Source organism: Capsicum annuum, chromosome 4, assembly GCF_002878395.1.
Source record: "Capsicum annuum cultivar UCD-10X-F1 chromosome 4, UCD10Xv1.1, whole genome shotgun sequence".
In the NCBI taxonomy this organism is placed as follows: domain Eukaryota; kingdom Viridiplantae; phylum Streptophyta; class Magnoliopsida; order Solanales; family Solanaceae; genus Capsicum; species Capsicum annuum.
In genome coordinates this window covers 225,646,108-225,718,196 of record NC_061114.1, presented here as the reverse complement: position 1 = coordinate 225,718,196, position 72,089 = coordinate 225,646,108, and the positions used below count along the sequence as shown (strand labels likewise).

Here is a 72,089-nt window from a genome sequence, read left to right as displayed (position 1 = left end):
GGATAGATAAAAGAAGATGACGATGAAGAAGAAGAATTGAGAATTTAGGGTTAAATTTTAGGAGAAAGATGAATATATAAGACAATGGGGGGGGGGGGTGACCGTTGACGGCAAGTCGGCAAAATGTGTCAGACTTGACACTGACACATTTGATGCCTATTTTATTTTACGTGTTTAAAATGAACAGTGTCTACTTGATGCCTATTTTATTTTAGGTGTTTGAATTGAACACCATCGACGGGTTGCACCTTTTTTATTTAAATTCAATTCGCTTTAACCTTTTTACACGTAGTGATAATTTTTTATGTCCAACGAAAGTTGAATTTTTATAATGCAACAGATTCTCCATCCGTTGTAACAATTATCCTACCTGTTCTGACATATAGTTTATCTGTTGCAATAGGTTGGTCATCTGTTGCATCATCTCAAAGTTTTTATCTGAAGTCCATCTGTTGCAACAGTAGGAAGACCTGTTTGATAAATTCCAATAGATCACCTACCTGTTGCAACATATGTCTAAATATGTTAAATTTTTTTAATAGATGTGTCGTCTGTTGCAACAGATACATTATCTGTTCTAATATTTGAATCTAGTATTCCTTTTCAATTAATAAGTTTAAATCTAAGGAATAAATAAAATTCATAGACAAAATAAAATAAATCGAACCCTTCATAAATTAGCTGAAATATGTCAACGAATAAATGAAATGTAAAAAAATTGTTATGGGTACAGATCTCAACAAATACATCAACAACCATTTAAGTATACTGCCAAGGATTTCTTTGACAGGCTCAAGCTATAAAGATCTACTTAGTATGGACAAGTTGTTCTTCATCCGGTGCTATGGAATTTGGCTTTGCTCGCCGTGGATCTTTATTGTTGCTTATGTACTATTTTTGCGCTTTCTGTTCTCCATATTTCCATAAAAAGAGTAGCATATTGTCAATGTTGTTCAGCAGTAGCTTCTTCTACATCCACTTGGAAAGCCAAAATTGGTCAATGCTAATCACGAAGATACAACAAAATAGAAAAGGATAACTCATCTCTTCTAGAAAATCAAACAGGTCTTTCTCCATTTTAAATTATCCCAAATAGATTATATTTCTATTGCAATAATGAATCAATTGTTGGGACAAATTTTTACATGAGGAAGACCCTGTGTGATAATTTCCAACGGATGAACCACCCATTGCAACATATGAATCATCTGTTGCAGCAGATAGGTCATCTGTTGGTACAAATAAAAGTGGTACAGAGAGCTATTTGTTTTGCTAAAATAGACAAGACATATGTTTATCTGGTGTAACAGGTTAGTCAACTGTTGCAACAGATGTATATATCTGTTTGATAATTTTCAGCAGATGTGTCATCTATTGAAACAGATATGTGTCTATTTGTTTTGTTAGTTGGAAGACATATAATATATTCACCTTCTTCAGATCGTGCTGCTCTCCTTTGGACATTGTACGTTGCTCAGTGCAACACACAGACAGAGGAGTTGCAATTTTATTTTTTTGGATGCTTGATAATGCCCTGAAAATCACTCTTCTTCTCCTCTTAGCCCTAATCTCTAATTGAGTGGATGGAATAAGACCCCTCTTAGATGTCAATTCCTTTACAGAAGCAGTTAGTGCATTAATAACATTAATCACTACATCATGTTTTGCCCTGCAGTCTTGACATTTGCATACTGAACATTCGCTGGGAAAGGCAAAATCTGTATAACCAGTATGATCATACTAATAATGGTTTGCTTTAAATACTGTACGAGGAGCATCATTAGCACAACAACAATACCACTTCCACCACCAACAGCTCCATCACCACTAAGATCATCAACAACAACAAGCTCACCCTCCAAAATTGATTTTCTTGTAATGGTTGTTGCTCGAAACAATTTTATTTTTATTTTGTCGATGACTTTAGGGTCCGATAAAGTTTGCACAGACCGTAAAGTAAGAAAAAATGGCATCTTCAACTCTCATTGGTTAGAACTAGCGACGGATGCACAATCTAACATAAATCATTACATATATTAGAATGATGATTAGATCATTCAAAAAAAATCATTAATTAAAAGGAAAAATTAATTATAATTATACTTACTGCATCCTTTGGGGGGTTAAAGAGATCAAGATATTTTGCATTTTTATCAGTTTTGGCCAACAACCATCTCAAGATTCTTGGACAGGAAACTCTTTCATGGTAGTTCACTTGTTGTCTCAAATAAGGAATGGCTTCAAACGCCCAAGCCTATAAAATAACGTCAATAAATTAAAACCATTATTGAGCTAAAAAATAAATGATATCATAATAGAGGAAAGAAACATTTACCATGAAAGCCCATGGGAAGCCATATAAATTGACTATCTTTGGCGCTGACGGAGTCAACAAATATTTGACAGTCATTTTGAAGCTTTCATACCCCCAAGGATAGATGTAAACGCATCAAGATCCTCAGAGAGCTTTATTAAACAGAGGCTTATGTTGTTGCTAACGTATCTCGCCCAAAGAATATTATGTACAAACCAAACCAAGCACAATGACTGCTTGTGATTCCTTGAAAGTCCTTTACCTTTCAACATTTCTATCAAATTTTTATTTTTGAAGCTTGGACCAATAAATGACACCAAGTCATCACGATCACACGACTTGCCTTTGCCTTTTTTGGGTGTGCGGGGTGCTTTTTTTTGGGTTAGAATAGGTATAACTTGAGAAGGAGGATAACATTTTAGTTCAGTAACTATGACAAACTCCTTCCAACCAAAACAAACAGGCATGCCACAGTAATTTATCCACACCTCATCCATCTTATCTTTATTTTCATACATAAACCTACACTTGAGTAGTTCATATACCATTTTTATTTGAAAACGAGCATTGTTGTCCTTCGGTAAATCAAGATATTTTCCAAAGCAGCTGTCCCTGAAATAAGCATTCAATTTTTGTTCTCGAAGTATTTTTCTGAAGGCGTCAAAAGATTTTCCCATGGCTGACTTAACCATGAAATCACTCGCTATATCTGCGACACCATCGCACTGGATTCTCACAGGATAACGATCAATGCTGAAGGTTTTGATCAGCTCTTCGGTGGAAGGGCTATTAGCATCTGCATCATCTCTTTTGAAACATCCCTCCTTCCTGTGTTCATAATATTCTGCTCCTGATTGAGATAACACTTGTAAAACAAGCTCATAGAGTGATGGATGTAGCCTAGCTGCTTCACTTGTTCCTTTACTTGGACTTGATTTGGTTTCTGTATTTTTGGGAACCATATTATCTAAAATTAGTAGGAACATAAAATAATATATTATTGTTGATTACTGCATCGTTAAAAAAGGATAACAGTAAATCAAACAAGTAAAACAGTAAAATAACAGTTGCAACAGATCACCGATTTGTTGCACCAGGTAGTATATGTGTTGCAGCATATAACCAAACTATTTTAGTAGATGAGTAATCTGTTGTAACAATACAAAACATATCACTCATCTTTTAAGATAGATGAATGGTTTGTTCAACAGATCATACAACTGTTGTGACTTCATCTGTTGCAACATATGAGTGATCTGTTGGAATAGTTAAATAATCTGTTGCGATAATACAAAATATATCACTCATCTATTGAGAAAGATGAATGGTTTGTGCAACAGATCACACATCTGCTGCAATATATAAGTGATATGTCAGAGCAGTTAACTAACCTGCAGCAACGGCTGAGTAATCTGTTATGACAATACAAAATATATCACTCATCTATTGAGAAAGATGAATGGTCTGTGCAGCAGGTCACACATCTGTTGCAACACATGAGTGATCTATTGGAACAGTTATCAACGGTTAATATTGTTTAGATTTCTTCTAACATAAGGTCGTCTATCGCAGCAAATGAATGATCAGTTTGAAAAATCAAGTCTGGACATTTCCTGTAGGAAGAGTTGATGGGATTTTATCCAACAGGAGGTTCATCTGTTGCATCAGATCATTAATCTGATGGTTCTTCCATTGCACTAGATGGTTAATTAGTTGTATCAAATTTTTTATTCGATGCTTAATCTGTTGCAACATATGGTAAAACTGTTGCATCAGATTATTAATCTATTGCATCAGAATTGTAATTTGATGGTTCCTCTGGTGCATCAGATGGTTCCTCTGGTGCATCATATATTAAATTTGTTGCATCAGATGGTTAATATGTTGCACTAGATGGGTAATCTGTCGGAGGAAACAAAAAATAGTAGCACGATTTTGTTTAACAAAAAACAACAATTTCACCATTTTTACCAAAAACAAGAACAAAACAAATCAAACCAAATTATCGTTTTGTTTTTATAAACACAAACAATAAAAGGGCCATTTCAGACCACATTTCAAATTAGTGCAACAAATATTGAAATTGTTAACCAATACTATAAGAGAAGTTGGATCAAGTTCCTCGTTTTCTTTAAAACTAAAAAGGCTATAAATTTTTACCTATGAAAGAAGAAAAGGAACAATGAAGAATTTGAAGCTGTTATGGCCGGAGAGCAAGGCTGTCAAGTCGATTGAAGGTTGAAGTCGAAAAGAAACTCGAAGCCCAACTATTTGTAGTCGGATGTTGAAGTCGCCGAGGATTGAAATGAGAAATTTGCAGAAAAGTTGGTTGGGAGAGAGTTGAGAGAAGTTGTCAAGAGAGGGATGAGAGACAGGTTGATTGAATTGAAGAGGGGAACTCGAAGCCCAACTATTTGTCGCCGGAGGTAGAAGTCGCCGGGGGTTGAACGGAGAAAAGAGGGGAACTCGAAGCCCAACTATTTGACGCTGGAGGTAGAAGTTGTCGGGGGTTGAAGGGAGAAATTTTCCAGAACTATTGGTTGGGAGAGAGTTGAGAGAAACTGGAGAGAGAGAGTGGTTGATTGGATTGAAGAGGGGGGTGTGGTTTGGGTTGATTTGTATTTTTGAAAAGATTAGAAAGATTTGAAAATATTAATTAAGTCCACAATTAACTTAATCAAGTTTTCTAATAATGTTTGACCCTATCTGTTGGTCAATGTCACCAATCCTTCATTCAAGACTTAAAAGACACCTTTCTTTCAATTTTCTCAGGTTACTTTTGGTGGAATTTATTTGACCGACTGATCATTTTCGTCCTTTCCCCGAAGAATATAGATTAACCATCCTTGACTATCAAGCGCATTGATTAAGTAACTTTTTAAATAAAGTTCTTGTACTTTTCCACCATAATTATTTTTTTAAAAAAAGGCGATACTTTTCAATCTTTTAAAAAATAATTTATCTTAAATCCCATTTATTGAGAGATGATCTATAACCAAAAAAAATAATATTTTTTTTCTTAAATTGTATATCAAATCAAACTGCATCATATACAATAATTGAAAAAATAAGGCCCCAAAATTTTTGAGGCCTCAAGCTATTGCTTCACTTGCTTTGGCCTTGAGCCGGCTCGGCCTTTTTCAAATTTAAATTTATATACTTTTTGTTTCATTTTACTTCGTTTTTTTATTAAAATATTTGTTTTAACTTATTTGTTCAATTTATAAAATAAAAAAAATATATCATTTTCATCTAATACTGCTCCTATCGTTTTAATTACATAAAGTATTATAAATGAGATAATCTATTACACACTTCAACGAACATCAATAATTAAAAAAGGTCCGATAAGAACCACATATACAGATAATTTTTAATATGATCAAATACTTAAAAGAAAAAAAAGTCACATTTATTAATAACAGTACTTAGTAGCCTTTGTACTGCATGTTATTCTTTTTTTTTTTTTTGGTAATAGCATGTTATTCAATACATATAGACATAGATGTTGATATAGCTTTTCAACATTTGCGAATAACATTTATTAATAACAGTACTTATTAGTAGCACTTGTACTGCTTGTTATTTGATACATATATATATAACTGTAAATATAGCTTTTCAACAGTTACGAATACAGGTGCAATGACGACGGATGGTGCCTTTGCATTTGCCATCAGTGAAGCCTTCAGTGCTGCAAATAGAGGCGCAGTTGCTACTTCTCACACAATATCCATTGAACCGTTGGCTCGCCGACTCGCAACTCCTTGCCTCTGCCGGCTTCATTTCTGTATTTAGAAATAATTCAACTTTAAATTTCATATTAGATGATAAAAAATTGAAGTTTAAGAGTCGTATTGTTTCAATTTTTTTTTTTCTAAAAACATTATTTTATGTGTTCAAGAGGAATTGAACCCTCAACATTGAGGGACAAAGGTTATAAGCAAGTTCTAGCTATTTCCACTTAAATCACCAAGAGACTAAGATGATATTAGGTTCCTAATTAATATTTTTATATAATTAATAAATTTTTTAATATAAATACATAATTTATAGGAAAGTTACTGAGTTTTCGAACCCACCACCCTAGATCTGCTCCTAGCGGTCAATATAAAAAATATTGACAACATCAAATGACTTTTATGTAAGATAAAGGATTCAACTACTCTATCCTTTCCAGATATCACTTGTAGGATTTTGCTGAGTATATCGTTATTGTTGTTATTTATTAGATCACTTTTATCCAATTATTGCAGGCAACTATTAAAATTATAAATTCTACATTTAAAAGAGACGTACCTATAAATAATTTTTGTGATGTGATAGTGTAAAACATGCTTGTCTATGGAAAGTTTGAACTTCTAATATTAAAACATAGTTATACGTTGAAAGATAAAAAAAAATTAATAAGGACAAGAAAGAATTATATTTTACCAGTGGCAAAGAGAACCATAAGCAAGATTACCAAAGTGGCAAACATAGGCATAGAGCGCCCCATCATTTTTGTTTTCACACAAATAAATGATGAGAGAAATGTAGGCAAAATAATTATTGTGAGGACCATATATGAGAAGTATCGGGCAATATATAGGAATTTGTAAGTGATACATTCTTTTAGGGGCTCCGTTTGGTGTAAGATATAAGTGATAATTAATATCGAGATTAATTTTAGAATGAACTTATTTCATGTTTGGTTGAGATAATATGCATGAGGTAACTCATTCTGAGATTAATTATTTTAAAACTGTAGTGTTATTTTTATCCCACCTGAGGAAGAGATAACTAATTTCGAAACAGCTAATTTTGGAGCAAGTTGTTTTCCAACCAAACAATCCCTAAATGAGCGGTTGAGAAGAAAGGTGTAAGGGTAGAAATATCTTTGTACTATATATTTCTCCGTTTATTTTAGTTGTCACCTTTCGCTTCCGAGTTGCAAAAACTAAAAGTATTTAAAATTAACCAAAAAAACAAAATTATACTAAATTAAAGCTATTGTTGGACTCAAATTCTTTTCTTTTCCCTCAATTATTGGAAGAGAAAAGTCAAATGAAAATCAAAGATTTGTAAAAGTAAACTAAGTACGATATTATCTAAAACTATGAATAGTGGTCCTCACTATTAATTCAATAAGCAAAATTATAGCTCTTTTAATTTTAGTTGAGTAATCCCTCCATTCTAATTTATATTACTTGTCGAGTTATTTGACGTTTTAAAAAAAAAAAATTAATACATGAACCATCTTATCTAACGTTCATGCACGATTTTAAGAAGAGCTAAAGTGTTATGTAACCAATTTATTCTAACACAACTATTAATGGATGATTTCAACACTTAACGATGACTCATAAATCACTTATATTAAATTATTAACGATAACTTGTACGTATTATCTAAGTATGCATTAATATTGTACTGACTATAGATATTTGCCTTATTAGTACTGGCGGCTTTAATATATATGGTAGTAAATTAGCCCTTCCAAATGGAAGGTGACCCACGTTGCAGCAGTATTTATATATTTAATGCTCATTTATTCATTTGTAATTATTAATGCATTAGTTTTATTTATCTTACTAGTCAAATGTACGTACTTTGCACGTGGGTCTTATGTAATAATAATATTTTTTTATAAGAAAATAAATTATTATGTGTATGTTATAGTAATAAGTAAATAACTTTTTAAAAAATAATGTAAAACTTTTAAGATAAAAACTGTACTTAAAAAAAAATGATAACTCATCACCACTTTTTTTTTTTCATTCGTTATTCTTCGAGAAGTAATCGTTGTTTCTATAATTCTGCACTTAAATAAATAGTTAGCAACATATATAATTTGTAATAAATTAAATCTACATATGACTGATATAAAAAAAACTATAATATTGAGAGAATAATCTCTCTACGTTGATATGAAAGGAATTATAATCAGTTTATAAAAATTCAAATTCTTTTCTTTTAAGAAAATGTTTCTTTAATTATGGAAAGAAGTTATTTTTATTTTGAAAAAAGTGACAAATAATTATGCTAATTATTTAAGGTATTATTTTATATAACAAATTATTTAGGATAGTGTCTTTTTCTATTTACGTGAAATATGGTGGGGGGGAGGAAATTATCATATAGTTTAGTAGTTTTTAGATATTATATTTCATCATATAGTTTAGGGATCCTTAGTTTTATATATTTTAGGAATTAATATTATAAATATAATTATAGAATAAATTAATGATGTGAAAAGACGATTTTATCTATTGTGGAGACTTTTAATGAAGGACAAAAAATTCAAATTACTTTTTTAAGAGTCTTCACACTTTTAATATATTATAGATTATAGATATAGATGCCTTAATTCTTTATACTCTAGAAAATTATTTGTACGGCAAATTATTTTTTTTTCATTCCACATCTTTCTACAGTTCTTTCATATTTGTTATTGTTATCCTTTTTTTTTTTTTGGGTGTGGGGGGGGGGGGGGGGGGGTTCATTTAAATTTTTGATATCTAAAATTTTGATTAATTTAGATTTGCAAAGTGTAGGGCTTATTCGGAGAAAGCATATTCTATCATGGATATGCTATTATTACTTTGTTGTTTTTTTTTGCTCAAATATATATATATTGTTAGAATTCATGTATCCTATTGCAGTATGGTATCAAAAGAAGAAAAAATTCTCCACTCGATTGATTGGTCCATTATAGCTTTGAAAATTGAACATTATTTACTTATTAAACTTTTTTTTTTTAGTTATATTCTTCCATAAAAAAAATCACGATGGTTAAATTCTTCCCTGTTGGAGATCATTGTTGCTAATTATATGCCTACTTTGAGATGAAAATTTAAAATGGCTTATTGCCTTATAAGTTCATATATGGTGCATAAACAACATTTATATTCTGATCGATAAACATTGTAGAACGAGATACTTTTTATATTGAAATTTCTTAAAATTTTATTTTTAATTTGCGTGGAAAAAATTGACTCATTATATTCTGATTTTTATTTGTTATTAATTTGATTATTTCACATTTCATTGAGGAAGAAAGAGCATTTCCTATTTGGATCTCAATGTGTGCATGTTTTAATAGTATTGAATTATCTTTTCTTGATTTTTTTATGCGTTGTTTAATATTTGTATTGGAACTCGACTAATTCGAATTTTCATGCTTAATAGGATCTATTTGGGGGTACCACTTCCTGTCAAGGATTTTTTCATACCTTGGCCTCGAAGTTGAAACTTTTGATCAAGGGAAAGACAATTTGGGCAACTGCACGTGTCTTTTTGTGATAACAGTATTAGATTTCTAACATTAGATAGTATATAATTTTTGTTTTTCAAATACTTCATTATAGTTAGTTGTTACTTTTGAGAATTTACTTCACCATCTCAAAATCTTAAAACTTAGATAAATAGTAATTTTCCTCAAATATAAATATTGATTGAGTCTCTTTGTTTATTTTTACTTAAGAATATCATTTGCGAAGTATATTTTAATAAATCTTATGTAAACGATCAAATCTTTAAGCATTATAATCAATAGACACAATTTCGATTGTGAAGCACCATAAGACAACCTATATGCTTCTATGTTAATACTATGAGCTATGTTGATACAATAAATAAATGAAGTTCAACAAAATAAATAGGCAAATACTAAAAAATATATAATTTCATGTACACATTATAACGAGCATATGAACATGTAATATCCCAAAAATGCAAATCAGTTTTAGCATCGTGTTTCAAGTTCATGCGTAGTGCAATATAGTTCTTTGATAATTTCATGAGTTAGTTTGAGGTATATTAGGTCTCAAATAATTCTCAGTTGTTAGAAGAATCAAAATAATCTTTACCAATTGAATTCCATATAAGAATGTTGCTTTAGTCAACTTCAAACAAGCATATCTTTTGCTCTACTCAAAATTTTTCCGCTCAAAGTGCACCAAGTTGTGAAAAATTGAATTAGCGTTCCAACAACACCAATTTAGCCCAAATCCAATACTCGAGTGAGAAGTTATGACACTTTTAGTGAAATCATTATCTCATTGGGAGCAGCATCGCATCACGGTGAACCCAAAAATAGCGTTCGTCCCTTTTTCAGTGTACCATCGCGATAAGCCCACGTCACATTGATGTGTCATTTCGCAATTGTCTACTTTCCAGTGAGGCACCGCGATGGCACCGCATCGCGCCAAAAGCCCAGTTCCCAGTTGTCCATTTTCGATGGCACAACATGATAGCACCGCATCGCATCGTTGGTCAAAATGGGAGTTTTCCATTTTTCAGTGGCCCGATGCGATTTCACCGCCTCGCGCTGGAGCCAAAAATCAGAATTTTTAGTTCGCAATTTAATTTTTCAGAGGTCGTTTGGTCATTTTTCAAAGCCTTAAATCTATCTAAACTCGGGATTAAAGTCCCAAATAGCCTATTAGGTCATATTTTATTCAATTTCTCCCAAATCAAAAGTAGTCTCTGAAAAGAACAAACTCTAACCTTCAAAAATACAAGATCAAATCTCAAGAATTCACCATCAATTCATCCATGGGTTCTTTCACCAATGGAGTCCAAGCATCCATTTAAAAATAAAGTTATGATCTTTTCAAGTTATTATGATTTTAAATTATGATTTTGATCATGAATCTCCATGAATCTTGATTTTTTATCATGCTTCAATGAAATTATTATTGTTATTAAACCCCACATATTTTAATATTGTTATTCATCGAATTAAATCATAATTAGGTGTCATTGATGTTGAAATCATGCCATTTTTCCAAGTTTCATATTATTCCCATGATTAGCTTAAACTATAAAAATCAAGTGTCCGATAAAATGCTTACAATAATGAATATTTGTTAAAGGTTTTAATATTCTGTCCTCCAATTTCAATGCTATTTTACTATTATAACTATCGAGTCCTGGGGGTTATGAATACTAAAAAAACATAGCTGTTTTCTTAGTCTCAGTACCTTCAGAATAGTCTCAGAATATATTATGAGCATTATCAGATCAGTCAGTTATTATAACCAGTTAAACTTAAAACAGTTTAGTAATCCAGTGTCATTGAGTGGGGAGTAGGATTTAGCACCGAGCGAGTGCAGGGATGATAGCTTTCTCGTCAGATAGACAGAGTCGTTAGTAGCAGTCCCTAGACTCCAAAACTATGTAGCCAGCATAGGATATGAGAAGTCACCCATCAGTTTAGGCTTGATTATCTCGCAGGGGTCACTCGTCAGTTCAGGCTTGACACCTTTAGTCCTTCGGGACAATACACTAGTTTAGTGGATCCACACAGCCAGCGTTAGTATCTGTGGCACGGTACTGACACCTTTCCAACTTGGTTATAGGTTGAACCCCAATTAGCTTAGATCGAGGTTTGTTAGTTAGATGATACCTCCCACAGTCTCAGTCTAGTAATCAGTTCAATAATTTAGTTTTAGTTGCTTACCATAGCATACAGATATCAGTGATTCAATTGTCAGATTTCAGTATTTCAGTATTTACAGATTTATAGTCAGAACATGTTATATGCTTGGTCATGCATCCTCAGTACTTACAGATTTCATGCATTCTTAGTATTTACAGATTTCACGTATTCTCAGTATCTACAAATTTCATGTTCTCTATTTAGTACTTCATGTAACCCAGACATTATTATTTTACTCATGTTTATGAAACCATGCATATCATCCTACCTCATTTAGCATACCAGTACGTTCAAAGTACTGATCGCATACTATTTTCTTGCGCTATGATGTATCATATCATAGGTTCGGACGCCCAGTTCTCGGATCACACATAGACTTCCTAGACTCTCAGTCGTAGCATTGGTGAGTCCTCACATTTCGAGGACAGATTATTTTGTTTCATACTTTCAGTTCAGTAGTGAGTTGGAGTTAGTTGGGGCCTATCCCATCAACTCATAGTTGGTCAGTTAGATTCTTTCGGACATTTCAGATAGTCAGTCAGTTTATCTTTATTTTATCAGTTTTAGACAGTTGTTCTCCATATTTATGATTTTAGTATTATTTTAGTTGTTAAAACCTTATGGCTTGTCAGTTGTTCTTCCGCATATGTTATTATATTATTCAGTGCTTACAGCAGGTACCAGCTCTTGGGTTAGCTTGTGGTCCCTCAGGACTGTAAGCACCGTGTGATGCCCATGGGGTACTCTCGAGGCGTTACAGAACATCACCATCTTCATAGCTCGAACGTACCCTCCTCGGTCTATACTCGAACTGTGTACAAATACATATGAAGCCTGCAAGGACACAAATACCAAAGATGATTGAACAAATTGTGGCAATACCTAAGTATGGTCATTGATAGCCTTGGTCCATCACATAAGCTATAAACACCTATAACCAAATCAACAAAAATGCTTGAATTTTTGAAGGACTCTCTAATCTGCTGATTTGGTACTTCTCAATTCATGGTCTCCATTCTCATTTTTCTTTTTTATCATTTTTTTTGAATATTTTAAAAATATTTTTTTTTAAATAAATTATTTTCATAACTCACTCTTCTTTATCCTCATAAGTTATACTCTTAATTAGTATTAATAATAGGGTAACTTACATAAATCCCTGAATCTTTAAGTGATATTACATAAAATCTCAATTATTTTGTTAATTACATTTTATTTTGATTTTTTGAAATGGTGATACATATGTTATATGGTGATACATATAAAAAGTGATACATCTGAAACTAACAAGATATTTATTTAAGGAAATAATAGATTCTCTTTTGTTCATTGTATTCTTTTATTTAAGGAAGAATATCTAATTTTTCTCTTTTTTTTTTAGATTTAATTTAGGTGTTTTAATTATGTTTCTCTTTTTTCATCTTTAATTATGAAAGATACGTTTTTTTGGTCTTTTTTTCGTCTTTAATTTTAATCTGCTTTTTTAGATTTAATTTTAATTATGTTTCAATTCTGCTTTTAGTCTTTTTTTTAAAAAATATTGTTACTTTTGTTTTCTACACTGACTACACCATTATCTTTCATTAATAACATATGAATCACCCAATAATTGAAATAAATAATTATATCCATCATATTAATCATCATAGTACCATATATATCACCCATTAATATCATATGAATCACCCAATAATTGAAATAAATAATTGTATCTACCATATGAATAACAATAACACCATATATATCATCCATTAATATTATGTGAATCACCCAATAATTGAAATAAATAATCGTATCTACCATATGAATCACCATAATACAATATGTATCACTCATTAATATCATGTGTATCATCCGTTAAAATCATATAAAATGTATCTATCGTATGAATCACCATAATACCCATATAATGATATCATATTTGTCATTTATATGAATCACCATTAAAAAAATAAACATGTACGGATAACTAAATAGACTTATATATGTATCAATAGATTTTTTAAAAAAAAAATGGGAGAGATTTTAGGAGATAAAAAAAAAAGTTGCATGTATTAATGGAGGAGAAAAAAATCAGGAAGATGATTTAAGCATTAATGGAAGAAAAAATTCAGGAAGGAAGATGATTTAATTGTTGATAATTAGGGAGATATTTTAGGGAAGGAAATCTTAAATGAGTTAGTGATGGAGTAAAATTAGGATGTGGGGGTTTTCTTGATATGCATCAAGAGTAAAGTTGAAAAATGAAATTTTATGTAAATTTTTAAAAAGTAAGGGATATTAGGTAATATAGTCTCTTAGGTATGAGATTTGAGTAAGTTGACCTTAATAATATTCATAACTCTCAATCCGTCTTTATATTCATAACCCCTAATAATTCAATTTTACATTAAAATTTCAATGCTTTAAGTTATTATATTAATATATAATTATTATTATATATATTAATGGAGAATTGAAAGGCCATTCCAATCGTGCTTTCTCTCCTTTCTTATTTCTTTTCAGTTACTCTTTTTTAAATTCACTTTATTTTTGACGAATTCATATATTAAAGTTAGGAATTAAAAATGAGACTGATGCAACATTTTCTTATAGCCAAGAAATATATTTATTTATTTTTGTCTATTTTTTGATTGTAAAATGTCAATATCTTCTAATATATTTTTTTTTTATATTGGATGTATTTATAGTGAGAAACTACTCAAACTCATACTTTTTAAATTTTTACTCTGAATAACATTTGTAACTCCCATAATTTTTATGTTCATAACCCGCAAACTTTAATTTGTTTCATGAAGACTCTCATTCTTTCTCTCCTTTATCAATTTCCTTGTGAAGTATAATATGTAACACGAAAGGAGTCTAGAAAGGCAAGAAATATTTCACTCTCAAGTTTTTTTATTCGTTTTTATGTACTTGGCCATGCTTCCGTAATTTTAACATTTTTTGTATGTATTCATATTCTTCTGCAAAATAAGTATAATTAAGAAAATCTTCACGACACGAAGTAATTTTGATAGTATTAATATTTAAACGTGGTTAAGAGTGGAGTTGTCCTATCACTACACCACAATCCATGTTGATTTTTTAATTCAACACTATGAAATGCTTACTTCAAAAGATGTAAAGTATTTCGATTGTGCAGATTGATAAAAAGAAAGAAAGACCATATCATCATCATTTTGGATAAAGATAGAGATCTACATTATTTTTTTTTATCTAAATATAAATATTACCTACTATTTTATTAAAATAAGAAACTAACAATCTGTAGAATTAATATTTTTATATATAATCAGTGAAATCTATTAATTCATTAATTTTTTAATTAACCTTGCAAAGCACGAATAATCTCAGTAGTGGAACACATAATTTATTATTGGTAAAATTTGGGTCACTATAGGCATATGACTTATTGGCCGAATCATAAAGCCGGCACTGCATGCAATGCGAAAAATATATAGGTGCAAGACTTCCGAAGTGCAAAGAATGCACGTCCTTTATAGTTTGTTTGGTTGTTTGTTTTTATTGTTAATTTAAAAGTTTCATTTTATTTAACAATTCGTTCCGTGTGATTGCATCGTTGTCTTTTTTTATTTTGCCTTTTTGTGCTTGTATTTAATAATATTATTATTTTATTTTTCGCACTACCTTTCTTTATTTTATAGTAATATAATAACTCTACGTGTATCTATTTTTCATCATAAAATCAAAATTTATCCTTCATATTTTTTTTTTGTCTGGGGCCGTGAGACTAATCCTCCATTCCTTGATCAGCGCATTTTACGGTAGGAAACTGGCCACAGAGTTTGCTTCACTCGCTAGAGGCGGGAATCGAACCCACGACCTCTTGCTTAAGGGACAAAGCGTTGAACCACTATGCCAACTCCAGTGGTTATCCTTCATATTATTAAGGTGTGGAATCATGTAAAGAGGTAGAAACAATATTATATTATTCATCAAAATAATACAGTTATTATTACAATACAATATGTAAATTGGACAGACAACACAACGAGGGGTACTTCCAATTTTAGTAAATTGGACGCCCTTATTACAACACAATGAGGGGTGCTTCCAATTTTAGTAAATTGGACGCCCTTATTATTCAAGCACAACACACAACAGTACTGTTAACATATTTGATAGCACACTCTTAATTAGAAATAGGTGGTGGTTTTTCATGCATTTAGCAGTTGAAGTAGCAGAAGCAAGCAGCTCCAAAGCCACTTTTGTGACAAGCTCCAGAGCGAGCATCTTCTCGATTCATGCATTGACGGTTGCAATTGTCAGTGTGAATACAAGGCCCAGACCATGTCTTGCTGCGCCGTTGGCATACTTTTGCTTCCCCAACTTGCATCTCTGCATAATATAAGAATAAGGGGCGCGCGGAGCTAAGCAAGGGTACGGTTTAATTGATCAATGTATAAATTACTTTTGAATCTCATCGAAATGGCATACAGTGGTGATCGATGGACGTTCAAAAGGTTCCCTAATTGCATGTGGTATTCTGATTTTTTAATCCACATATATAAATTTTCGAGAAAATTATGTCATAATAAAATAAAATTTACTTACCCTATCATATTAAATAGAGTGATTAATGATATGCCATGCATAACCAATTAATTATACTAACAACACAAAACTTCTTCACATGCACTATCAATTTATATATGACTTGAAGCCAACTAGAAATGCAGTAACAATTAACACTAAATCGTTTGACAGTACACTTGCGAAGTGTGTAAAATATGAGAAAAAGATGAGTGGAAGGTAATCAAGATAGCTCACCATTGGATGCAACGAGGAGGAAGCAAAACAGGAGGGCAAGAATGACCTTGTTGTTCATGATGATGAAGGATTTACTTAGCAAATATAAATTTATTTTTTATTGTATGTATGTATATATGTGTTTTAGTTTGTTGTATGAATTGTACTGAAGAGGTAGTAGCTATTTATAGTGAAAGATTTCCACCCATTCAAAGAATGTTATTTCGGGTTAATTTTGTCGGTTTGTCCACACGATTTGTTCAATTTTGACTAATTGGTGATGTTACGTTGTCAAAATGAACAAATGTCAACCAAGGGATGAAAGAAGAAATTTTGTTCGTGCCCACTGAGCAGAAGTTGGGGATGACTTCTTTTATTATTTTAGCTCTTGTTGATGTAATAGCAGATTCAACGGTGGAGTTAATAAAGAAGGAATTGGTTGGAGCAACAGCCATAAGAAGAGCAGTTAGGCAAGATCAACCTAATGTTGAGGCTCTTCATGATTAACCTGCTGCAACAGATCCGGGTGCTGCTCCTAGGGGTGTTGCTGATGGAGTTGTTGATGTTGGTGGAAGCCATGCTGATGCTGATGCCAGTCGTGATGATGAGCATGTTGTGTTAGGATTTGTCCTGAATTTCCTACCTTACTTGAATTCTACCATAATTGTGTTTTTTTTTTTCAGAAAGGATTTCTTAGTAGAAAAGGTTTTTTAGTTGGAAAAGATATCTCTCCTATTAGATTCTTATTAGGTTTATTCTTTCTTAGAAGAAGTGTTTTGTAACTCTAGAACATGTCTCTTCTCAAGTCATAACACAATAACATCCACAATATAATCATTAAAGAGTCTTGTTTAGGGGAGACTTCTCCCACAGTTTTCATGCTTTTCAATAATACTAGTTTTTTTAAAAAAAAAAATATGTAGGCCAATTGACCAAACCTTATTTAATAATATGTCTTTTTAGTATATTTTTATTTGCCGTCTAAATTATCACCGTCTTGGTGGAGTTGTTGATGTTGGTGGCAGCCATGCTGATGCTGATGCTGATGTCAGTCGTGATGATGAGCATGTTGATGCTCAAGAAAAATAAATATGTTTGAAAACACCTCTTTCACAAGTCTCTCTCACCCTTACAGTGGCCTCTCTTCACCCTCATGTTCTCATTGCAAATACAAAGAGTGCAAGGATAGATAGGATAAACTCTTTGAAAAAATAGAGGCTATCACTAAAGCTATCGAGGAATTGAATTCCAAGAGGGGTGTCATATCATCCAAGAAGGTGAGGGAGCCATACACTCCTGTAGTGGCGGTTAGGAGGAAGAAAAGAACAATTAATCAAATACCCTCCAATCAAAAAAAAATTGCAACTCCTCCCTCCAAAAGTTGTTGAAGTTCATGAGCTATTGAAGAAAGTGAACATATACGTAGCACTTGGAGCCAAAGAGAAGACTTCTCTGCAAAGGACCATGAATTCCAAACAACGCGCAGAAGATTACACCATGCATACCTTTTCCATCCAAGAATATGATAAATATGCGTAAGTGGTACATGGACAAGGTAAATTTACTTTTCCTAACCTAGCCTTCTAATCTACTCCATGAAGAAGAAGCTACGCAACAGATGTGTCATCTGTTGCAACAGATGGGTATTCTGGTGCAACTAGCGGTGGTTCTGTTGCAATAGATTACCCATATATAGCATAATAATGCGTTAAATGGGTAATCTGTGAACAGATTCAGAGAACCCTCTGCAACAGATGGATCATCCATTGCATCTTTTCACTATGTTTTTCTTCTTTATAATTACTAACCTATTTAAAAATTGTCTTCTTATATCACAGTATGTTGATGAAATTCTCTGCCTCATGAGGGGCAGGCAATTAGCGTACCCGAGTGCTTATGATGTTGTTGATAGGATAATGGACTCAACTTTTACAATAATTTCAAGAATAGGTACAATGAGCTCACTACGCTAGCATCAACTCCCAGTGGCTCGGGATTTGATTCGTTATTTTCTGGATTCTAATGGGATGAAGATATGATTAAATAAGTTAGAGGGAAGAGGCCATATCTACATGGCAAGAGATGAACCAAGGCAAAAAAAAAATTCTTCCAGTCATGAACGTGGACGTCAAATATTTTCTGGCTATTGAGATACTACTTGAGGAGGAAAAGACTAAGGTTTATGACTGCAACTTACCTGTCTTCGACAAGGCCCTTTTTTTAACCCATATGCAGCCACTATTTGAGTTATTCCCCAACTTGTTGAGGCAGAGTAAATTGATGGATCATTTGTTAGTAGAAGTGTTGAAGAAGCAAACATGAGATTTTGAAGGTCGAAATAAGGACATGGACCTTCCAAAAAATAAAATCATTGTCGCATGCGGGTCGTACGCGCTTGCACACACTGAATATTTGTTGACCGGCACAGAAATGACCGAGCCAACGACCTCTCTGTGCGACAATGTTGTGGCAAACATGCAAGAGGTCTGGTCTTATGGAGTACTAAATGGACACCTGGAGCCTGTGTATAAAAAAGAAGACGTAGAAACACAAACATCATAACAATTTTTTATTTCAAGTCACTTCACTTTACATGTAGTGGCAATTTTTTATGTCTGATGAAAGTTGAATTTTTTATAATGCAATAGATTGTCTATCTGTTGTAACAGATAGTCTATCTATTGTAATAGGTTGGTCATATGTTGCATTATGTCGATATTTTTATCTAAGTCTATCTGTTGCAACAGTGGGAAGACCTGTTTGATAATTTCCAACAGATGACCTACATGTCGCAACATATGTCTAAATCTATTTGATATTCTCCAACAGATATGTCGTCTGTTGCAACAGATACCTTATCTGTTGCAATATTTGAATCTACTATTCCATTTCAATTAATAAGTTCAAATCTAAGGATAAAATAAAATTCATAGACAAAATAAATAAATTGAAGCCTTCAGAAATTACATGAAATAAATCAACAAATAAATAAAATATAAAAAATTGTTATGAGTACAAATCTCAATAAATAAATCAACAATTTAAGTTTTGATGCTAACAATTTTTAAGAAGGGGTGAGGTCGTCGTGGATTTTTAATGTCGTTTGTGTATGGTTTCTACGCTTTCACTTATCTGTATTTTCATAAAAAAGGTAGCATATTATCAATGTTGTTCAACAATAACTTCTATTGTGACATCCATCTGAAAAGCTAGAATTGTCAATGCTAATCACATAGATACAAAAGAATGGAAAAAGTTAACTCACCTGTTTTAGCAAATCAAACAGGTCTTTCTCCTATTTTAAATTATCCCGAACATATTATCTTTCTGTTGTAACAGATGAATCATCCGTTGGGAAAAATTAAAACATGAGGAAGACCTGTGTGATATTTTCCAACGGATCAACTATCAGTTGTAACACATGACTCATTTGTTTGAAAAAACTAAAATAGTAGGAAGTTTTGATTTAATTTGGCCCAACAGATGACCCAACTGTTGCAGCAGATAAATCATCTATTGGTACAAATAAAAGCGGTACGTAGAGCTGTTTGATGGGCTAAAATAGACAAAATATTTGTTGCAATAAATATTGTATCTTATGCAATAGGTTAGTCAGCTGTTGAAACAAAGGTATATATCTGTTTGATAATTTTTAGCAGATGTGTCATCTGTTGAAACATATATGTGTCTGCTTGTTAGTTGGAAGAAATGATATATATTCACCTTCTTCAGCTTATGCAGCTCTCTTGTGGCCCTTGTACGTTGTTCAATAGTGCAACACAAAGACAGGGGAGTTGCAATTTTGCTCTTTTGGATGCTTGATAATGCCTTGAAAATTACTCTCCTTCTCCTCTTAGCCTTAATCTCTAATGGAGCGAATGAATATGGAATCCTCTTTGATGGAATGATACCTCTCTTAGATATTAATTCCTTTGTAAAAGCAGTTAGCGCATTAATAACATTAATCACTACATCGTGTTTCACTTTGCAGTATTGACATTTGCATGTAGAACATTCACTGAGAGGGACAAAATCTGTATAACCAATATGATCATACTCATAATGCTTTGTTTTAAAAACTGTAAGAGGAGCATCATTAGCCCCAACAGCAGCACCACTACCACCATCAACAATAACATGCCCACTCTTTAAAATTATTTCTCTTGTGATGGTTGTTGCTCCAAACAATTCCATTTTTATTCTGTCAATGATCTTAGGGTCTGATAAAGTTTGCACAGACCATAAAGTAAAAAAAAGAAGACATCTTCAACTCTCAATTGGTCAGAACAAGCGACGGATGCACAATCTAACATAAATCACTACATATATTAGAATGATGATTAGATCATTCAAAAATATCATTAATTAAAATAAAAACTTAATTAGAATTAGACTTATTGCATCCTTCGGGGGGTTGAAGAGATCAAGAAATTTTGCATTTTTATTAGTTTTGGCCGACAACCTGTCACGCCCCAAAATCCCATCGGGCCGGACTGGCACCCGAAGCCGAGAAGGCCCGGGAGAACCCGTTCAAATACCTGTACTTTTACTTACATGTCACCAAAAATTTGGACAGCACTTCATTGCATATAGAAGGGTCTAATTACCTGTATCAGCACAACACACACAAATATAAATATATATAATACTTGGCCGTCGGGGCCACCACATATACAAATATAACATCACTATATAAACTTCTATAACTTTACCCTTCCTTATGTCTACAAAGCCTCTAGGATATACATGACATAACTAGGGTCGGGACAAACCCCTGCCCACACATGACTCCTGTACAATAATAAAACATGAGGGACCGACTCGGAAAGCTCCGAAGCAAACTGGAGCTCACCAACAATAGTTGTATGACCTGGCTCCTAATTATGTTGTGAATGAGCTGAAGCACCTGTGCCTGCAGCATGAAATACAGGTCCCCCGTGAGGGACGTCAGTACGAAATTGTACTGAGTATGTAAAGCTGTAAATAATCATATGTGGTATGGGGGATTAAGAAAATCAGACGCAAGTGAATAAATCATAATAGAAGTGAGCCACACTTCATAAACACTTTTAGGATAATGTACATTATCTTATCATTAATCTGAATTGGGTTCTTGAATTCAAACACATTTGTGGAACGGTATACATTCGTTCATTTCATTCTTTACAATTATCATTCGCCATTACCTCCTCCTCCCGAACCTCCAACCAACTAACAATAATCAATACTATACCGTACTGTGACCATTAGGCTTCCCCCAGTACATATCAACTGTAATCATATCAAATATCGGGATCGGCCCATGCTAGGCTTAAGCCCCTGAGCTACCACCCACACGTATATCAAGTAACACACATAAGAGATCTTTCCAATAACTTAGTTCAAAAGCTTTTGAGATTATTACATTAGTGTTCATGCCAATATAGTACCACTGGAATAATGATACATCAATAGGAACCAAGTAATAGACTTTCTATACAATAACGATGTAATACAGACTCATTGGTACATCAACAATGTATTTCGGAATCATCAATATCACAACAATGAAATAGGAGCCTTTCGGTATATCAATGAAACATTTTGATACTTTATAGAATGGAAACAACTTCGTTGGTAATGTAGAACAATACATGTTTTTGGACAACCACGGAATCTTACTTGATGGAACATTGGTGTTTTCATGCCAAAGAACATCGTTAGAGTATGCTTTACATACCTCGTTGTAGATTCGGATACCAATTCAACACAACTTTCCGCCTTTACAAATCACTTATCTACAATGAAATATTTGGCATCTAGTATTAGCAACCCAACACCACAATTCTCTTCTATAATTCCATACAACCAATATTTGCAAAGCATTCCAAAAACCAACTTGAACAATCGGTTTATGTGTATATATATATATATAATCATCATTTCAATACCACATAATCACACCAAATCCCTTCACAATTCAACATAATCCAACTATGCACAAGAATAATCCAACATCATTTCCAATCATCTTTCAACAACAATCAAATAACATACTTCTTATGCTCACATGCATATATATATACATATCCATATAAATAACACCAACATAATTTACATCCTTACCATAAAATGACCCTTTTGATTTTGAAGTCCTGTTGGCACAAATAAGGGGTGCTTCTCGAAGCCCTCGAGACGGTGAAACAACTACGGAATCAATTTGGATTTTCTACGGTTGAATCACAAGATAATTGGAGTTGAACTTAGGCTAGGGTTTCTTATTCTTCAATAATTTGGATGATAAATTATGGATATGAGGCTAAGTATATGTATATAATGACCAATTTTCGTCCATGAGGTGATGGAAAATGACCATATTGCCCTTAAAATTTAAGTAAATCCGAATCTGTCCATGGTGGACTGTTTTGATAGGCTAAAGTAAATCGACCATAACTCTTTGCTCCGATATCGGATTTGGGTGAAATTGGTATCGTTGGAAATATAATTCAAAGGGATTTCATTTAATATAAAGTAGGCCACCCAGTTCGTCCTGTACAAGGAGTTATGATCGTTTGAAGTTGACCCTAAAAATCTATTTTGATAGGCTAAAGTAAAACGAGTATAACTCATTACTTAGATGTCAGATTTGGATGAAACGAATTGCATTGGAAAGAAGACTCAAAGATCTTTCTTTTCATAGGTGGAAGCTCTCCCAGTTCATTATATTAAGGGAGTTACGATCGTTCAAAGTTGATCCAAAAAAATGGCTGGCCTCAGTAGTTTGTGTGCAGGAAATTTTCCTGCACATTTACTATTCCCAATATCCCGGCCACCGTTTTATAGTTTCGAACGTGCTCGATTATATCCGAAACCTATCCGTTTTTGGAAATCTTTATATCGTTGGAAAGCTTATTCAATAACCTTCGTATGGAACCATCGACGGACAAATTTCGGTTAAAATAAAATAAAATAAAATTAATTCCATATAAATAAGACCAATACACGTACTTGAATACGCCAATATATGTACTTGAATACGGGGTGTTACACAACCATCTCAGGATCTTTGGACATGAAACTTCTTCCTGGTAGTTCACTTGTTGTCTCAAATAAAGAATGGCTTCAAATGCCCAAGGATAGATCTTGTAGTTTAATAAATCTCACTGGTAGTTTAATAAAGCTCTTTGGCCTTAACGTAATCAACAAATATTTGACAGTTATTTTGAAGCTTTCGTAACCCCAAAGATAGCTGTTAAATATTGTTGTTAATGTCTCTCACCAAAAGAATATTATGTACAAACCAAACCAAGTACAATGATTGCTTTTGCTTCTTTGAAAATCTTGTACCTTTCAACGCTTCTATCAAAATTCTGTTTTGAAGCTTAGACTAACAAGGTATACCAGGTCATCACGATCACTCGTCTTGCATTTGCCTTTTTTGGGTGTGCCTGGTGCTTTTTTGGGGGTTAGAATAGGTATAACTTGAGAAGGAGAAGGAGGATAACATTTTAGTTCAGTAACTATGGAAAACTCCTTCCAACCAAAACAAACAGGCATGCCACAGTAATTTATTCAAACCTTATCCATCTTATCTTTGTTTTCATACAAAAATTTACGATTGAGAAGATTATATACCATTTTCATTTGGAAACAGGCATTGTTGTCCTCCGACAAATAAAGATATTGCCCAAAGTAGCTATCCCTGAAATAAGCATCCAAATTTTATTCTCAAAGTATTTTTCTAAATGTATCAAAAGACTTTTCTATGACTGACTTAACCACGAAATCACATGTTAAATCTATGGCACCATCACACAGCTTTTTCACAGGATAACTATCAATGCTGAAGGTTTAACCAACTCTTCGATGGAAGAGATATTAACATTTGGATCATCTCTTTTGAAATATTTCTCCCCTCCATGTTCATTATCTTCTACTTCTGCTTGAGATAACGCATGTAAAGTAAGCTCATAAAGTGGTGGATGTAGCCTAGCTACTTCACGTGTTCCTTTAATTGAACTTGATTCAGTTTCTTTTCTTTTGAAAGCCATATTATCTAAAAATAATAGGAACATAAAATAGATTATAATTGATTAATGCATCACTAAAAAGGGTAACAGTAGATCTAACATGTACAATAGTAAAATAACAGTTCCAACATATCATACATCTGTTGCACCAGGTAGGTTGCAACATATAACCAACCTGTTGCAACAGATGAGTAATCTGTTGCAACAATAAAAATAGATCACTCATCTGTTAAAATAGATGACCGGTCTGTACAACAGATTGTTGCAACATATGAGTGTCCTGTTGGAACTGTTATCAATGGTCACTATCATTTAGATTTCTTCCAACAAAAGGGTCATCTATCGCAACAGAGGAATGATCAGTTGGAAAAATCAAATCTTGGACATGTCTTATTGGAATAGTTAATAGGATTTTATCCAACAGATGGTTCATCTGTTGCGTCAAATGATTAATCTTTTGCATTAGATTTTTAATCTGATGGTTCCTTTGTTGCATCAGATGGTAAATCTGTTGTATCAAATTTTTAATCGGATACTTCTAGATTTTTAATCGGATGGTTCCTCTATTGCATCCGATGGTAAATTTGTTGCATCAGATGGTTAATCTATTTCATCATATGGATAATCTGTTGCATCAGATTTTTAATTCGATGGTAAATCTGTTGCATCAAATGGATAATTTGTTGCATTAGATTTTTAATCTGATGGTTCCTCTGTTGCGTCAGATTGTAAATCTGTTGCATCAGATGGTAAATCGGTTGCATCAGATAGTAAATTTATTGCATCAGATGGTTAATTTGTTGCAGAAAATATAGTAGCATAATTTTGTTCAATAGAACAACAACAATATCACCATTTTTATCAAGAACAAGAACAAATCAACCTAGCAACGGATGCAACACCAAAAACACCAACATCGTTGTTTTGTTTGTACAAACACAAACAACAAAAATCAAACTTCAAAAAACGCAACAAACAACAAAAAATTATATTTCACTCCGAAAAGAGAAAAGAAGAAATACCAGAAATTAGGATTTTATTCAGACTGCATTTCAAATTAAAACAACAAATATTGAAATTGTTAACCAATACTAAAAGAGAAGTTGATTCAAGTTCCTCTTTTTCTTCAAAACTAAAAGGCCATAATTTTTTACCTGTGAGAGAAGAAAAGAGACAATGAATAACTCGAAGTATTTGTGGCCAGAGAGCAAGGTTGTCACGTAGATTGACGGTTGAAAGTCGAAAAAGAACTCGAAGCCCAACTATTCTTCGCCGGAGGTTGAAGTTGCCGAGGATTGAAGGTAGAAATTTGCAGAACTATTGGTTGGGAGAAACTGTCGAGAGAGAGGGGAGAGACAGTTGATTTGAGAGGAGAGGGTAGTGGGTTGATTTATATTTTTGAAAAGATTAGAAAGTTTTGAAAATATTAATCAAGTTTACAATTAATCTAATCAAGTTTCTTAATTATATTTGACCCTTTAAATTGATTATTGTCATTAATTTTTCATTCAAGACTTAAATGATACCATTCCTACAATTTTCTCAAGTAAATATGGATGAATGGAGTACGTACTTAACCTTTGGCCATTGCCGCTGACTATTCTGCTTATTTTGGAGCTTCTCCAAATTTCTCCACCTAATTTCGTTGACTATCTAATTACGTAATTGTAATGGAAAACTACTAAATGATTAACCAAATTTGAGGGAGGAATTTTGAATGCTACCTCCGCTGTTTCGTATTAATTGATACTTATGGACTTAACACACTCATCAAGAAAAATATTTAATAGGGATTTATTTGACCAAATTAGCCTTATTAATTATGTTTTAAAAATATAAATTTGAGTATATATATTTTGTTTAATCATTTAATGATAGGGGTAGAATTGAAAAAATATAATAAAATTCTCTTGATTTCATGAAAGAGACAATTAAATTAAAATAAATATTTTTAGAAATAGGTCAATTAAAATAAAACGGAGGGAGTAATAGATTTCCTTATTAATCAAGTAAGAATTATACATTAGCGGCCTTTCCTTTTAGGTCGTATTTAATTTGCCAACAGTATTTAAAACATTTAAAGAAAAAAACATCAAAACAAACACTCTTGACGTGATGTAATAACTAAAATCAATTTTGTTAATAATTGTCCGGATCAGTTCGTACGCCTTAACAAGCAGTGACAGAGTCAGAATTTTTATTGAGGGGATTCAGAAGTAAATATATGAACTAGTCGAAGGGGGTTCAATCTCTACTATATATGCATAAAAAATATTTTTAACCATGTAAACATAGTATAAAAACAGTATAATTTTTCGTCCAAGGAGGTTCGGATGAACTCCCTGGACCAAAGGTGGCTCCGCAACTGTTAACTAGATTCACGGAATACTTGTCACCTTCCATCAGCAATAAATATTTCGTAATCCGTCCATCAAAGCTAGTATAATTACGGTTGAATATTTTTTTTTGGCGATATAAATCTTAATAGTATTGTTCTAGATATACTATTAGAAGCTATTAGTAGTGATCCTTTCTAAAATTAGGAAGAGCTGGACTGGAATTTAGTCCTGTTGGTCAAGTCTAGCTTGAATTAATTATATGTTTAACCTATTTGACAAATCTTTTATCAAGATGGATTACTATTAATTCAAGCAAATGTGCTGCTTTTACGTTGGATCATATTGTACTGGAATAAGCAAAATTATAGCTCTTTTAACCTTACAATTTGGCGTTCTTTTTTTAAAAAATAAATAAATAAATTAATACATGAACCATCTTATCTAACGACTTTCATGCATGATTTTAGAAAGAGCCGAAGGGTAATGCAACCAACTTATTCTAATACAAGCATTAATGAATGATTTCAACACTCACAATGATGACTCATAAATCACTTATATTAAATTACGAACGATAACTTGTACGTATTATCTGGTAGGAAAGCATGCATTAATATTGTATTGTCTATAGATATTTGCCTTAGTACTGGTGGCTTTTAGAGTTAGGCAACTCGCTCTGTTACATTTTTTTTTTTTTTCACACCAGAAAAATATTAAGTAGAGGGTAAAGGGTAATAATCAGAACTAATTAATTATAGTAACTACATAAAACACTACTCTTTTCGTCCCATATTAGCTGATCAACTTACTAAAAGTGTATGTCTCAAATTAGTTGATCACTTGCTAAATAAAGATAGAACTAATTAAAAAAATTCCATTATATCCCTACAATTAATATGCTCTTTGAAAATTTAAATTAAACGAATTACCTTTATGTCCATTAATGGATAAAAGGTATAATGGTAACATTGGTCATTCTATTAATATTTATTTAAGCACTATGCAAAATGAAAAATCCTCAACTAATATGAGACGGGAGTCTTGTTTTCCAACAAAATTAACCCTAAATGAGCTAAATAAGTGGTCGAGGAGAAACAATAGAACTATTTTTGCACTATATATTTCCTCTATTTTATTTTTACTTGCCACCTTTCGCTTTCAAGTTGAAAAAATTAAAACTATTTAAAATTAACTTAAAGAGTTACTGTATAATCTAAGTTATTGTTTGACTCAAACTTAATTCTTGTCCTCCACTTGGAAGTAAAAAATCTGAAGTACGTTTATCTAAATCTATGAATAGTGTCCCTTACTAAATTAGGAAGAGCTATAGTTAGGTCAACTTGAATGAAATATTTTATCAAGATAGATTATTTATCCAAGCAAATTTACTGCTCATGCCTTGGATTTTAATGTACTGGAATATGCAAAATTTTGACTTTAGTTGATTATCCCCTCCAACCTGATTTATAATTATTTGACAGTTTACAAAAAAAAAAAAAAAAGTTTGATGCATTCATCACATTTGTAAGAGCCGCATTCAAAAATGTTATACAAGCAATTTATCTTAATACAAGTACTGGTAAACAATTTTACAGTTCACCATCGAAAGATGTGGTGCAATGGATGGGACTGCTCCTCCCTTAATCAGAGGTCTCGGGTTCAAGTCCTGAGTATGAAAAAATTATTGGTAGGGAGCGCTACCCCCGAATGGAGCCCTACCCAACACGAATCCAGATTAATCAGACTCCAATACGGATATAAACACCGGATGAAAAAAAAAATTACCGTTCGAACTCATCACATATATTAATCCCAATTTAGATTTACCGTTTTGACAAGTATTAGTTTACTTTAAAGATAAGGTTGTACGTGATATTTGACATTTTAAGTATGCATTAATATTTTATCTACTACTTAAAACATACTATTTTTGACAAATCACATATTTGCCAGTTGTCTTTAATATTGGCTGCTTTTAGAGTTAGGCAGTTTTTTTATCCACTGTATTTTCACCTAGTGAAGTTTGAACAGAGTAAAATATACATAGTCCATAGTCTATACAACTGTATCTCCAAAGAAGTAAAGAGACTGTTTCTAATTGGTAAGACAAAAAAAAGTAAATAAAGTCGTAATAAAACATGAAACAAAATGAAATTACAGAAATAATACACCTATAAAGTAGCACTATACACTATCAAACCGCAAGCACCTACCTCATCCAACCCTCCTAACTAGAGACTCCAACCTATGTGCGACACCCTACTACTACTAGCAAAGCTACACCAAACCACACTTAGCTATTGGCTACGAATCACCCACATGCACTATCACTCTAACCTAACCTCCATATCTTCCTATTTAGGGTCATATCCCCAAAGCTGTAACCGTTGCATGTCATGTCTAATCACCTCCATCTAGTATTTCTTCGGCCTTTCTCTATCCTGTCTGGAACCATCCAAAGCTAACCTCTCACAACTCTGAAGTGGGACATCCATGCCCCTCCCCATCACATGCCCAAACCATCTCAACTTCACTTCCCACATCTTGTCTTTCACCGAAGTCACTCCAACCTTCTCCTAAATAATTTCATTCCTAACGCTCTCTCCCCTAGTAAGTCAACGAATCCAACGCAACATCCTCATTTCCGCCATCTTCAATTTTTGGATGTGATATTTCTTGACTAACCAACACTCTACTTCATATAACATGGCCGGACGAATTGCAACTCTATAGAATTTGCCTTTAATCTTGGGAGACACCTTTTTATCACATAGAACTCCCAAAGCGAGCCTTTATTTCATCCATCCTGCGCTAATATTGTGAGTGACATCCTCGTCAATCTTCTCATTCTCCTAAATTATAGATCCAAGATATTTAAAACTATCTTTCTTACAAATAAACTAAGAATCCATCTTCACTACCACCTCGTCCTCATGTGTCAAGTCAGTGAACTTGCATTTCAAGTACTCTGTCTTAATCCTACTCAATCTGAATCCTTTAGACTCCAGAGTTTGTCTCCAAACCTTCAATTTATCATTAACACCCCACCCCACCCCACTCCGGATCTCATCAATCAAAACTACATCATCCACAAATAACATACACCAAGGCACCTTTGCTTGAACACATTGCGTCAAAACATCTATCGCCATGACGAATAAAAAGGGACTAAGAGTAGATTCCCGATGCAACCATATCAAAACAGAAAAATGCTCTAAAATTAGATTATTTTTTTCTTTTGATACAAAAAATAAAATTCTTTTTTACTTCTTTATTTAACAAAGAAAGTGAAATTAGTTTCTTTTAATATTCTTCTTCTTATTAAATACTAATTACATAAAGTAATACAAGTCAAGTTTAAATTTCCAAAGCATAAATTAATTAAAAATAATTTAGTAAGCATGCATGTGTATTATAACTTAAATGAATCCACTACGTATTGTTCAAACATTATCTACAATTTTGTCTGACGAAAAATTCGCAGCAGCTGTCACATCCCTTTTTGACCAAAAAAAGATATGTATTTTAAGTTCGAAAGGATTTTATTATTAAGGTGATAAAAATGAAAAAAAAAATTGTTTCGAAAAAAAAGGATTATTTACATTATTTTGTCTTATTCAGAGTCGCCACTTGACATAATTCGGTGTGCCAAGTCACCTTTGGAAAATCCTTTTCGAAATGGTTTGACTCTAAAAACTGATCCGCGAACAGAGATTCCGGCTAAGGAATTCTGTTGACCGAGGGGAAGGTGTTAGGCACCCCTCGATCCCGTGGTTCGACCACGGTCGTTTGGTGGAGCGTATCGGCTAATTTGACATTACAAATGTACAAACCACATAAACACACAAAACAAACAAACAAACAAATCACACAAAATTCAAAACAAACCAAAATAATGTAGTCCAAATTATACAATACAAAATAAAAGAGGTGCTGAAATATAAAACATATTCTATTCTAAACTAATCATAAACTAAACTCCACCTGACGTTCCAGGCCTTGATCACGAGCCTCCTTTGCGTACATGCTACTTCGGGGCATTCCCTGGCCAAATGAGTACAATTTAAAATTTTCGTGCAATAAAGTAGAAAGTACCATTCACGCACATATTCAAACACTCCAACAAATCGTTATTCCTAAATTTGCCTACCCGGCCTACGTTTGCCTACCAAGTTCAACGTATCACAATTCTATCATGTTCAACATTATCAATACATCAAAATTAATCAATATTCATTTTCCTCCATTTTTAATCCCCACCCTAATTCATTCTCAACCACGTGATTAACCCATTTCAATACACAATCCACCAATCGAGAATAACGAAAATTCACCAATCATGCTTAGCACATCACACACCCAATGTCACCAACAGTTCACATCAATGAACAAACCACGGTATCGAATCACACGCAATCACAATCACATAAGAATTAAATGAAAGAGAAGAAAGAATTGGACCTTAAATTTGAAGCTTTCAAACTCAATGTTATTCGAATAAAGAGAGTCCGCACCCGGAAACCTCAAGCCGAACCTTAACACCAACTTGACAAATAATGACCCGTTCACCGTCACTTTTTACGCCGTTACTGTTCACCGGTACTGTTCACTGGTACTATTCACCGGTACTGTTCACCGGTTACTGTTCACCAGTTACTGTTCACCGGTACTGTTCACCGATTACTGTTCACCGGCGTTTTTTTTGTTGTCGTTGTCGTTGTTCTTGTGAGGAAGATTATTTCGTGATTGTTGTTATTGTGGAGAAGATGATGATCAAAGAATGAGCCCCTTTTTTTCCCTCTTAGAATTTTCTTTTATAATGGGCATGGATTTGTTATGAGGTGGAAATTTTGGTGGGTCCCCCATATATTCTTTCTTTTAGTTTATTATTGTGAGGATAAAAATGTGAGTGGGTAGGGAGGTGGAAGCTTTTGATTGAGTAGGTTGTTAGGATAAGATAAATTAGTTAGAGATATTATTTTTTATTTATTTTTGTGGGATATAATTACATGGGATTGGACACATGGTAAGGTGAACTAAAAATGAATAAAATTAGACTTCGGAAGGGACCAAATTAGGTATCTACAGTAGCTACTTTTGAATGAGCATAGAATAAACTACGTTTCAGTATAATAATCTGTAAATCAATCCATGCGACAAACTTGATCGGGAAAATATGTAGAGATTTCGAACCTAAGACGCCCGGTTTGGGAGATCCCTTGTTGGTCTTATCTTAACTACAATCTATAGGTAAAGGCAGAGGCGGACCTACATTGAGGCTAGCGGGTGCACGTGCACCCACAATAACAACTGGGTTGACTGGTGAGATTGTTCGGCATGCCACTTGAAAATTGCTCTTAATGTGTGATTGGTCAGGTTCAAGCCCCAGCAACAATGTTTTATTGCTCCTTTTATCATTTTCCAATTTTCTATTGCGTGAAACGTTTCTTTATTGCTCCTTTTTTCATTTTCCAAGTTTCTTTACACTTATTGTGCAAATGTATAAATTTATCTTTTGATTAAAAAAGACTTCCTACTTAGTAGTCATTTATTTCATACTTTTTCTTTTTCCTTTTATGTATTGTGGATATTATTGGGCTGTTTTTTATTTTATTTCAAAATACAAACTTCTCTCCAACTTCAAAAGGTAGATATTCTCCCTAGCTTATACTGTATAATATATTTATTTTTTTCAATCTTTTGATCATTGAGTTATTTTTTATTTAAAAAGTTAGCAATTTAAAGTTTGAGATAGGCTTAAATCAAATGTTACCCGTTGCAACTATCTAGCAAACAAATCTCTCGAATTTCATATTTTTCGAAAACTTTCTATTATTGTTCATGAATAACACACTTTTGTCATATTAAATCTAATTAATGATATTCAATAATATTAAAATTTTGCTTATAAAATATTATAATTAATAAATTTTCAAAGAAATGTATATCGAACTTCGACATTATTAATTATTATATTTAAATATAGAGGTGCACCCGTCAAGCTTAAGTCTTAGGTTCGCCTATGGGTAATGGTCGCTACGAAAGTGGAAGTTGCTGAACAAAACTTGAACATTAAAAATAGACTATCAAACTTAGAAAAAACCTAACCAGTATCAATAAATAGATGACACTTGTTTTTATATACACTTCTATCACTTAATTATGATCTAATTAAAAGATAAATTACATAAATCCACAAGCTACCCACATCCAATTCAATTTCACATTTTAAAAAAAAAAAAATGAATTTCACTTATTTTTTTTTTATTTTTCATATAGATGAGTTACGTTCTTTGTTGAAGTAACTAATTCTCTCTTGGTTTCAAAGCAAATCTCGAGTTCTCTGGTAATGGAGTTGTGACGACAGAAAGACGATGGAGAGTGGAAGGAAAAAATAGATGAAGAAATTGAACCAAAAATGAAAATTGGAATCAATATCAATCGAATGAAAAGTTTTTGATTATTCTTTCTGAAACAAATTCCGCTTGATTCACTCGCTTTAATAAATATAATTCCGTTATTCCTTATTTAACTAACCGACCAGTTTTGAATGTATCACATACCACATGCATCACGAATTAAGTTATATATCACAAAAGACGATTTTCGAAATTTTATATAATTGAGAAAAAGTGGTGGTAAAAAGTGTTAGTGGCTCCTTAACTTGTGAAATTTGTGTGAGTTACCCTTAATTAAAGGGCGCGGCCCAATAGAATTTGTGGCCTAATGAAAAAGCAAGTCATTCACCAAACTCTTTGGGACATGAAGTCGCAAAAACTTTCAAAAGAGAAAGTTGACAACAAAATACCCTATATCCCCCACAAACGGGGTTTGAAAAGGGTAGAGCATACACCTACGTTACCCCTACCTCAGAGAGAGATAGACAGGTTGCTTAGAACCTCAAAAGGTTGATGCAAATTAAAGATCCAACAAAGAATAAAGCTTTATGCCGTAAGCAAGATATGCCTTAATTGCATTTCCAAAATGTAGCAAAACATTACCAGTAAAGTCCAAACTTTTATGAACCATTACAAGAACTCTTCTTTGTACACCTCATTCAACATACATGAACACTCCTATCTTCTCTCCTTAAGAGGGGCAGAGAGGGCTAATAGGGTTTTGTATAGGATGTGGAATGGGGTATGGGGTGACGCTGTAGAAATTGCCGAAAGACAAAATATATACAAGTAGAAGAGCACTTAAATGGCTAGGTCTGAACTCATCCGTCACAGGAAGCATCAAAACTGACCGCCAAGCCAAGCAATTTGCATTTCACAAAGACAAACCTGTCATCGCTTTAACTAAGCTTCAAGCTGTTGGGAGTTTTCCTGCATACACCAGAAAGTAACAGCATCAGGTTCTGCTCTGGTCGATAATTAACAAAAGCTGTACACAGTTAACATACAAAGAAAATAGGCTTCCAACATTATGGAATTCATTTGCATAGCTGTTATAAGAAATAGCTGTTATAAGAACGAAGGAGACAAAGCCCAGGTAAACCGATGATATTCTCCCTCAGGCCTAAGCTTGTGCGAGCGGATTCAGAAGAAAATCTCTAGCAGTATAAGTAGATAGGATTTTGTAACCCATAACCAATGTTATCAATCACAAAGTGAGTTTCTTCTATGCCATCTATTGGTTGACAAAAAACACTACATAAAGAGCCACTTTCATTCTTCTGCACAGATACTATGCACTACCAAACATCCTTTTCTTTTTTAGACTAATGAATTCTTCCAAGGATTGCACTCAGCATTGAGGCTATAGCAACTAGATAAGATAGACAGAGATATTCGTGTATCTGGCAGAAAGAAACAATGCAGGCATATGATGAACTTAAAAGAGAGGACATGTCAGGTGGTCAGGGTATAGTCTCCTCGTACATTTTTCTCACTGGTTATGTAAGACACAACCACAGTTACGTCGTCCAACTTCCCACCATGGTAACGGAAACCAGCTTCTTGGGCTGCAGAAGAGAAAGGGGTTTGCCTGTTTTTATCCTGTGCTCTTCGCCGAGCCAATGCAGCTATCTTCTGAGCTGCAACCTGAGGTGGTAAACCAGCTCTCGCTGCATGCACCACTATTGCACTTATATCATTGTTGTACAAATTGTCAAATAAACCATCAGTTCCAGCAACGATGACATCTCCTGGAGCAACAGGTATTTTAAACACCTGAACCAGAAGCCAACCGTTCATTTTAACAGAGAATTAGACTACAGATCGACTGAATGGGAGAAATAAGAATTAGAGCCACAATCAACATCCCACATTTACAGTTGACACAATATTCAAATTGAGGTATAAACACATAACAGCATTAGGTGAGAGGCCTGCAAAGGGTGTTGGAATGTCATTAGATCTTAAATTATTCAGATCGCAAGAATAATTTCACTCAGATCGTCCAAAACTTAAGTCATCTAAGAGCAGGGAGAGAGAAAGAAGGGTATAACATAAGTTGATTAAAAAGAATGAAAATTTTCCAGAGCATGAAAGCACCTCTCATCAGGGGTCTATCGGAAACAGCCTCTCTACTTCTTTGGAGGTAGCGGTATGGACTGCGTACATTCTACCCTCCCCAGACCCCACTTTGTGGGAATATACTGGGTTTGTTGTTGTTGTTGCTGATGAAAGCACCTCTCATGATTCGGGCTCAATGAAAAAAATGAATAGTTTGTTTTTTGATAAGGTGTAATGACAAAATTGAACAATGAAAAAAAGATTCAGATACAAAATAGTTTTTTCAACAAACTTTTTTTTTTTTTTTTGAGAAAAACTAACAGGCTTCAACAACATTTGATGATCACTATTTATCATAATCTGATCACTATTTATCATAATCCACTCCCCAGTTCACGTTTTTTTCTTTTCTTGTTATAACTGAAAACATTTCTTAATTATATGAATTAGATGCCTCACATTTCTTGAAACCGTAATTTGATTGATGGGATTTGGTAAGAGATCAAAGTTCTATGGCTGACTCAGACCAACAGTTCATAATGGCAAAAACAGCTTAATAAAGACTTCTCAATTAGCATTTCTCCTAGTAGTAACTTGTCTACTCAAGACACTCGAGAAAAACAGAACCTCCATACCAAGTGTTATATAAGGATAGCAAGACCACCATTTATAAACTGACCTCCCCAGAGCTTGGTGAATCACCGGCATTACCACTTTCCAGCTGATATGTAAAATTGAAATCATGCTGCTGCACTGGGGATCTGAAAACAGTAGATCCATCTCGAACCACCATAAATCCGCTATCTCCTATGTTGATGGCATGGAGACCCTGAGAAGAGAGGAAAAATGATAAATTTAACATATATGCAAAGATATAAACTTCTACATAGCTCAACAACTTAATTTCTTTCGCATTTTAATCACAAAACTGCCTGTCCACACCTGATTCTGGTTGTAACAATGGCTAAAAAAGGTCCAAAGGTTTCATCACATGTACATAGCTCAAAAAGTTACGATGAACCCATTATCTTTCCTTAAATTAACTCTCTCTTCCTTTCATTTCAGAAAAGCCAAACATGTTCTCCTAACAAATACTAGATAACTCCACTCCACAACCATTCTCTAACAACAGTGGTGCTGAAGCACAAGCACTAAATATTACAGTGGGAAATCCTTTCTCTCCTAATGCATCCAAGGACAAAAATGGTATATACAGAATTAATTACGTATATACCTCATCGGTAAGGGCAATAATGCAGGCAGTTGAGGACCCTTTGGCTCTTGTGCATGTATAAGCTTTCTCCAGGACCCTGGCTGGATCTACTGAACCTTTTGGTTCCTCACGAATTGCCATTACTGAGTTTGACATCAGTTCTCGAGAGTATTCTCCAGCATCAACACCAACATCAGCCCATCCACCAACACCATCAGCTATGCCAATTGCTTGTTCATCAATGCAAATAAAATGTGCATCCTCACCACCTTTTTCTTCTTTATCAGGGTGAGGCAGGTAACATGATCCTGAATTAAGCTTCAGGCATTTGTCAATATGGATATTCCTGAAATGTGTCAAAAGATAAAATGTGACCGAGAAAAGAAAAAACATTAGGCTTTAACTTAAGAGTAAAGACGACACTAAAACGAGCAGTAGAACATAGTCAATTACATCTACTCTACTATGTAGCGATATGCTCTCATTCAGTGATAGTTCTGTGGAGCTACATATAAATTGGTTCTACACAGAGCAACAAAGGTGGCAAGATGTGCAGGATTTTAGTATATATCCAGTGTCCAATTTTTTTTAAAAAAAATCAATTTGAGAACCTCCAGGATGAAACCTTTAACTCCACCCGAACTCGGCTAATGACTTGCCAATTGAAACAATTTATATGGCATCAAACTATCATATTCACTTATTTTCTTTATAAGGTAAAATAATTTCATTAGTCTTGGGGGAAAACGCCTTCATAGAAGTGGTAGACCAAAAAGAAGAAACCTAGAAAAGATATGATACTTCATTAAAAACACCTGATCTTCTATGAAAATTGGAACTTCTGGGTGCACCAGAAGGAAATTAGATATAAGAAGGTTATTCCTCAAATGTACAAAGTCATTCTCTATTCTGTTGAAAACTCTCTCGTTTCTCTCTTACAAATACCCCACATGAGCGCTATTGGGGCAACCCCTCACTGCGTCTTTTTCTCCATCTTCTAAAAGTCTAGTTGTATAGTTAACAGCGTTTGACATTGTCATTGTGTCCCGAATATTTCAAACTCACGCCACAAATATGCAGGTAGCTGGATACGCAAAAGAAGTATAAAGCACCAATTAGCAGTGCCATGAGCCTCTGTACTAATAAGTGCTGAAAGCCAGATCCTTCCAAAGTAAAAGTCTTTGTAATAAGGACCTTACATAGAACAGTCCACTGCTCTCCACCTTTTACCTCCAGTAGTCCTAGTTCTCGAACGATGTATTTCATCTACAAATCACTTCAACCGGGATTTGATTTCCATTACCTGCCAGTCCTGAAGGTTCCTCCGAAACTTTAAGCCCAAAGAGAAATCCAACCTTCGTAAACTTTAAACCTTGATGAATTTCTCTTCACATAGGTTTGTAAACGATGTTGCATTTAACCTTTTTCTCTTTCCAGTGTATTTTGCATACATGATTTTGAGGTACGTGAGAAAAATAGGAAAAGAGTGTCCAATTCAGATATACTTAGATCATACAATTTCCTCAAAGTTAATGAACTATATGAATAACTAGAGCAAAGTTGAGAAACATACTGTTCAGAAGAATTTGATGAACTTCCAAGGTGGACCTCACGCAGAGAGTTATCAAAGGAAACATCAGGAGCAGCGCCAGCAGAGATACATGCAGCTGAAGAACTGTGAAAACACTTGAAGCCAAACCCTTCATTAAGATTTGAATTGCCTTTGTTTTTTGCAACATTGTATGCAAAATATCCATAGACAAAAAAGTTATTGGGCTGATTGTTATTTTTCAAACTCATGCTGGCTTTTCGACAATTGTCCAAACTTCTATTGTTATAGAAATTAATAGGACTATTTACTGTAAAGCAAGGTCTGAGATGCCCTGAAGTCATTTTACTCGAGGAACAGCCAACAGAAGTTCTTGAACAACAAACGGCCATAGGTGCTTTATGACGGTCCGTCTCTATAGAAACTTGAGTAGGCGCAGCTGACAGGCAATCGATGTGATAGCCACAAACCTGAAATGCAGGCCCCGATACAGATGGTATGGAAAATGCACGAGGAATAGCACCGACCATAGAAAGATTCTTTCTTTGATTAACAATATTCAAATTTGCCCGTGCAGCTGCTAAAGCTCCAGGTCTTACAAATACATGCAGGTCAGACAATCTTGCAGATGTCACAGAACTGAAGAACTTCCCGAACAACAACCGCTCTTCTGCAAAAATCACCACCAGATCCTGTAGACCCCTTTCTTGCACAGAAATGGATTTCCGAATTCCCAGCCTCAATGCACCACCTAGTCTAAAAAGATAATTACTAGGCATATTGGTTTATCAACTACAACAAATTTGCTCGCACCCGTTTAAGAGAAACACAACCAGTACACAGAACACAGGATATATCATTACTCCCAGTACATCTGTTTAATACGCATCAACCTGGTCTTCACTTGAAGACAACACAGGCACCTGCCGAACAGGGTAAGGAATATTAGGACTTAAGAGGAAGAAATCATAAAATATGGTAGAGGATATAGGTAGGACGTTGCTAAATTCTCCATATTTCATGTCAAAAATTGCTGCTTATCACCAACTACTAAAAAATAAGCAAAAGACTTGAGAATTCTCTAATAAACACTCGCACTCTGAATGAGCATATCTATCTCGGCCTTGATGGATAGGTTTACCCAAAACTCATGCTTGTGAACCATTCTGGCTCAATACCATAGTTACCAAAAGAATAACTTTTAAAAAAAACTCAAGAAGAAACTGGTACATTATTTGTGCAAAAACGAAAAATTAGTACATTATTAAGTTACTAGTCTAGTAAGCTAGAACCAAGAAAAGAGGGAAAATACAACAAATGCCTAAGCTAGTCACTCAATGGGTTGTCATCTCCAATAAAAAAGCAAATTCAACACATACCTAAAAAGAAAGATCAAAGCACGGAATATGAAACCTCAGATCAAAGCTCTAATCCGACTGAAGGAAAAATAATTTTAGTCAGAATCTCATAAATCTCCTAACGATCTCCAAAACTTTCCATTACATGAAAAATAGCTAGCACCATCCCAATTTATAGTTGTAGGAAAATCTAACTTGACTTGAAACTAGAAATATCAATTCCTATATGAATTTGACTACAAATTCTGTTTAGACACTAACTGAATAAGGTATTAAGTTTCAAATTATAAACAGTTCATGTTTCTTATACAACATTCAATTAGCCTCCTAACACAGACACCCAAAACAAAAGAACACAACAAAAGAGGTTTCAAGATTGCACCTTTATGGAATCGACCTTATCTACACTTTAATTAAAAACACTCAGAAAATGGAAAATACATTCCTATTTGAATTTGACTACAAGTTCTATGTAAACACTAATTGAATAACATCCCAAATTCCAAATTCTAAACAATCTTACTGGAACTTTGCAATAGCCTTCAAACACAGACATCCAAAACAAAAGAAAACAATAAAGTGGTTTCAAGATTGCATCTTTTCTAGAGACTCGAGCTTATCAAGAATCACAAAATCCCAAAGAACACTCAGAAACGAGAAAATCTATTACTACTATCTGAATCTGACTACTATTACAACCACAACAAACCCAGTGTATTCCACATAGTGGGGTCTAGGGAGGGTAAAATGTACGTAGCCCATACCACTACCTCCGAAAAAGTAGAGAGGTTGTTTCCGATAGACCCCCCGGGCTCAAGACAAAGGACAGTAAACAAAGTCGTAATAAAACATGAAACAAGATGGAAAAACAAAAATAAAATACCCACAAAGTGATATATACACTAACAAACCAAAGACACACACCACACTCAAACCCTCCGGACTAGAAGCTCCAACCTATGTACACAGCCCTAAGACTACTAGCCGGGCTATACCAAAGCACTCCTTACTACTAACTACTGGCTACGACTCATCCACACACACTAGCCCTTTAACCTAATCCGCGTCCTCCATACTTTCCTATCTAGGGTCATGTCTTGGGTAAGTTGTAACTGCTCCCTGTCACGTCTAATCACCTCCCTCCGGTATTTCTTCGGCCTACCTCTACCCCGCCTGAAACCACCCAAACCTAACCTCTCACACCTATGAACTGGGGCATCCATGCCCCTCCTCATCACATGACCAGACTATCTCAGCCTCACTTCCCGCACCTTGTCTTCCACCGAAGCCACTCCCACTCCCACCTTCCCCAGATAGTCTCATCGTAACCCAATCTGACTACTATTCAATAAAGTAAAAGCGCAGCCAGGTGCACTAAATCTCCGGCTATGCACGGATCTCGAGAAGAGCCTGACCACAAAGTTATATTGTACACGGTCTTATCTTGCATTTACTAATGGAATAAAGTACTTAGCAAATTTCAAATTCTAAGCAATTAAGCTTTCATACTCGCAACTTTGAATTAGCCTTCAAATACAGACACCCACAAAAACAACATACCCATTATAAAGAGGCTGTTTCCAATAAACCTTCCACCCAAGAATATGCAATATAGAACACCCAAAACTCAAAAAAAAAAAAAAAAAAAAAAAAAACAAAAAAAGGGATTTCAAGATTGTACCTTTTCAAGATACTCAACCTTAATCAAGAATCAAAAAAAAAAAATCCAATATTTGGTGGTTTGAATTGTTTAGATTTGCTTCCACAAATTGTTGAGGTTGTTAAGCAGTAGGAGCCACAACACAACACAACACAAAACTTTCCAAATAAATTGGCTGTTGGATTAGCTCAAGCGTTAACACCAAAAATCTTCCATTCACCAACAAAACAAAAAACACTGGAAACTTCTGACTTTTTCCAAGAATATATCCTAATGGGTGACCATTAATATTACTATGAAAATAATATGGCAAGAAAAAAGAAAGTGTTTAATGTGACGATTTTGGTGCTGGTACATTCCTGGAATCTGCTACTTTTGTGATCAGATTAGTTATATTAAGCAAGGGTATTTTGGTCATTTGGCACGTGTGTACAAAAATGGAGATCTTACGTTAGTATTTTATTTTATCCATAATAAATTAGATAAATGGAAACCGACTATGGCGTTATTCGTCCCAATTATATGGGGGAACTTCATGCCTAGTCGTTCGCTATAATTTCATTTTTATGGATGTATTTTTTAAAATAAATAATTTGAACGACAACAATAACATATTCAGTATATTCTCATCAAGTGAGGTATGGAGAGAATAAATATACATAGTTAACACCATTATCTTGTGAGATAGAGAGATTATTTTTGATAAATTTTGGTAAATAATTTATCGTCTTTTATAGTTAGATTATGATATTATTTTACGATAATAATTTATTATTAAAATGTTTTTTTATATATTTTTATGGAAGTATTTTGTTAAATAATTTATCTTCTTTTTAGTTCGATTATGATATTATTTTATTGTATTAATTATTTTAAAAATATTTTGTTATATTTTTTGTGGTATTTTAAGAGCTATAATTTCATTTTTATGGGAGTCTTTTGATAAATAATTTATCATCTTTTGTGCTTTGGTTATGACATTATTTTATTATAATAATTTATTTTTAAAATATTTTCTTGTATTTTTCTATAGTTTTTTAAGTGCTACAATTTCATTTTTATGAATGTCTTTTGATATATAATTTATCGTCTTTTGTAGTTCGATTATGAGATTATTTTATTATAATAATTTATTATTAAAATATTTTCTTATATTTTTTGTAGTATTTTAAGCGCTACCATTTCATATTTATAGAGATTTTTTGATAAATAATTTATCGTCTTTTATAGTTTGATTATGATATTATTTTATTGTAGTAATTTATTTTTGAAATGTTTTCTTATATTTGTAGTATTTTAAGCGCTACAATTTCATTTTTATGAATGTCTTTTGATAAATAATTTATCGTCTTTTGTAGTTCGATTATGATGTTATTTTATCATAGTAATTTATTTTTAAAATGTTTTCTTATATATTTTGTCGTATTTTAAGCTTTTTTTATTATTATTTATTTTGATAGTACCTTTTTTTTTTCCTAATCGAGAGTAATATTAAATACAATTTTTTTGCCTTTCAAGTTATAACTAAAATTAAGATTTGTATATATTTTATTTGTTTCAAACCTTAATTTGTGCATTCTTCAAGTTTAGGCACTTACACCTGAAATTTTGGTTAAAGAAAACTTTTGTTCAGAAATAATAATTTTTTATTAGGATTTTAATAATTCTGCACACAATTTAATATTAAAATCGAGTCTAAATATCATATGATGGAAGTCCTTTTGGTCAATCATAACTCGTCGCGTAGGGTTCACTCGAAGGAAATCGCTCTCTATCAAAGAATTTTTCACATTCATGACTCGAATTCGAGACATCTAATTAAGGAAGGAGCAGTCCTGCATTACATTTTTGGTGGTGTCAAATTTTTACATGAAGCTATTTGAAATGAACTATTTCGTGCCTAAAAGAATCTATTTTCAACGAGAATTAATTTTACTTGTCCAGCTAGCTATTATTAGGTTGGAAATGGAGATAGACCCTAGAAGAAATTTTATAGACATTTTTTTCGTACTTTGTATTTGGAATATTTTATTTTATTTTATTTTTTCAACATTGGACTTTGTCAATATTTAATATTATAGTAGTCTACTTTGAATTTGAGATAGTTGAAGAATCTCTTCTCTTTCTTTCGTTATGTTCGAAAACAATTTGAATCATGATTTTATTAATTCGAATCACTGATCCAACCAATGAAATTTGGTCTATCGAACATATCAAATTAACTTGGATGCATTTAGACAACTAGGTCGAATTTAGATAATGTTAAAAATGAGGATTTGTATTCTATTTATATTATTGATATAATTTTCCCTAGGCAAATATATATAAATACTCTTTTATATTTGTAAGCAACTATCAAGTAGACAATCTTCTAGTCAACCACTAATGGATGTTGGTACAATGAATGGGGCTACTTCTCCCTTAACCAGAGATCTCGGGTTCGAGTTCTGGGTATGGAAAAATCCTTGGTAGGGAGCGCTAACCCCTAATTGTGCCCTCTCAAGCGCGAATCTAAATTAGTCGGGCTCCAATATTGATATCGAAAACTGAATGACCCCCCCCCCCCCAACCCACAAAAAAAAGTAGACAATCTTCCAGTCATTGTTGCGTAGTTATGTCTTCATGTTCTTTGTTAATCGTGGGAGAAAAAATACACGTAAAAATATGGAACTAATAAATCAATACCTAATTTGGTCATATATTTTGACGTTCAGACGTGAAACTTAAGAACATTGAGTTTGTGAAGTTAGTTTTAACACTTGAAGTTGTATTTGAACATACATTTTACTTGAAAGTATTTGAAGTTTCGTAAGTGGAAGTCTCAAACGATCAGTTTTTAAGATAAATTTTAAAAATCTAATTCAAAATCTATTACCAAACGGATAACTGAAACACATTTTCAAAGTTTGATCCAAAATTCATAACCAAAAGGTTGCTTAATGTTTGGTGTTCCGAACCTAATTTTATGTTTGGTATTTCTAATTTTCATGTTTGACCATATCTATACTAATTAAAGCCAAATCATAATATCAAGTTCTCTCCATATTTATTACTCCCTCCGTCCAAATTGAGATAACACATTGATTAAGAAAAATAATTAATAACATGCCTAGTTTATCATAATACCCCTATTAAATTATGTTTACATTTTAATTTGAAAAAAAAGTAATTAATGCAAAGGGTAAAACATGGAAAAAAAAATTTCTCTTGTTGATTAATGAAAAAAAATAAGTAAAATAAAAAATTAAATTAAGAAAATTTGGGACGGATAATTTGAGACAGAGGGGGTATTATACTTATTACAGGAGTAATAAAGTTCAGGTAGTTCAATCAGGAAAAGATTTCGTGATAGGCAGGCAAACTATAATTTAACACAAGCTCGTTTGATACACAGGTTGAATTATCCTGAGATTATAATTGCTAGACTAGTTTATCCCATATAGGAGATGAAATAAATAAGGATAAACAACATAAATCCCAACAGTTTGAAGTTTAATTACAGAAATTTTTCTCAATTTGGATATGTCAAAATACATAATTAGCTCCCGATACATCCAATGAATATACATTTTTTCCTTTATAAAGATGCATAATTATTTCCCGATATAGTTTTTTCGATTTTATGTCTGTCAAGATACATAATACATCCAATAAAGATACATTTTTTCCTTTATAAAGATACACAATTAACTCCCAATGTATTTTTTTCAGTTATGGCGAGATGCATAATTAGCTCCCGATACATTCAACGAAGACATATAATTAATTGAAATTTTTGTAATTACTATATAAGAGTGAAAATTTATATAAATATGATAAGTTAAAGGTGTATGCTTATATTATTTTTTCATAAAATAATTCAAGCTGAATGGGATAAGGTAGAATAACTCATAATCAAGTTCGGGATAAAATTTCTACGTGTTTGGCAGACGAGAAAAATTTATTCCATCTACTAAATGGAGTATAAATCATATCCTGAGTTTTATTTCAAAATATCTCACCCTATCCCCCGTACCAAATGACCTGGCGGGTCATTTGGTTAGGAAATTAGTTATCCCAAAATTGTTATTCCGGGATTACCCAAGATAACTTATCCCACCATGCATATGGGATAACTTATCTCATCACTATGGTGTAAATGGTACTAATACCACCAACCAAACATGGGGTAAAATAATCCTTCATTTTATCCCGGGACTACTTATCCTTATACCTCACACCAAACGACCCAGGACCGCCATAACGGTTGTTTATCAATCGGTTCGGTTCAAGACAATAGTACATAAAAGAGAGTCTAATACTGGACAAACGGATCATACAGTGAAGAGCAGTACATTATGACTTAAATCTTCCTAAAAAGGATGGGAGCACCATACTGGGGCTGTAAAGTAAGGCGCATTGTTGGAGCATGAACGTATGAAGGTGACAATGCAAGAGAGAAGTTCTGAACTATCATCGCCAGGACGATTTTGGCTTCAACCATCGCTAAGTTTTGCCCGACACAGACTCTTGGACCTAATGCAAAAGGGAAAAATGAAGCCAAATGCTTACGAGACTCAGCAAATCTCTGAGGGTTGAATTCCAGTGCATCTTCCCCCCATATCTCAGTGTCGTGATGCACGGCAGCTACTGACACGTAAAATTGAGTATTTGCTGGAATTTCAAGGTCGCCCAACTTGATATCTTTAGAGGTTCCTCTTGTCAATGCAACTATTGGTGGGTAGAGTCTCAGAGTCTCATTGAGTATCATCGTCACCTATTTGAACAAATGAAATCAGAGAACAAACGTAAGTGAAATTTGCAATCCGTCATTACGGAATAGAATCCCTGAAAGTTAACTCGTGAGCTGAGACTTATCCAAGATCATTCATTCTTGCAGCTAATGTTGGGACACTCAACACATACGTCATGCTCAAGCTTGGGCACTCGGAGCATAGACAACAAACCCTGGGGCTAAACGTTGGATAAAATCAATAATAGGATGAGTGTGACTTTCATATAACAACATACCCAGTATATTCCCACCAAGTGGGGTCTGGGGAGAGTGAGTGTACGTAGTCCATACCACTACCTCAAACGTGAGATAGAGAGGCTGCTTTCGATAGACTGAGTGTGACCTTCATACCATGTTAAAATAAATGAACCTTAAACCTAAGTCAACAGCTAAAGCTATCTCATTAGTTGAGTTGCCAAGACTATATAAAGAGTGAGTTGTGAACTCGCAATTAATGTGTTGAGAAACATAGCAAATAGATAAGAGACTCCAAATTCTGAGAGAATTGAACTTACAATCTTGAAATCATTCAGATTCTCTGCACTTGGAAGGTTGTTGCCCTTACAAAATCGTAAAACTTCTTTTCGAGCTTTATCTTGCCACTCTTGATGCAATGCTAGAAGAAGAAGTGCCCAAGTTAACAAGCCAGATGTAGTTTCCTTCCCAGCAAAGTAAAATGTCTTGCATTCATTTATGACTTCTTCCATCCCAAATCCATGTTCTTCTTCACTAGCAGAGATTAGCAAACTAAGAAGATTTTTAGAATTTTCTCTTCCTTTACGACTTTTCTCAATCAGCCTCCTCACCGACTCTCGAGTTTCTTTCTCTAGTCTCCGCCTCATCATGTTATTTTTCGTGGGCAAATACCTGTTAATTTATTAAGAGATTTCATATCCATTAAATTGATGAATAAAATCCTGTTCAAAACAAAGTGTAAAATTATTCACTATTAAATACTCATTACATGATTGCGAAATCAGTTCAATAGCAAAGTTTATACGATCACTAACCTAAACCCAGGAATGTAGATGCTTCGCATTGCCTGCAAAGTCAGAGATATCTGTTGCTCTTGCAACAAAAATATGCGCTTTCCCTCTTCAAAGCTACTTCCAAATGCTGTTCGAGATATAACCTCAGCTGAGAGATCATTCAATTCTTTGAAGACATCTACTTCAAATTCTTCTTTCTCTTCATGTTCTTTTTCCCATCTCTTCATCGCGTTGATAACACTAGTCACAATATCTGGTACCCAAGCCTGCAATTCATCAAAACTTTAGTAAAAGAAATAAAGGTTTTGACTTTATAAGTATAGGTACAGTTGCTACTTTATAGTACATTAATGAGAAGATGAAGTTATGGTTATACGAATTTGAAATCAATACAAAATAAAAATAGTATGCTCAATGATGGACATATGACAGAAAGGTATATAATATCATGGAGTGAGCAATACACGAATTTCGAGCAAGGCAAGTAGACAACTAAATATACTTTGAGATGTCATCAAGGAAAGCACATATAGGTAAGTCACAGATAAAGCTAGCCTTCTTGAAGGACTCGGTGCTTGGACAACAAATTTATACGTTTTATAGTTACTTTAGAAGTTTTTGCCTCTTACCACTATCTTTCATATGGTAAAGTCTAACCGTATACGGAATCTAAGAGAAGGTAGTCTATTGGGTTCTGGATAAATTATCTATACATCTTATGTGGGTTTTTGTTAACACAATCAAGCGTTTAGGCTAAAGCTAGTAGATTCTACCAATTCTGTAAATGAAATTGTAGCTCCATCCGTTCTTATGGCATTTCTTTTTTATGAAAAAGAGGCATACTGATTCCAAAAAGTGGTGTATCAAGGTTTTAAAGGAGACATCTGAAAACAAAGAACACTGACATATACTTGTACATTTTCTCGAAGGAAAAGACTATCAATTAGGCCTTCAAAGACAACTGATTTTAACAGAAATCATAAAATGTGACTGAAGTGGGCAACACAATGAAATGAATGCATAAAAAATACTTATCTAGACTATTGCATACGGGACAACGTGCTATAAATGGTATTACTAAATATCTCTGGACCGTGTTAAGAAATAGGAAATACTGACTCCAGCTATCGCTAGAATTGCATGGGAGTCGCACTCGGAGGGACTTCATGAATGACCGTACGTTATGTTTAAAAGGACTTACCATATACTATATTCAAAAAAATTATATAGGGAGATGAACTTACCAGATAAAGAGATACCTCCAACATAAGAATTTTAAGAAGTCACATACCTCTAACAACCATAATTGGAAGCTAAGCAAACTTTGAATGCTATCATCGTTCTGTTTTCCCAATTGTAGTCAAGCTCTCAAGTAGTTCAATTGTGAGAGGAAAAAGAGCTTCATTTCCCATTTCTTAGATGAAATTCCGGTATCATATTAAGCAAAAAAGGACCTTCCCCTATTAATAAAAGTAGTTCTATCAGCAATGAAATTGTGGCTTTCTCGGCCGGGAAACCCCTCCCAACAATTTCCTTCAAAAGAGACATTGCTTCGTTAGATTTATTACTCTTGAGAAATCCATTCACAAAAAGATTGGAAGTGGCATTGTCCGGCAAACGACCACTCTCCTCCATTTTTCTTAGCAACTCTTTGGCTTCATCTACTAAACCTTCAATACGAAGTCCATTTACTGTTACGTTGTATGTTATAGCATCAGGATGCAACCCTACGGAATAAAGCTTATCAAAAATAGAACGGGCTTTCTCAAGCTTTTGAATTCTAAAAAATCCACCGTTTTGTGTATTGTAGATTAAAATATTAGTATCTTCCTTTTGCTTTTCCCACCTATGAAAGAGGGACATAGCTTTTTCTACATGTCCATTCTTTAAATAACCATGAAGCATAATGCCACGGGTGTAAATGTCAGGACTATGGCCTGCATTTTGCATCTCGGTAAAGAAATTCTCTGCACATTCAACTCTACCAACTTCAAATAGGCCTTGCAGGATAGTAGAATACGTAACGATATCAGATTTCAACCCCTTTTGCAAGATTTCACAATACAAACGCGTGGCCTCGTCTAATTTCTTTTGCTTGCAATATCCATTGACTAATATATTGTAACTAAAGATGTCAGGCTTTACGCCAGCATCAATCATAGTGTCTAAAACTCTCCTCGCTACATCAACTTCTCCGCGCAAACAATAGCCTTCCATTACAGCGTTATAGGTAACCACATCTGGACGCTCGCCTCTTTGTATCATTATCTTTAACACTTCCACAGAATCTTCAACCATCCCTTTCTTACAAAATGCATCTACCAACATGCTAAACGTATGCACATTCGGAGAAATATTGAGACACATCATCTCATCCAAAAGCGTCTTAACCTTCTCCCACTGATCAAACTTACACAAACCATCAACCAATGAACTATAAGTAAGCACATTCGGAGTGATCCCTTTTCGCTTCATTTCATCAAAAAGATTAAACGCAGCGCCAACCATTTGATCCTTACAAAGCGCATCTACTACAATACTATACACAATCGTATTAGGCTTCGTATCCCCTTGCTCCATTATCCTCAACAAACTAAGCGCCGTCTGAGTATGCCCTTGTTTACATAGCCCATTCATAACCGTACCATACAAAACCTCATCCATTTCACATATTTTCTCCGCCACCAACTTCCTAAACAACCACATTGCATCCTCAATCTTATTTTCCTCACAAAGTCCCCTTATAAGAGTAGTAAACGTAACCGAATTAAACTGCACTCCATTCTTAACGAAAACACATAATATCGAAAACCCACATTCAGCATAACCCATTAAACAATAAGAATTAATCAAAATAGTCAATATATAATCATCAAAAGCAATCCCTAACCTCCTCATCTCTCCGAAAAACGAAACAACTGATGAATATTTCTTCAAATTTATCAACACCCTTAACAGTTTAGAAAACTCTACAACTGAAGGGACAGGTTCTTCTTTGACCATTTGATGAAAAATATGAATAGCATCGTTTAAATTATTTATGTGTCTGAGTTCCCTAAAATAAACGAGTTTACGCTTTCTCGAAATCGATGGCTTCTTTCGAAACGAAGAAATAGAAGTGTAAGAATGAAATAGAGCTATATGGCTATGGAATAAAGGAAAAAAATGGATTAAAGGGAAGAAATTACCTCTGTAACATAGAGGTCTTGTACATGAATGAAAGAGCATAGCTGCTCTCTTTCTCTAAGGTTAATTTGCTTGAATGAAAAGTGACCTTGTTAGAACAAAACAGAAAATAAAGTTGGATAAAAATGATCACACAACTGATCATTAATTTAAAAAGGGCACAACTGATCACACAATATTATTAAGTTAAAAAAATAAAATCGTTCTATTAGTTGTCTCAATAATTATTAGAATTATCGAATAACTTTGCACACTTTGATAGTTGTTGACACTTCTATAGTTGTTGACACAATCTTTTTAGTTATTAAAGCGAAAATGTTTAAAAAAACTAAAAAAAAAAATTAAACCTTTCACCTAATTTTTAAATTTCACCTAATTGTTACAACTTGAAGAACCTCACTTAATTGCAAAACTTGTTTGTTCCTTTTAATTCAAGCTCTTATTTATACTCCCTCCGAATGATCTATTTTAACTTGAAATGAATTTTAATAATATATTTAAAAAAAATTGATCTTAAATTAAAATTGTGTTAAATATATTAAAATATTTTTTAATATTATATTTTTTAAATGAGGTGAAAAGTTGAAATTAAAATATTATAAAAAAATATTCTTTTTAGTAGGTCATTTTTTTAAAATAAAGAGAGTATAAGGTTATGTTAGAAATAGTTCTAATGTTGTTCTTGTTTTAATTTTCATCAAAATTTTATCAAAGGTCCGTTAGATACGAGGTGAAGTATTAAATAAAAAGGAAATTTCATATGTTGGAGTGTATCTTTTGTAGTTTTTGTTGCTTCTAATTTATTAATTAATAGAGTTTAATATAATTTTTGATGTATAAATTTTGTTTTCGCTTTGTGGTGTTTAAGTCTTTTTGGAGCTTTCTTTGGATTCATGTGATTAAATTTGAGGGGGCTTCTTTGTATTTAAATTGAATTTGATGTGACTTTTTTGTTTGTTTATGGTAAATAATTTTAAAATATTAAATTAAGCTTAATATTTAAATTTCTTTGTACTATTGTCTTGAGCCGAACCGATTGATAAACAACCTTAACAATTTCCATATTGAAAGCCTCATTTGTAATCCTACTAAAAGAAATGCATGTCAAATTGCAACCGATTTGTCACGTGTGTATTTATTTATTCAATTTTACGATAGTTTATTATCTAGTCGTGCACATTCAAAAAAAATAAAAATAAAAATATAAATGCCAATTGAAATCAAGTTAAAGAGCACGTACATATAACGAAAACTTGACAAAAATGGATCACCTTAACAATTTCCATATTGAAGGCCTGATTTGCAATCTTCCTATGTAAAGCCCATTGTTCACCTCTCAGCCCAACAAGCCCTTCTCCAAACAACTTCTTAGATTGTGGATCAAATTCAACTTTATCCACACCTTTATTCATGAAAAGCCCTTTAATCATATCCGGGTCGGATATAGCCAATCGGGGCTTCGACCCGAACCACCACAAAAATGTATTCCCATAAATACCCGACCAGTTGCAATACTGAGGAGCAATCCTATGCAACACGTTGTGATTAAACGGTCCTGATTTCGACTCAGCTTCGCTTATCTGCCGTCTGATTTCATCTGTGTTCCCGTAGATCAGACGATAGTCAGGACCTCTGATTCCTTGCTTAATGAAATGATTTTTGAATTTCCATGGAATGTAAATTACTGAGTATGTGAATTTGAAAATGAATATTAAACAAGATAGCAAAATTGCTAGAAATACGAAATACATAGTTGAGGAATTTCAATGGGTGATAATAAAAATTATTATTGTGGAAATGCATAAATAGTGGATGATAGTGAATTAAATTAATTTTAAAAGGCTGCCGGCGGAAGAGATCATCAAACAAAAAGGAATAATTAGTGAACTTGTCAACTTCATTTAGGTATAATTTTTAGTTAATTATATACTAATCACATTGGCCATTCTCGAGGAGGTCAGTAAATTTACATTTTTTTACTTTGAGCTATCTGAGCAGAAGCAAATTATGTGTAGGGTATTTAGTTGTGCATATTTATATGAATGGTGCTTTTAACTGTATTTGTGGACGTACCATGAGAGATATGATAAAAATAAAATTATATGGGACAAGGTAAAAGTGATTTTCGTGACGAATAATATGAGAAGAGTAATATCGAAATGGTTTGTGTAACTTTGAGGAGGTATGAGTAAGCATGCGTAGTTAAGGAGAGGTGATGTTGGCTATAACTAAAGTTAAGAAAGGTAGAGATAAACCGAAAAATAATTAGAGAGGTGATCAGACAAGACTTGACACTATTTTAATTTACTGAGGACATATGTTTATCGATAGAAAGGTTTGTAAGTAAGGTTAGAATCTAAAGTTAGCATATTTTGTATTCTTCTTTTGCGTTTGTGAATTACTAATTGTCACTGTATGTGTTTTCTCGCTTGCTCATTTGGTTATCATATTTTCTTGTCAGCTTCGATAACATTTTCTTTATATGATTAGATGTTGGGTTCAAGTAAAGGTGTCAAGCGGGCCGTGTCGGGCCAAATTGGAACCGGCTCGTTTAGTTTAACCGGGTTGTGGGTCAGTTTCAGTCCGGGTTGGGGGTAGGTGGACCGGGCCGATTCCGGGTTCAACAGTAAAAATGTTGAAAACAATTTTGAACGGGCTCACTTAACCCAACCCGGTTAAACCCACCTAAATCTGGTTAAAAACCGGTCAAACCCGTTTAAAAAAAATGAAAAATCCAATATACACTACATACACTACAATTATATACACTATATACACTTCAATATACATTATATACACTACAATTATACAATATATATTTTTTAAAATATATATAAACAATTACACATATATACATATCATTCAATATATAATTATATATGACTATACGTACTACTTTAAATAAAACATATACTACAAATCTACAATAGTACAATATATATATATACTACAATATATATATATATATATATATATAGTTATATAGTTATATAGCTATATACTAATTTATAAAACATATACACATTTATACATTAAATATATACGCTTATAGAAGATATGTACACGTATATACGCACCATTCAATATATATATATTGTTTTAAATAAAATATATACTACAATATACATATATATATATACAACAATATGTATATATATATAATTACATACTAATTTATAGAACATATACACTTGTATACGTTAAAGATATACGTCTATAGAAGACATATACGCATATATACGCACCATTCAATATATATGTACTACTTTAAATAAAGTATATACTACAATATACACACACACACACACACACACACACATATATATACATACTTATATACTAATTTGTAAAACGTATACACTTGGATACATTAAATATAGACGTTAAATATACATGTGTATAGAAGATATATACAATAATATACAAAACATATACTACTTAATATAATAAATTAATAATACTTGATAGTTAATTAATGAATGTTGAATTTTATTGATTGCAAAATGATTCAAAATTTATCATTTACATGAATAAAAAATCTACAAACTATGCATCATTTTTTCCAACTCATCCATGTTAATATTAACGAGAACTTGCATAGGATAGTCAAAGTCAATGGGGGCAAACCCATGCATTGGACTTGATTCTGCTGAGTTCTCCCGCGAAGTCATAATTTCTTCAAGTTTCTGCCGTCATTCGGCTCCGGTTCCATTCCTAGATTTCTTCTTTCTGCTCTAATCCAATCTCTTAGGCAAACTAGAACATCCATTGCATTACTTCCCAATGAGTGTCGGTTGTCTCCAAGTTGTTGTCGTCCCTGACTAAAGGCGCTCTCTGATGCAACGGTTGACATTGGAACGTTCAAGATATCTCTAGCTAATCTTGAAAGCACAGGATATTTTGATTCATTATTCCTCCACCAATCCAGCGTGTTGATCCGTCGTCTGCGATTCTCTGGCAGCGACCGAAGATAATACTTAAGCTCTTCCCGATAAGTTGATTTGTAAGCCCCCTCGTCAACACTGTTCCAATAGGGTAAATCATAAAAGAATCAGGAAAATCACAATGTGCCGGCCTTTTAGAAAATGATGGCACCTCAGGAGGATGAGGAGCGACAGTTGGACTGATATGTGTCGGTACAACTAAATCAACTAAATCAGCATAGTGGTTATATAATTTATCTATGTAAGCATTCGCATCAGACGTAGCCGTCCACAAATCAAGTTGTACTTGTTCAGAATCATTGTTAGTATTTATTTCTAAGTTACGATAAATAAGAGTACTAAAGTGGCACATAGAATGGTATTTAATGCACGGATTTAGCATAGCACCAACCAAGAAAATAGGGGGAATCGGGAAAAAATATTTTTTAAATTTAGTAAACATGGCACCAACAGCATTTTCATAACCTTCTTTATTTTTATATTCTTTGAGCAAACAAGAAATATCGGTTCTATATCCCAAAATATTACAAACAGTAGGATAATAAGCACCGAAAAATTCAACCATAGCTACATAATTTTTTTTTAAAAACTTAACAAGATCATTAATTACAACCCAATCACAATCAAGTAGCATGCAATCGGCAGAATCAACAAATGAACCACAATGTTGGTTAAAAGCTAATGCAATAGGAACTCTATATTTATAACAAGTTTTTAAAAAAATCAAACATAGAATTCCATCTAATATTAATTTCCTCAGGCATCAATATCGATGCAAGTCCATTTTCTTGACATTTAACTTTAAATTCTTTAATTCTCGAACTACGACTACTTCCTTGTATAAAACCAACAACAAGACGAATTTTTTCAATATAAATCTCAAAAAACTCAAGACCATCTTTTACAATTAAATTATATATATGACATGTACACTTAAAATGAAAAATTTCAGGTAACGGCGGTGATAGCTTAGATTTCAACTTTGTTATAGCAGTCTTGTTGTTAGAAGCGTTATCAAAAGCGATACATAAGATTTTATTTTCGATACCATAAAATGCTGCAACTTTATGTATCGAGTCAGCAATAAATTGTCCAGTATGTTTACGATCTTTATCATATAAAAAAACAAGAATACGTTTTTGCATCACAAAATTACTATCCATCCAGTGACAAGTAACGGTTAAATAATCATTTTTATTTACAGCACGACTAGGATCAGAAGTTAGGGATATTCTACATTGAATATTTTTTAACAATGTAGATAAATAAAAATAATATTGTGAATGAAGTCTAAAAATATCAGACCGACAAGTACTTCTAGGAATACCATTAAACATAGGATTATAAATTGCTTGAATATAATGAATAAAAGCATCAGAAGAGGGAAAACTAAAAGGCAAACAACCTACAGCTACCATTTTTGCTATTTCTTTCTGGTCCCTCAATTTATTATACTTCTTCGTTACGTGACCGATTGTTGGGTCCATTCTAGTTTGTGTGGGCCCACCAACAGCTTCACCACCTTGTGCAATTTTTAACTCTCTTTCGTGGTCTTCAGCTAAATGTCTCATTAACGTACCCGTACCTCCTTGCTTACCTCCTCTTTTATGCTTATATATTTTTTGACAAATATTGCATTGCACCTCAGTATCTGATACACATTCAAAAAATTTCCATGCAACACTAGTTTGTTTACGAGCTCTTGGGGCACGGGGAGGACGGGGAGAGAGATTAGCCGATTCGGATCTAACGTTAGCATTTCCTACTTCGGGTGTCTCACCAATATTTTCATCATCTTCATCTAAATCAACCGCATCTACTTCATTTTCTTCTTCTATACCGTAATTTTCCTGAACTTCTAAATAATCCATATCGTGAGCACCTACACCTATTTCTTCCTCAAAAGGTTGACTAAGTGGTACCGGAGGCGAAGACACATGGGTATATCTAGTACTTGAAGTACCTCTACCGCTGGTAATTCACTTTTTGCTACCATTACCACTTCCGGGATAAAAAAATTTGACACTTTTACCGAGGTTTCTTAATTTATCCATAGTATAAATCAAACTAAAAAATATTCAAAATACAAAAAAAGTAATAAAAATAAATATTCAACAATTAATAAACTAATTATAAATTAAAAGTAAGAGATGGAATGACAATACCAAATTTTAAAAGTATCCGAAGGTTGCTACTTTAGAAACTTCCAATCATACTTAGTAATCGCAAAATTAAAAAAATTAAAGTGAGCACTTTAGAAATTAAATATATAGAATATTTGAGAATTGAGAAATGAGATTTGAGAGAGAATGAGATTTGAGACTTGAGAAGATGAAAAATTGTGTGGAAAATAATTTGAAAGTGTGGGGTATTTATAGAAATTTTTTGGGATTAAAAAATAATTTTAAATAAAAAAACTTTTTTTTTTTTATAAATTTGGGCCCAAACTAGCCGTTGGGCCAACGGCTAGTTTGGCCCAATTTTCCAAAATCTTTTTAAAAAAATAAAAAGAAATGGGCTTATCCGGGCCAGGTCGAGCCGGTTAACCGCCGGGCCTAACCGGGTTGAGTCCAGTCCGGGTTAACTGGGCCCAAATTTAAAATTCAATCGGATCGGGACCCGGGCCCTTAAAGCCCTTGGGCTTATCGGGCCGGGTCAAACCGGTTCGGTTTCCTTTAGTGGGCCGGTTCGGGCTGGTTAAAATTGGCCCGTTTGACACCCTTAGTTCCAAGTAGAAATATAAACAAAAAATGGAGAAAAAAGTGAAGTGTGTTTTTATTTTAAGTGTTTTTATTTTAACGAAGAAAACATTCTCTCACATTGGTGGGAAAAAGAAACTTTCTTATGTTTATATTTGAGAAGCATTCCTTTACGTGGATAGTGAGTCAAGAACAAAATAAGTCTTGTGTCATTGTTGATGCTCGAATAGGTGGGGTCCGCAGTTTTTTTTTTTGAGGGCACGGAAATTTGAAGTAAAAAATATTTTCTTTTGAAAAAATTCTAGTGTGAATAACAAACTGTTGAGTGATCAGTTCGTTGTTCATCAAATTTGAGGTACCGCTATTTGATGAAGTGAATCATTTTATCCTGAGAGGATATATATTCTATAACTTTGGGTACTTGAGGGGAATAAATTCTTTAAGAACACATAGTGAATTCGGTGGACTTAATTCTTTTTGTTTCATCTCTTATCTTAAAATTGGTTTTACTGGTTTTTCCTGAAAATAGTTTGAATTTCATATTGTTTGAATTTGTGTTTGAAATTCTTGAAACTTCATTTTGAGAGCTCATAAGTTGGTTGAACTTGTGTTGAAGTTCTTATGGATCAAATACAAATTTTATACCCGAAAAATAATACCAGAAAAACTTCTCTATCTTTGAAAGATAGAAATCAGATCTCCGTACATCTTGTTCTTCCAAAATCACATTTGTTAGATAACAATAGGTAAGTTGTGATTGTATTTAGTTGTGCGTATAATAATTTGATATAAATGTATAAGGGGTCGTTTGGTAGAGTGTATTGTAAAATATAATGCATATATTAGTTAATGTGTATTATTAGTACCTTGTTTGGTACATTTTTTTGTCTGTGTATAACTAATGCATTAGTTATACACCCTATTGTGTATTAAAGTATGTATTAGTAATACACTCCATTTCCTATGTATTAGTAATAAAAACTTTAAACGCATACATTAACCTAATAAATGACCTTAATACCCCTTAATTTTCCTCTAAAAATATTTCACCATTCCTTTTTCCGTCATTTTAATTTGCAATAGTGAATTTTTTCAAAACATTTCACAATTTCTTTTTTCACCATCTTAATTTACAACAATGAATAGTTGATTTAAATAACTATACCATATTTTTGCTTTGCTTCAAGGACCTTTAAAATGATTAAAAAAAATTGAGACTATTTCTTAATTTTACGTCTTGTATTTTATTTTTTTCGACTATGTTAATCCGTCAGCATAACATTTCTGCGCAAAGACGAAGGTCTTGCAATTAATCCTAAACCTCTATATACTAGTTCAACAATACTAATTATGTTTGAGATGACAAAAAAAATTTGTTGTAAAAAAATGTACAAAATCAAAGAAGGATATTTTTGTAAACAAATATTTTTTTTACAAAAATTATGTAAGATAGTATTATTTTTTATACATCAAACCAAACAATATATAAAAAATAATACATACATAACTAAAATTAGTATTACTAATACAAGTATAACTAAAATTAGTTTTATTAATACAAGCATTATTAATATATTATATTTTATATTATTTTTATACACTCTATCAAATCACCCCTAATTATGCAAAACTTTTGAAACTGTGTATTAGCTGGAATGTCAATGCTTCCTAATATGTTTTTTATTTTTTTCATCAATATTACTGAACAATCAATGTCAGTGCAGGTTTGTACAGTCAAAAGAGTGCATCATTCAATGTTATGCTCATCTGGCAATCCAACTTAAAATAGAGATGGGCATAATTGTCCTTAAAATTTTGTTTCTCAGTGTATCAATAGAACATATTTTTGTAATTATAGGATCTGTTAGGACATGAGTACTTTTTCAAAAAGTATTTAAAAAATAAATACTTTAATTGCACATTAGGATGGTTTTTTAATAAGTTTTTTCAAGAGAAATTTTTTACCCACTCGGAAAACTACAACTTCAAGTAAAATGTAAATGAAGAAACAATTTCAATTTTCAAATATTATTTTTAAACTTCAGAGACATTTTTTTTCCCAAATAACATTTCACCAAACCTGAAATAAATTATGAGTCTGCTTATTTCTCTTATAATATGTGATCAGGGGTTACTAACGTAAGCCATGGAAACAACCTAATGTAGAAATGCATGATAACACAAAGTACGATAAATCTTTGTGGTTGATCCTTTCTCAAACACTAAGAGGCGAACCCAAGATTTGAAAATAGTGAGTGCATCATTATCTTTAATTAGGTCATGTCAATTATCAACTACCTAATTTGACATACAATTCTTTTAACTTTAAAAATTACAAAAAATTATTAGCAAAGTATAAATTTCAAAATGATCAAATATCATTAATTTAGTGCTAATATAACAAAAGTAGATCATCATTTCATATTAAACATCGACGCATTTTCATATTCTAAAAAGGGTCAATGATTGCATCGTTCTTTCTCAATGATTGCTTATATTTTTACAAATATATCCTTCTTTCTCAATGTAACAAACTAAACAATCACTTAAAATCTAGATCCGGTTGACAAGGCCCTTATTGAATATAGTATTTTCTCACTTAATCTCGTATCATAGAGTCATATTCATGAATTGATTTTCTTTCTTGAGGATCGGATTTAAGTGAAGTCACATCAAATTCTTTATAAGACGGGGAGAATTGTCTTTAAAACTAAAACTTGGTTGAGGAGAATAATAACTATCAATTTCAATTTACAAGAATCAACAACAAATTCGTACAAAATAAAATTTTCATCAAAAATATAAGTAAACATAACATTACTAATAGGGGAATCACACCCCACCTTCCATAGGTTGCAATTAGAATTTTGAAAAAATATTAATACTTTAAATTGAGAAATAAAAAAAAATATTGTACCTTATTTTATCTATTATCATTTCGACTAAAAGGCATGTTAATATCCATGAGCATCTAAATTTTATCCAGTGATACAGAAACAAAATAGACGATTCATAAGGAAAAAAGTAATTAATAGTAAAGAATTTACGATATGTTATCGTCAATAGCCACAAAATTACGAAGAATAAGGGTAATGTAGGGATGAAACTTGGAAGAAAGAAAAATTTGTTTGAAGGGACTTTTGGGTTTGGAAAAAATATTTTAGGGATTTAGAGGGGAATACACCAATACCGTTTGGGCTTGACAGCTTAGGAATTGAGGAATTATGTGTTAACATTTATTTTAAATTAAGGTGGGGTCAGATGAGGTGGAACAATTAAAGGGCTAAAAAAACATAACTCTCTGGCCTCCGCCATGAATCGAACTTGCAATGTTGGGTTCCAAATGGTGCTCAACTTTGAGTATCGAACCAGTGCACCCAAACGAATTTTATTATTGGGGGTGCACTGTTTAATATATTAACATTATATTAGGGTATTGACCGGTACCAAGAACTCCATTTTCACTGAATTCTGGGTCTGGGCGCTTATCAGCCCCTACTTTCATATTTCTGCCTATGTTGGTCTACTTCCATTTAGACTGACCTGGCAATTATCTTCCTATAGATAGCTCCTCGCTTTTAAAAAGATTTAGTTTGAGAATCAGCTGAAGCTTATTCAGGATTAATCTTTCTTATCCGAGAGTCTTATCAAATTCTCTGCCACTGTAGGTGCGGCACAGGTAGTAGTGACTAAAAGAGCTGATGCGGCATGATCGCGATTATAAGCGTCCTATTTAGTTTAGGGATTTAGGGACTAGGTGTAACACCCCGTACTTAACTACGTGCATTAGCCATTGTTATATGTGTTGGAGTATATGTTTTGATCCTAAGTTAGGTATATATGAGTTTAAGTATGAGTATTGATTATTTTGAGATGGTTTCAAGTGTATAGTTTGATTATAGGTGTATAGGAATCGACTTTATTTATACCGGAATTTTCCCGTCGATGGTTCCATACGAAGTTTATTGAATAAGCTTTCCAACGATATAAAGATTTCCAAAAACGGATAAGTTTCGGATATAAGCGAGCTCGTTCGAAACTTTAAAACGGTGGCCGGGATGTGAACAGTAAAGTGTGCAGGAAAACTACTGAGGCCTGCCAGTTTTTTGGGTCAACTTTGAACGATCATAACTCCCTCAATATAATGAACTGGGAGAGCTACCACATATCAAAAGAAAGATCTTTGAGTCTTCTTTCCAATGAAATTGGTTTCATCCAAATCCAACATCTGAGTAAGGAGTTATACTCGTTTTACTTCAGCCTCTCAAAACAGATTTTTAGGGTCAACTTCAAACGATCATAACTACTTGTACAGGACGAACTGGGTGGATTAATTTATATGAAATGAAATAACTTTGAATTATCTTTCTAACGATACCAATTTCACCCAAATTCGATATCGGAGCAAAGAGTTATGGCCGATTTACTTTAGCCTATCAAAACAGTCCACCATGGACAGATTCGGATTTACTTAAATTTTTAAGGGCAATATGGTCATTTTCCATCACCTCTTGAACGAAAATTGGTCATTATATACATAGAATTAGCCTCATATCCATTATTTTATCATCCATTATTGAAAACTAAGAAACCCTAGCCAAATTTCAACTCCAATTATCTTGTGATTCAACCGTAGAAAATCCAAATTGATTCCGTAGTTGTGTTCACCGTCTCAAGGGCTTCGAGAAGCACCCCTTATTTGTGCCAACAGGACTTCGAAATCAAAAGGGCCATTTTTTGGTAAGGATGTAAATTATGTTGGTGTTATTTATATGGATATGTATATATATATGCATGTGAGCATAAGAAGTATGTTATTTGATTGTTGTTGAAAGATGATTGGAAATGATGTTGGATTATTCTTGTGCATGGTTGGATTATGTTAAATTGTGAAGGAATTTGGGGTGATGATGTGGTATTGATGATGTGGTATTGAAATGATGATTATATATATATACACACATAAACCTATTGTTCAAGTTGGTTTTTGGAATGTTTTGCAAATATTGGTAGTATGGAATTATGGAAGAGAATTGTGGTGTTGGGTTGCTAATACTAGATGCCAAACATTTCATTGTAGATAAGTGATTTGTAAAGGCGAGAAGTTGTGTTGAATTGGTATCTGAATCTACAACGAGGTATGTAAAGCATACTCTAACAATGTTCTTTGGCATGAAAACACCAATGTTCCATCAAGTAAGATTCCGAGGTTGTCCAAAAACATGTATTGTTCTACGTTACCAACGAAGTTGTTTCCATTCTATAAAGTGTCAAAATGTTTCATTGATATACCAAAAGGCTCTTATTTCATTGTTGTGATATTGATGATTCTGAAACACATTGTTGATGTACCAATGAGTCTTTATTACATCGTTATTGTATAGAAGGTCTATTACTTGGTTCCTATTGATGTATCATTGTTTCAAAGTATTAAAAATGTGGAGGCGACCGAAATAACAATCTCAAAGATTAATTGAACTAAGTGATGGGAGTTCTCTCTTATCGGGTGGTATCCCAGGGGCATAAGCCTAGCATGGGTCGATCCCTATTTATGTGTTTATGGGTGGTATCCCAGGGGCATAAGCCTAGCATGGGTCAATCCCAGTTGATATGTACTGGAGGCATCCTAATGGTCACAGTACAGTACAGTAATGTTTACAAAGACGATAAGAACGAAGGTAAAGTGATTGAATAAATACAATGTACAGGTTGTCACAAGTTCTAGTAAGTGTGGTCCACTCTTATTACGACTTATTCACTTGTTTCCTTATATTTTGTTATTGTACAGGAGTCATGTGTGGGCGGGGGTTTGTCCCGACCCTAGTTATGTCATGTATATCCTAGAGGCTTTGTAGACATAAGGAAGGGTAAAGTCATGGAAGTTTATATAGTAATGTTATATTTGTATATGTCGTGGCCCCGACGGCCAAATATATATATATATATATATATTTGTGCGTGTTGTGCTGATACAGGTAATTAGATCCTTCTATATGCAACGAAGTGCTGTCCAATTTTTGGTGACATGTAAGTGAAAGTACAGGTATTTGAACGGGTTCTCCCGGGCCTTCTCGGCTTCGGGTGCCAGTCCGGCCCGATGGGATTTTGGGGCGTGACACTAGGCCCGTTGAGGGACTGAGATGATTCATCTTAGTCTTACTATGCCGGGTATGTCTTTGGCCAAGCCCAGGGATTGACAAATCTATAGTGGTGGGTCTATCTTCTTCTGGGCGAGTTGCGGAGCTACTTTTTCTTTCTTTCATTCCACCTGTCTTGCTTGATTGGTTAAAGAGAGTGCTTTGATAAGACTGTTCCGCAGAGAGTGTGGCTAAACACTTCTTCACCTTTCAGCCTTCAAAGGAATGGTCGGAACTGTGATCCCGATTAAATAGTTGCATTCTTATACCTATATCTATCTATCTATCTATCTATCTCTATATAATTTTTTATGAAGTTACCAGGTGCACGTGCACCCTCAAGGTGCAACGTGGGTCCGCCTCTACAAACACTGTGTATGACGGGAACTTTAGATAGGGACGGACCTAGATTAAAAAATGAGGTGCTCCGAAATTCATTAAATCCGATGCGGAATCGGTATAATTATATTATAAGAAATGTATAAAAAAGGGAATAAGATGGAAAAAAAGCACTCATGAAATTAAGAAGAAAGTTGGATTTTTTGATTTCCAGGAGAATCTTAAGATTTTGAATGTTAATACGTGTGTTTGAACCTCCTATATACCTAGGGGTGGGCATGGTATGGTATATACCGAATACCAGACCGAAATTTTTTATACTGTGGTATGGATGTTATGGTATTTGGTAGGAATTTTAAATTATTTTGGTATTTGATACGGTATTTGATATTTATCCAATAAATACCGAAATACCGTACACTGCACTGAAATTTTTTAATAACATATAAAACCTATATATATATATATATATTATATTTAAGATTATTAAATATATTTATATATCATCTATTAGCCAATTAAACACAAAAGTAGCTTCTATTCATAAATAAATTTTTGGGAAGCTTATTATTTAGGAGTACTATGCTTAAGTTTAGATACTGTTGTTCATAATTTGCATCTCGGACTATTCAATTGTGATCGAAATGTTATTTTTGTGTAATTGATTAACAAAGATAGTTGTTAGCCTAACATAATTGAGATGTTTTTAAAATTTAAAGTTATAATTTTTTTATATAAATATATGTAATTAGAAATCAAATAAAGTATGGTTACCGAATTACCATACCTTAAAATATCGAAACCGAATTTAAAAATACCGAACCATACCGAACTAATTTGGTATGGTAATGGTATTGTTCTTTTAGATACCGAAAATCAAAGTTACCGTACCATACCGTACCGTGCCCACCCCTATTAATATACTCACAATCCTTAAATTATGAGTCCGTAGCTGGCTTTAATGTACTAAACTTTTTTTTTTTTTTTTTTTTTGTAATTTCCAACATGGCCCAACAGTCGACTACAGTAGTGTAAAAGGCTTTAAATTATATTTAAAAGATTTGACTAGGGCAGCCCCTACTGTTAATTAGTAGTGTTATGTTATGGTACTTTCACTATAAATGGCAATGTTTGTTGCATATTCCCCACTCCCATTTTCTGATTCTCCAATGTCTACTTGCCCACCTTAGCTGTCTCAAACAGCTATTGTGGATGTACCTTGTTGGAAGAAGACATGTGCTAAGTAGGGGTCGGTTCCATGCTCCTTAAAATTATGTCGGTATTAGTAATACGCGAGTAAGTTTACGTAGCGATTAAATTAGGGGGAGTTTAATAGTTTCATCTTCGATCATGTATGAAATGGTATGCAAATTCTGTTCTATAATAATTTATATATTAGTGATGTTATGAGTCGTAGTATATTGTTTTGATAAATTTTTGTCCTATTATTTTTTGTTATTTCTTGTACTTGGATTGTTGTAGTATTATGCTTTGTACGCACTTTCACTTTTATTACTTCTTTTTTTGAATTGTTTTGGCATTAGCGAGGATCTATCCAAAACATTCTCTACCTATGAGATATAGGTAAGAATTAAGATCTACATACGCTACCTTTTCTCACATCTCACTTGTGAGATTTCTAGTTAATTCTAAAATTTTCTTTTTATCCTAAATGAAATAATTAATAGTTACACTAATGTTTAAATTTATTTTAGACCACCAATTTCAGGAGTTCCCTTTGTTTTTTTTTTTAATTAACGGTTGTATCAAGTCAACTAAAGCTACATAAATCGAGACCCTTTGTTTTTTTTTTTAAATTAGCGTTTGTATCAAGTCAGCTAAAGCTACATAAATCGAGACAGAAAGTAGTAATTACCAGAAAAATAATTTTCTCAGAGAAAACTTGCCCTACGAATTGTCACAAAAGAACAAGGACCTAAAGATAATTCGAATCCAACTTTGTCCTTGAATGAGTGTTCACAACATCATCAAATCACACTAACTTTGCTTACTACTTGTAGGAACTAAAATATGATGTTCAAAGGACAAAAAGAATGGACAAAGAAAGTACGGTAGAAATATCCCACATTATGGACTTTTAAAGTCTTTCTCTCACATAATAATTACTACAAAACAATATAAAACCTAGCTAATAGCTGCTAGCTACTTACTAGATCCATCTACCATATTCTCCTAATCCACTGCATGACCTGATTGAATCCAAATAAAGTTTAGTTGAGACCAAAAGGGTGCAATATCAAAATATTATGAGCATAACTTGTCTATGCCTATCAACTATTGGATATGTATAATATCAGACAAAAAACTAACTACAACTCAAAAACTTTGAGAGGGATGTGAATAGAGCTTATTGCCAAGGCGGGCTATACGTTCCACTATGCCAAGATGTGAAATGCCGATGGTGATGCTCGCTTTAGAATATGCGTTAACGGCCTTGATATGCATGCATCCAGCTAGAGCATAGCAGGTTTTCTATCAGAAGGATCATCCCAAGGCTCTGGCACAACACCAAATCCACCTTCCATTGATCTTAAAAAAGCTGAGAACCCGTTCGATGGAGCAACAATTGCACCATTTCCTAAACCAAGAAAATCAAGAGTTGGAGGCTTGCTTCCGAACATCATAGACTGATGAGATATCGATGGACCCATCATCAAGTCGGTCAACCCAGAAGGACCATTAGAAGGATGTTGTATCCCAAGCATGGGCGGTACATCTGCAATGTTGTTCTCTAGTTTCACCTGTCGGAGAGCATTAGTCCTCGTGGCAAGTGAATTCTCATCCGGTGCAGAGGTACTCAATGACATTGCCAATCCAAAGCCACGAAGAAACGAGTTGTTTGAGGTTGTAGACCCCATTTGGGCAGCTTTTTGAAGTAATGCAGTTGCAGATAATGCTGGTTGCAATGTTGTTGAACCATAACACTGACCATTCCCTGTGTGTTCTTGGAACAAAGTTGGCCCATTATTGGACAAGTAAAACGAAGACGATAATGAGAGCGACATTGGCTCCACATTCGTCATCCGCTCGGTCTCAATAGCACGTAGAATATCCGAGTAAGACGAGTGTGCATGCTGATCAGCTGACGACAATTGAAATACGCTAGCAAACACCTTGCTACTACTAGGACCAGTACTACTAGCAGTAGCAGTAGAAATTGTAGTGACATGGGTGGTCGAAACCGGCATTCTCGTACCTTGTGCTTGTTGTAATTGTACTCCACCATGATTTTGATTCTCTGCAGGCAAATCTGTCGCCCAGAAAAGAACAAAAGAGAAAAAAAAGAGGCTTTATTTATTCAATTCAATCAAGAAAAAGATGCTATCTTTTCCAAAAAATGGAATAAACTTTTGTAACTTCTGAATCTCCAATCCAATATGTATCCCACTTTAACCAGAGATCTTTCACATTCAAAAGCAAAAACAATCATGAAAATCTCTTTACTACACTCAATATCCATCTTTTTACATCCTTTTTCGATATTTGAGCGCGTACTAGCATTATTGTTTTTAAATTACTTGCACTATTATATTATTCTTCTCTTCCCCCATGGTCAAAACCACATTAAATGAACGAAATAAATTAATAATGAAAATCACACAAGAAGACGAACTAAAGCTTCAGAAGAAAACAAAGACACTAATGGACAAATCAGAAACCAAAAAAGATTATTCTAAAATTAAAATTAAAAACCAACATCACATGAAAACACACACATACTAACAATTCAAAGAATACAAGATTTCATTCAAACATAAACGTTTCATAGACATACTCTTTGGCTTCTACGATACTGACAAATCGCACGTCACACAAGATTTAAATTTTATGAGCTCAAATTCATTATATTTTAAATATTACGGGTTCATATATACTATATGTTGCAATTTTATGACATATCGAAAGTATTGGGTTTAATTTAGATCATGAACTCGGTGCTTGAACACTCCATATACCAATGGCAAATTATAATGCAAGTGCAATAATCTCCATGTAATATTTCAAAATACGAACTAGTCTTATTTATCTCATCCCACCTTCCAAACGATCCAAAAGGACGCGGAATTAGCTTTATTTTTTTGTATTACTATTTTTTACCTGAGCTTTGAATGGACAGGACTGGAGAAAGAACCCCAGTTGATGGAGTTAAAGGTTGTGGTGGTGGACTAGATAACGAAGACGATGCCGTTTTGCTAACACCTTCATCAACAACCTTCAAATGATCTCCTTCAACATTGGTAATCCCCATTAATGGTTGATTAGACCTTGCACTTTCTTGAGCCAATGCATCACAAAATGCTCTATGCGTTATGAAGCTATCCCTCCTTCACCATACAAAAATAATAAATAATTAAATTAGTCCCCCATTCGAACCATTAAATGATACTCCTGAAGTTGTACAATCAAAATAAGAAAATTAGTTCGCGTTCAAACCACTTATAAATCATTATTTCACTTGAAATACTCGAAAAATTCTACCATCAAAGTAAGAAAATTAGTTCGCATTTGAACCATTAAATCATTATTTCACTTGAAGTACTCGAAAATTAGTTCACCTTCGAACCATTAAATCATTATTTCACTTGAAATACGCAATAATTTAAGCGAATGAACATAAATCTTTACCTGGAAAACAAAGTTCCACAATCACAACGATATTCTCTACTGCCACAAGTCTTCATATGTGCTTTCCAATCAGACTGAACAGCATATTTTTTGGTGCAGCGTTCACATTTGAACTTTTTTTCACCATGTTTTCTACTGAAATGCTTCTTAATTCCAGTAAGATCACCTAATGCTCTACAAGGATCATGATGAACACACGTTAATTCTGGACAAACGTAAACACGTTTTTTCACTTCGTTACTTGTTCGTTGACGGAGTTTCCATGGTAAGTTGTGACCTCTTCTATGGAGCTGTAAATTTTGATCTCTTTGAAAACCTTTGTTGCAAATTTCACATACGAAACGATTCGTTGCCATTAGAGTTTTTGGTGATAGTGCTATCACTTCTGCTTCTGGATCTACAAAAATCACAATTTTCAACAGCAACAACATAGTCAGTGAAATCTCACAAGTGAAGTCCGAAGAGTATAGAGGTTGTTTTCGAAAGACTCACCGCCCAAGTGTAGCAATTCAAAAATAACCACAATTTTCATCAACAACATACTCAGTGAAATCTCACAAGTAAAATCCGAGAAGTATAGAGTGTACGTAAACGTTACCACTACCTAGTGGTAAGGTAGAGAAAGGTTGTTTTCGAAAGATCTTCAATAACAACAAAAAACTCGAGGAAATCTCAAAAGTGAGGTTCGAGAAGGATAGAGTGTACGGAAACCTTACCACTACCTCGTGGAGGTAGAGAGGTTGTTTACGAAAGACCTTCGACTCAAGTGCAATAATTCCAAATACAAAAATAGAAGCAAAACAAATATTGAGAGAAAACAAAAAAGTTCGTATCGTAAACTTTTGATTCCAACAATTTTCAACAACAACATTAATAACATATACTCGGTGAAATCCCACAAGTGAAGTCCAAGGAGAATAGTGTGTACGTAAACCTTACCACCACCTCCTAGAAATAGAGGCTGTTTTTTTCTTTTTTTGAAAGAGGCTCAGCTCAAGTGTAACAGAAATCGAAAGTAAACAGAAGTTGATAAAATTGTAAAGCTACTTTACCAGGATTTCCAGGGAGATTCCTTTTTCTCTTTACTGGAAAATTATTTTGTGCAACTGTTTCTGCCATTGATGAAGATATTTCCATTTCTGCCATTTTCTTAGCTAACAGAACTTGAAATTTACATGTGTTTTCAGCTCTTTTTTAGCTTACTAAATTTGAAAGCTAAGTGCTAATTTTCACACTAGAAAATTTAATTAATTAACGATTCCCAAAGCTAGGAAAAAAATTGTAGTATTTTTGGGAATTGTTGTGTTCCCGTAAAGAGGAAAAAAGAAATTTCTTGAAGAAGGGAAAAATGGGAAGAAGAGGTTTAATGTTCATACATGGCGGCGGTTTGCTTTTTGGACTACACAGAGAGTGAAAGAGAAGAAACTATTTTTGAAAGCTGTCATAATAGAGATATATATGTAAAGTGTTTTTTTTTTTTGGTAATATATTTGTAAAGTGTTAATCATTTTCAAATGTTTGATTTTTATCCTTTACTTCTAAGTATTTTTCTTAGCACCAATATGGACTGCGGTGTAATAATGAGGTTACTTTATTTTAATTAAAAGTTTCAAATTTAAATTTTGGATATAAAAAATTTTTTTATTGAAAACATTTTAAAATGAGTTCTATAATATGCGATGTGAATTAATCCAATATAGTTATCGAATATCAAGTGGAAAATAAAAAAAATATTTTTCTTAGCGATATTGGAGTAATATTTACTCCTTTCGTTTTTCAAATGTCAAATGTACACATTTTTATCAATACTTATTTTCTAAAATGTATTTCATGATCAAACTAATATGTATGAGGTGTAGTAGATAATGAAGCTCGTGTTAGCAGAGGTTATGGTATTTTTATATAATTTTTAGATATTATTTTTTTATTTTCATTTATGTGACATTAATAAAATATTTAAGAAAATCAGATTAAATTTATAATATATGACATTGATAGAATTTGAAAACTTTAAATTTTTTTTTATATATTTTATAATTATTTTAATTTATTAATTTTTGTGATTAATAGTACTTTTTTAAAAAAATTTAAATAATATATCTTAATTTATATTGCACTAGTAGAAATTTAAGTCAATCAAAATTTTAATATACCTTTAAATAATTTATAATATTTTTTATTCAATAATATAAAATTATAAAAGTATCCCTGAGTACAAACAGATAGCTGTAAGCAAGCAGGACAACTGCTGCCTGATTCAGCTGCTTGTTCACTCATACTTATATATAGTGGTAAGGTAACTCTGTGTAGCATAGAAACTTTAATTTATCAAGTTCTCTTTCTTATTAAGTATATAAGAAAAATCACTAGTAATGCTTTCCGTATAGTTTTTAAAAATTTAAATTTTAGACTTAAAATGTTAATTTGGTGAAATTTTGCTCGAACGAATGATGAAATTATCTTTAATAAAGTGAAATGTGATAAGTAAAAATAAATAAAAATAATATTTTTTAAAGAAAATATTTACAACTATATATTTGGTATAATCTCTTAAATGGAGTCCGAGGAGGATAATGTGTTCACAAACATTATTTCTACCTTGTGGAGATTAAAGGTTTTTTACCGAAAGATCTTTAAAATGTGTCAAAATAAATCAAGTATGCAAATTAAATACTGTTTGTGCTCAGGGATATTATTTAGTAATATTATTATTACTAACCTTATGTTTGTAATAACATGCAGATAATATAATAATTGAAGCAAAAAAAGCAAATAAATAATATTATCATCGTAGAATATAATAATATAAAGATAATAATAAAAAAATTAAATAACACTCGATTATCTACTAAATTCTATCTTTAACTGTCGACCTTCATAACTTTCTATCCACCATGATGTCCCTCGAAAAATTGCAGTTAAGCCTACCTTAAAATTTTTTCAGCCTACTTCTAATTTTGTTCATATATTTCCTCTTAACACATCCTGATCATTTAATCTTGTCTCCTTATGTAGTCCACCACAAAAGCATTCGATTAACAAGTGAGGTATTTGATTAGACTTTTATGAGAAATAAATAATTGACTCGTTTGAACATGAAAATTAAAAATTTAAAAATATATTTACTTTAATTGGTATTTTTAATTTAAAGTTGAAAATAGAGATGGAGTTATGTTTGAATCTAATATTTTTTTTAAAAATATTTTAAACTTTGAATATATGATAAAAAAAATTCAGTCTAGAAAAAAATAAAAACAGATGTTTTTTGAAAAACTAAAAATTATGAAAACTTATTTCGAAATACAGTTTTGATTTTTATAATCAAATAAATATTTAAAATAAAATAAAAAATATATTTTTAAATATTATAAATAATATTTATTGTCAAACCCTACTTAAAGAGTAACATAAACTGTATTTCAAAAATTTTTAAGAGAGATATTTCTTGGCTTTTTTGCAAAATACTTTTAGACAGAGATATGCGAAATGCACATTTAAAAGATTTAGTCGAATAGTATAAATTTACTTTCACAAAAGGATCTTTTGAAAAAAAAAAACTTGTAAAATAAATTAAACTTAAAAAATTGGTCAAATTGCAACTAACCATTGTATAGAGTTAGAAAGTGTTAACCGTGGTTAAAAAGGGGAGGTGGTCTCAATTTCAGCTGCTCTTTTCCAAGGATACGAATTACGAGTAATCTAGTAAGCTCATTCGATAAATGCAATGGTAACGTGGCATCATTGATTAACCTATCGGAGGAAATCAAACTATTCAGTCTAATAATATTATTTTCACCAAATTTGCATCTTTCAATATTTTATGAAGACAATATTACCCCCTCATTATTGGAGATTAGGGGTGTTTCAATAAAATTAGTGATTAAATTTTAACAAAAGATCTTACGTATGTAAATATACATATAAAAATAATATTATAATAATTTAGAGTTATCTTATTTATTTTTACATAGTAGTTGTTTTGATGTAATATTTTTAAAAGACATAAAATCTTTAACTTTACATATTATTATAATTATTAATAAAAGTAAGGACTAATTCTAGTTAATAAGATATTAAAAATTTGTTTGCAATGCATTAATTTAAATGTTGTTAAAATTTTATTTATTAATATAAAGTTTGAGTTGTTTAGTTCAAAATTCTAAAATATTTTTTGTAAAAATGAGATAATTTTTTCTGTTTTTTAAGATAAATTTTTAAAATGTATTTTATAATCTTCATTATTATTTTAAGTAGTGTTGAAATCATATAGTTTACT

At 33.0% G+C, this 72,089-nt stretch overlaps 5 protein-coding genes across 10 annotated transcripts; all 5 read right to left on the bottom strand.

The window, feature by feature from the left end:
* Positions 1-5,741: 5,741 nt before the first annotated feature.
* Positions 5,742-6,866, bottom strand: LOC124897799 (defensin-like protein). The gene is made up of 2 exons (XM_047411226.1): positions 6,749-6,866; positions 5,742-6,102 (listed from the first exon to the last, which is right to left on the bottom strand). Exons 1-2 carry the CDS (start codon positions 6,813-6,815, stop codon positions 5,936-5,938), a joined length of 234 nt encoding a protein of 77 aa, XP_047267182.1. The 5' UTR covers positions 6,816-6,866; the 3' UTR covers positions 5,742-5,935.
* An 8,800-nt stretch (positions 6,867-15,666) lies between these two features.
* LOC124897798 (defensin-like protein 1) lies at positions 15,667-16,664 on the bottom strand. The gene is made up of 2 exons (XM_047411225.1): positions 16,533-16,664; positions 15,667-16,100 (listed from the first exon to the last, which is right to left on the bottom strand). Exons 1-2 carry the CDS (start codon positions 16,588-16,590, stop codon positions 15,928-15,930), a joined length of 231 nt encoding a protein of 76 aa, XP_047267181.1. The 5' UTR covers positions 16,591-16,664; the 3' UTR covers positions 15,667-15,927.
* Positions 16,665-33,802: 17,138 nt separating this feature from the next.
* On the bottom strand, positions 33,803-41,572 carry LOC107867032 (probable protein phosphatase 2C 55). 5 transcript variants are annotated; one of them, XM_016713118.2, is made up of 6 exons: positions 41,120-41,572; positions 38,105-39,003; positions 36,553-36,877; positions 35,998-36,147; positions 34,743-35,033; positions 33,803-34,187 (listed from the first exon to the last, which is right to left on the bottom strand). In XM_016713118.2, exons 2-6 carry the CDS (start codon positions 38,857-38,859, stop codon positions 34,161-34,163), a joined length of 1,548 nt encoding a protein of 515 aa, XP_016568604.1. In that variant the 5' UTR covers positions 38,860-39,003; positions 41,120-41,572; the 3' UTR covers positions 33,803-34,160. The 5 variants fall into 5 exon arrangements, with proteins under 5 accessions (XP_016568604.1, XP_016568605.1, XP_047267179.1 ...); XM_016713119.2 differs by lacking the exon at positions 41,120-41,572 and adding an exon at positions 40,999-41,114; XM_047411223.1 differs by lacking the exon at positions 41,120-41,572 and adding an exon at positions 39,460-39,536.
* Positions 41,573-45,262: 3,690 nt separating this feature from the next.
* LOC107867030 (cytochrome P450 734A1) lies at positions 45,263-51,852 on the bottom strand. Of its 2 annotated transcripts, XM_016713117.2 has the most exons (4): positions 51,319-51,852; positions 46,883-47,127; positions 46,388-46,739; positions 45,263-45,854 (listed from the first exon to the last, which is right to left on the bottom strand). In XM_016713117.2, exons 1-4 carry the CDS (start codon positions 51,796-51,798, stop codon positions 45,441-45,443), a joined length of 1,491 nt encoding a protein of 496 aa, XP_016568603.2. In that variant the 5' UTR covers positions 51,799-51,852; the 3' UTR covers positions 45,263-45,440. The 2 variants fall into 2 exon arrangements, 1 of the variants encoding a protein (XP_016568603.2); XR_007054744.1 differs by lacking the exons at positions 45,263-45,854; positions 46,388-46,739; positions 51,319-51,852 and adding an exon at positions 48,153-50,165 and having other exon boundaries at positions 47,062-47,127.
* A 13,382-nt stretch (positions 51,853-65,234) lies between these two features.
* On the bottom strand, positions 65,235-69,268 carry LOC107867028 (zinc finger protein GAI-ASSOCIATED FACTOR 1). Its single transcript, XM_016713115.2, has 4 exons — positions 68,866-69,268; positions 67,814-68,210; positions 67,286-67,512; positions 65,235-66,437 (listed from the first exon to the last, which is right to left on the bottom strand). The coding sequence occupies exons 1-4, from the start codon at positions 68,957-68,959 to the stop codon at positions 65,641-65,643; spliced, it is 1,515 nt and encodes a 504-aa protein (XP_016568601.1). The 5' UTR covers positions 68,960-69,268; the 3' UTR covers positions 65,235-65,640.
* Between the last annotated feature and the right edge of the window lie 2,821 nt (positions 69,269-72,089).

Bases quoted from the DNA above. Each gene is read 5' to 3' on its own strand.
- LOC107867028 (XM_016713115.2), bottom strand. From the start codon at position 68,959: ATGGCAGAAATGGAAATATCTTCATCAATGGCAGAAACAGTTGCACAA. The intron at 68,211-68,865 runs GTAAAGTAGCTT...TGATTTTTGTAG, and splicing joins GAATCTCCCTGGAAATCCTG to ATCCAGAAGCAGAAGTGATA. The intron at 67,513-67,813 runs GTAAAGATTTAT...TGTATGGTGAAG, and splicing joins TGTGGAACTTTGTTTTCCAG to GAGGGATAGCTTCATAACGC.
- LOC124897799 (XM_047411226.1), bottom strand. From the start codon at position 6,815: ATGATGGGGCGCTCTATGCCTATGTTTGCCACTTTGGTAATCTTGCTT. The intron at 6,103-6,748 runs GTAAAATATAAT...TTCTAAATACAG, and splicing joins TATGGTTCTCTTTGCCACTG to AAATGAAGCCGGCAGAGGCA.
- LOC107867032 (XM_016713118.2), bottom strand. From the start codon at position 38,859: ATGCCTAGTAATTATCTTTTTAGACTAGGTGGTGCATTGAGGCTGGGA. The intron at 36,148-36,552 runs GTATATACGTAA...CTCTCTTCTCAG, and splicing joins TTATTGCCCTTACCGATGAG to GGTCTCCATGCCATCAACAT. The intron at 35,034-35,997 runs GTCAGTTTATAA...CTTCTGGTTCAG, and splicing joins ATTCACCAAGCTCTGGGGAG to GTGTTTAAAATACCTGTTGC.
- LOC107867030 (XM_016713117.2), bottom strand. From the start codon at position 51,798: ATGTATTTCGTATTTCTAGCAATTTTGCTATCTTGTTTAATATTCATT. The intron at 47,128-51,318 runs GTGATCCATTTT...GATGAATTGCAG, and splicing joins TCAATATGGAAATTGTTAAG to GCTTGGGTACCAGATATTGT. The intron at 46,740-46,882 runs GTTAGTGATCGT...ATAAATTAACAG, and splicing joins ATCTACATTCCTGGGTTTAG to GTATTTGCCCACGAAAAATA.
- LOC124897798 (XM_047411225.1), bottom strand. From the start codon at position 16,590: ATGAACAACAAGGTCATTCTTGCCCTCCTGTTTTGCTTCCTCCTCGTT. The intron at 16,101-16,532 runs GTGAGCTATCTT...TATATTATGCAG, and splicing joins CCTCCTCGTTGCATCCAATG to AGATGCAAGTTGGGGAAGCA.